This window comes from Mesoplodon densirostris, chromosome 19 (genome assembly GCF_025265405.1).
Source record: "Mesoplodon densirostris isolate mMesDen1 chromosome 19, mMesDen1 primary haplotype, whole genome shotgun sequence".
NCBI classification, from domain to species: domain Eukaryota; kingdom Metazoa; phylum Chordata; class Mammalia; order Artiodactyla; family Ziphiidae; genus Mesoplodon; species Mesoplodon densirostris.
In genome coordinates, this window is record NC_082679.1 from 46,624,135 (window position 1) to 46,692,431 (window position 68,297).

At 53.6% G+C, this 68,297-nt stretch overlaps 4 protein-coding genes and 1 pseudogene across 10 annotated transcripts; 2 read left to right on the plus strand and 3 right to left on the minus strand.

Annotated features, from left to right (window-relative positions):
• Positions 1-2,762: 2,762 nt before the first annotated feature.
• CA7 (carbonic anhydrase 7) lies at positions 2,763-10,694 on the plus strand. The gene is made up of 7 exons (XM_060084583.1): positions 2,763-2,802; positions 5,293-5,490; positions 8,300-8,418; positions 9,136-9,231; positions 9,333-9,395; positions 9,914-10,069; positions 10,572-10,694. The coding sequence occupies exons 1-7, from the start codon at positions 2,763-2,765 to the stop codon at positions 10,692-10,694; spliced, it is 795 nt and encodes a 264-aa protein (XP_059940566.1).
• Positions 10,695-27,111: 16,417 nt separating this feature from the next.
• PDP2 (pyruvate dehydrogenase phosphatase catalytic subunit 2) lies at positions 27,112-32,485 on the plus strand. 4 transcript variants are annotated; one of them, XM_060085095.1, is made up of 2 exons: positions 27,112-27,152; positions 29,467-32,485. In XM_060085095.1, exon 2 carries the CDS (start codon positions 29,521-29,523, stop codon positions 31,111-31,113), a length of 1,593 nt encoding a protein of 530 aa, XP_059941078.1. In that variant the 5' UTR covers positions 27,112-27,152; positions 29,467-29,520; the 3' UTR covers positions 31,114-32,485. The 4 variants fall into 4 exon arrangements, with proteins under 4 accessions (XP_059941078.1, XP_059941079.1, XP_059941081.1 ...); XM_060085096.1 differs by having other exon boundaries at positions 27,148-27,234; XM_060085098.1 differs by lacking the exon at positions 27,112-27,152 and adding an exon at positions 27,246-27,356.
• On the minus strand, positions 28,774-29,104 carry LOC132480738 (large ribosomal subunit protein eL30-like; annotated as a pseudogene).
• Positions 32,486-48,798: 16,313 nt separating the features above from the next.
• CDH16 (cadherin 16) lies at positions 48,799-57,112 on the minus strand. 4 transcript variants are annotated; one of them, XM_060084494.1, is made up of 17 exons: positions 57,068-57,112; positions 56,699-56,782; positions 56,116-56,271; positions 55,907-56,045; positions 55,390-55,548; positions 54,402-54,598; positions 53,647-53,769; positions 53,299-53,452; positions 52,838-53,065; positions 52,679-52,755; positions 52,417-52,605; positions 52,074-52,315; positions 51,391-51,520; positions 50,368-50,494; positions 50,132-50,239; positions 49,689-49,805; positions 48,799-48,896 (listed from the first exon to the last, which is right to left on the minus strand). In XM_060084494.1, exons 1-17 carry the CDS (start codon positions 57,110-57,112, stop codon positions 48,799-48,801), a joined length of 2,373 nt encoding a protein of 790 aa, XP_059940477.1. The 4 variants fall into 4 exon arrangements, with proteins under 4 accessions (XP_059940477.1, XP_059940475.1, XP_059940476.1 ...); XM_060084492.1 differs by having other exon boundaries at positions 50,368-50,610; positions 51,387-51,520; XM_060084493.1 differs by having other exon boundaries at positions 50,368-50,543; positions 51,374-51,520.
• A 4,976-nt stretch (positions 57,113-62,088) lies between these two features.
• RRAD (RRAD, Ras related glycolysis inhibitor and calcium channel regulator) lies at positions 62,089-65,324 on the minus strand. The gene is made up of 5 exons (XM_060083285.1): positions 65,223-65,324; positions 64,619-65,003; positions 63,877-63,950; positions 63,546-63,750; positions 62,089-62,730 (listed from the first exon to the last, which is right to left on the minus strand). The coding sequence occupies exons 2-5, from the start codon at positions 64,986-64,988 to the stop codon at positions 62,453-62,455; spliced, it is 927 nt and encodes a 308-aa protein (XP_059939268.1). The 5' UTR covers positions 64,989-65,003; positions 65,223-65,324; the 3' UTR covers positions 62,089-62,452.
• Between the last annotated feature and the right edge of the window lie 2,973 nt (positions 65,325-68,297).

Genomic DNA, 68,297 nt, shown 5'->3' on the forward strand with positions numbered 1-68,297 from the left:
GTCAAGTTTGCAAAGAATGAGGTGTGGCTTTGCAATCTGCTCCTGCCCTCCTTCCCCAGCCCTTCCTCATGGCTCACATATCCCTACCCTCCGTCTCCACCAGAAACAGCAAAATCCAGGAGGCCACTGATGCCAGTGAGACCAAAGAGTAAACTCCAGAGCAGTGAAATCAATTCAGCTTTAAAGACGGCACGTAATTGAGACAGGAGGTGCCTGAACAGGGGCACAGTCTTTCCCAAGTTGACCTGAGTGGGCTGCAGGGAAACTGGAGCTTCACCTGAGACAGGCAGACTCCATCGGCTCCTCTTACCTACCTGAGTTTCCAGTTCTCCAGCACCCAGAGAAAATTGCCAAAGACAGGATATAGGAAGGAAAAAATTGGATCAACTTTTATTTGGTTGTTAAAGAGGCAATACTTTCATTCTTTCAAAAGGAGTAGGCAGTAAAGAGTGTCCCTCCCACCCCCATTCCGCACCCTCCCCCACCCTTCAGGGCTCCCAGTCTCTACCCTGGAGGCAAACACTCTCCCTAGCTTCTCTTAAGTCATTGTGAAGAGAGTCTTGCATATATACACAAATGACAATCAAATTTAAAATCCACTTCCTCCCCTCTCCTGATGATTTTAGACATGCTGAATAAGGGACTCAGCAGCCCTGGGTTTTCATTCTTGCTCGGTTCCTCACTGTACAGCCTAACTCAACTTCTCTGAGCCTTGCTTTCCTCATCTGTAAAGTGGGGTTGCTGTGCGGATGAAACTGGATTCAAAGCTAAGTAATTCCAACTTTTCTAGCACTATAAATAAACATGGAAGTGTCTTCTGGGTCACAGTGAGGGGGAAGTAGGTCAATGAAGTAGACACATTTGGGCCCATCCCCAGGCCCTGAAAGTGTTGCAACTCCCCCAGGAGAAGAGTGGCTGGCTCTTCTGGGAGATGAACAGAGGCTGCAGTCCTCACTCTGAAGCTAGTCTTTGTCTTCTTGGTCTAAAGATGACATTTCTGGTTTGGAGACCTGGGACCTTGACAAGGTTGCATTCCCTGTCACATGCCAGACTTGGGGGCCACCCCCTACATGTTTATTATGATGCCCCGCCCCCCTGCCCTAGGGTCAGATTTCTATTAAGGGCCCCTTCCAGCTCTTGGGTCAGGGAGGAGCATCTAGGCAGTGTTGGGAAGTCACTGACTGACCTTGGCCCAGCCAACCAGTTGTCCCTTGATCTCCACAACTCTACTTGGGGACCTGAGGGGTTCAGGGCCTGGGAGAGGGAAACCAAGACAGCCACACAGATATAGGGGAGCCTGGCAGACAAGATGGCAGACTCCTTCACAAGGTCAGCCAACAGCAGGGCCTGAAATAGTCTCCTCTGGTAGAGGTCAGACCAGCAGACATTCCACAAATGGCCCTTCAACTCTGGTCGGGTACAAGCCCCTGGGTGGGATCAGTTGTCTGTCCTTCTATCCACTCATCTGTTTGTCTTCCCAAAACTGCCTGCTGTGGCCTAGCCAGAGACAAGCCCTATCCTTGGCATAAGGCCACATCCTCAGATGAGTCGGATTGGGCCAGCTGGAGCCAGTGGGTGGAAGACAGAGGACATCCCAGGTGGAGGGCACAGCAAGGACCAGGCCTTGTGGGTGGGAAAATGTTGGGCCAAGGCAGATACTGAGATTGAGTGCAGGGTGGAGGCCCTGAGCTCCCAGCAGGCATGTCAAAGGTCATGGAGAAGCAAGGAAAGGAGGGACAAACAGTGGGCTCTAGAGGAATAGGCAAAGAGACCCGGACAGAGGAGGAAGCCAGGAAGAGGAGAGGGTGGAGGCAAGGCCTCAGACTTAGTTCCATGGGAAAGCCAGCTGGTGTCTGTGGGTCTGTCTGTCTTAATGCCCAGTGGTTAAAGCCCAAACTCCCCACTCCCACTTTGAGGCTCTGGTTCTGCCTGAGGCCTCCTCCTAGCCCAGGGCTCCCAGATCCCCACAACCACAGGACCCCTTTGCCCCCAGCACCAAGGGGAAGTAGTAAAGAGCACAAGAGCCTAGGAGTGAGACAAACTAAGAGTAAATCCCTCACTCTCTGGCTAGATGACCTCGGGCAAGTCACTTCACCTCTCTGGACCTCAGTCTCCTGTTCTGGCTAATGGAAGGACCACCCATTGCTGTAGGGAAGCTGAGAGGGTTAGATGACAGGAAGGACCCAAAGCTCGGCCCAGAACCTGCCAGTATCTGGCAAACAGGGGAAGCTCCAGTTCTGGACACCTGATGGTCAGTGCAATATGCAGTTTAAAAGGGTCCCAGTCCAAGAGGACTCAGGGCCCAGAGCCCAGGTCTCCGGTGGCGGGATTTACTGCCCAGTGACAAGCCTGGGGAATAGATGGGATGTGGAGAAACAGAGGCCGCCCTCAGCATTGGCCGTTTCTCCAGCCCCAGAGCCTGTACACGTGCTGGAGGGAAGGAGGGAGAGTGCTCCGGCCAGGGCCAGGGTGGGGATGGGGCTGGGGTTTAGGTCCCTTGACCGCCCCCCACCCACCCCCCGCATCTCGCATCTCAACTCAACTGGCTCAACTGGCCTGAGGGCGGGTGGGCGAGGGCGGGGCAGGGCCGGCCCCTCTCGCCCTGCTGGGGGGGTGGGGGGCGGGTCGCCTGGGAACTGCTCCTCCCGCCTGCCGCCGCTTTAAGAGGCTGCTCCGCGGCAGCGAGCGGGGCCGGAGCCGCAGTCCGAGCGAGCAGAACTGAGCCGAGCCGGCAGGTGCACGGCTGCGGGGACGGCAACAGCATGACCGGCCACCACGGCTGGGGCTACGGCCACAACGACGGTAGGCGCAGACCCCGGCCGGCCCCCAACCGCTGGGACTCGCTCCTGACCCTCGCGCCCAGCCGGGGTGGGCGACCCTCAAGCCCCCTATCCTCTAGGCGGGACCGGGATCCCTCTCCCATCCGTCCCCCAGAACCCGGCCCACCCGCCCGGCCCGACCCCTGGCTCCCCCCGCACCTGGCGCAAAGTCCGCTCAGCCCCTGACGGCCCCGCTCGCTCTGACCCGGGCCGGGACACTCACTCATCGCCGGAGTGCGCAGCGGGTGAAGGTAGCCCAGGGCAGCGGGGGGCGGTCCCGGCGGAGCGCTGTGCGCGGTGTCTGTGCGGGGAGCGCGCACGCATGTGTGCCGGGACCTCCGGCGAGCTGGGCTCCCCGTGGGCAAGGGCGCGGTGTCCTGCGCAGAGTTTCCCCGTCGAAGCGTCCGAGCTTTCGAGTCGGCAGGTATGTGAAGAAAGGGAGCATCTCGGGGCTCACGGATGTGTCTGGGTGTCTGCCTCGGGCAGGGTGTTTGAGCACGTCCAGGTGTGAGGCATGGTAGCCCGTGGCCCACACCAGCCTCCTGGTCTGACCGGGAGAATAGCTCCTCGGTCCTGCCTCAGTTCCTTAAGATGCAGAGGAAGGGAGAAGAGGCAGACGGTGAGAGCCAGAAGGCTTGAGTGTGGGACTGGGGCAAGTCAGTTCCTTTTGGGCTATTTCTTACCAAACTGGGGTCGCGGTGTGGGATAGGGTTTCTTGCTTTTCCCGAGATGAACAATGAGGAGCCAAGATCCAGGCTGCCAGGACGAAACCTAGGCAAGGCAGGTGGGAGTGGGGAGAAGCGGAAGTGCTGGTGGGAGGAACACCCCCGTCCCACTCATCTGAGGAGAGACAGGCACTCTGTGAGGGTGGGCGGGGGTCCTAGCCTACAAAGTCTGGGGGTTTGGAGGTTACAATGGGCCAGAAGGAGTTAGGGAGGTGCTGTGGTGTCTCTGCCCCCTCTGGGACCCCAAGCACACAGGAGAGAGGAGGGGAGAACCCCAAATCTGGACATGCAAAAGCTAGAAAGAGACTTTCAGAAAAAGGCAACAGAGACCAGCAGAGATGTAGAGAGAGTCAGAGAAGGGGCAGGTTGACACGACCCAATAGAAGATCCTCTTGCCCCCCAGCACCTGCTCCCAGCCAGCTTCAGGGTGCTTCCCCCTGACTCCAGCCTTCTTGCTGGTCCTGCCCACCAGCACTGTGTCCAGTATCCCAACAGGCCTGCCCCATAGCTGGCCACCCTGAAGCTGCTGCCCCTCGCCCAGTCCGGGGCCATCCAGTCTAGTTGCGATGAGGGAGGGAAAGACAGAGGATGGAGGTGCCGGCATGCAGCATGCTCACAGGACTTCAAAAATAACCCAGTGGGTCTGGGCCATGATTCTGAGTCATCCACTGGGGACACAGCTTTGTCGGCACCTGCTGCTGTTTTCTCAGGAAAACTTAAGAAGCCAAAAACGGGGAGAAGCACCAGCCGGCAATAGCTCTAAAAATAGGCTGCATCTCAGGATGTTCCCCAGGGAGATGCCGAGCCTCTCGGCTGCAGATGGAGTCTCTGGGAGGCAGGTGGTGGGTGCTCGTGGGTGTGCATGCAGGTGTGTGTGCGTGTGTGTGCATGTGTGTATGTGTGTGCACGAGCATGTGTTTTGCTGTAGTCTCTTAGTGCAGGCCTGGGTTTGCAACAGGGGATAGCTGTGTGTGAGGGTGCATATGTGTGTGTCAGAGGTAGTTGGCAGGGCTGTGTATTTGTACACACGTGTTACTGGTCCTGATGGCTCTGGGTGCGGTGAGCTCAGGTCACTGTGCATATATGTGTGCGCACGTGAAAATCTCCCTGGACCTGCACATGGCTGGGGAAGGCAGCTGGGGGCAATGCATGCACACACTGTGTATTTATACCAGTGCCCAAGTGTGTGTGCGCACATGCGCGAGTGGCCCTCAGTTCCTTCATCTGTGAAATGGGGATCATGCTCGTTTCTACTTCACGAGGCTGGCATGAGGAGCAAATTCATGTCACAGAGCCAAAGCGAGGTTGATGCGAACTTTTGTTATCATTTTCACAAACACCAACTCGAACTTGGCCAAAGTGCAGGAAGAGGCCAGATACCTGGTAGGGTCAGGTCAGAGAGTTTGGGAGCCCGGGGACCTCTCTAAGCAATACTGCCTGTTGGGGAGGACCCACTACCCCAAACTGCCCCTGAGCCTGTAGCTTTTTTGTGCTCCCTTCCATGCATTACCTCTCTGGGCCTCCTATCAGCTCTGGGTGGAGAGTTTTAGTGAGGCCATTTCGCAGACAAGGAAATGGAGGCTGAGAGGGGAAGTGGCAGAGCTGGGATTGGAGCTCCAGACTTCATGGCTCCAAAGCAGGGGCTAATCTCTGAAAGGACAGCATGGAGACCATCCCCTACAGGTGCCCTCAGTCTGCAGCCCAGAGATTCAGGCTGGCCTGAGTCCTTGCCCTCTCCCCATCTGCAGGCCCCTCACACTGGCACAAGCTGTATCCCATTGCCCAGGGAGACCGCCAGTCCCCAATAAATATCGTATCCAGCCAGGCTGTGTACTCGCCCAGCCTGAAGCCACTGGAGCTTTCCTATGAGTCCTGCACGTCCCTCAGCATCGCCAACAATGGCCACTCTGTCCAAGTGGACTTCAATGACAGTGATGACCGAACTGGTAAGTGGCCCTGCCAGACCCTGGTACCCTTCCCCCTGGGATCCTAACCTGTTTCAGGCAGGCTCAGGAGGGGCAGCATGCTGTGGTAGGGAAGAAAGGCTCCACTTCTCACCAGCTGTGAAGCCTTAGGCTGGACCTCAGTCTCCTGATGCATACGATGGGAGCATTAAGACCCTATTTTCCTCCCTAGGATCATAGGAGAAATGAAAAACTGAAGTGATGTTTGTAGTTTTGGCATATAGCAGATGCTCAAGAAATGCTAATTCTCTTTCTTATCTTTCAGTTAGTGCTTTAGATCAGGTTTGTTTTCACTCCCTGCCCCATCACTGAGCTGCTGTGTGGCCTAAGGCCAAACCCTCCTCTCTGTGTGATCTGGCCAAGCCCAGCAGAGAGAGAACAGAGCTAAAATGTTCTGTGTGCCAGACCCCTTGCTAAGGTCACAGGCAGTTCTTTTATTCTTCTCAAGACCCTACCTCTAAGATGGGCAAGTAGAGACTCACTGAGCTGGGGAGGGCCAGAACCAGCCTGGTCCCACTCCAAAGGTCTTTTCTCCAACCCACCTACAGCCTCAAGATCCCAACCGTCCTGGACCAAAGAGAGGCCAGTGGGAACTTGTAGCAGCTCCTTCCAAGGTCTCTTTGCCCTGGGATTAGAGTTCGGGTTCCTTCATGATAAATTCTTGGACAGAAGCCTCGGGAGTGCTCCTTAGTAAAGGGATTTTTGTTCTTATGACCAGGCCTGTGAGGGATGAAGTGGGGTAAGGAGGGAACCTGCTAAAGTTTCTTATGTAAGGAAGTGACTGGTACTTTGCCCCTCTGTCGCCTCCCCCAACCCCCCATACGCACAATGAAAGCACTCAGGGAAACTTAAGTTTCAAATAGAAAATCAAAGGGCAGAGAAGAGGAGGAAAGCCAGATAGGAATGATCTTAGTTGCTTAACTCTGAGTTCCCTGGTAGGCTAGGGAAAAGGGGAAAGAAGATCAGTTATAGTTCTTGTTGCAGAAGGTAGGAAATCCAACAGGTCCTCAGATGAGAGACACAGCATTCTTGGTACTGAATTCTAAGAAAAGCCTCCCACCCAGAACTTTGGGGAGGGACATGGAACTCTTGATGACCTTAGATCACAGTTTATGAAGGAGCAGTTTTCAAATGGTTGGATCTTCTAAATAGCCTTCAGAGGGCACTGAGGGCTCAATTCAGACATCAATAGCTCAGTGAAGGCCACTCTTGGCAGGGGAAGGCCCAAGGAAACATTCCTCTGGACCACTGATCCAGGGGCTCACTTTCTGGCCTGGTTTGGGTTCCCTCCCCTAACAGAATGCCCAGGCCTGAGGGGTAGGGGACCAGTGGGAAGAAAGTAGGCTTGGGAGTGAGACAGTTAGGTCTCTGCCACTCCCCAGCTGTGTGACCTTGGGCAGGATACCTACCTTTCTGAGCCTCAGTCCCACGTCTGGCCAAGAGGGTAACAGGTAACAATGTGTCCCCCTCTAGGTCACTGTGGGGATTAATGTCTGCAGACTGCTGAACACATAGGAAGTACACAGTGAATGGCAGTGTGTTCTATGGTCAGGATGGAGAGAGGAGGCTAAGGGAGCAAAGCTCAAGGTTTAGGGAGGCAGTTCACTCCCTAAGAGACTGCACTGTGGAGTCCCAGGTGGGTCATGCTCAGAAGAGTGGGCCCTCCCAGCCCATATCAGGGAGCTCAGCCTGCAGGTCTAGCTACTCCTGCCTCCCCAGGATGGAGCAGCCTGACTGGGCCCTGGCCCACAGCCATCACCCCCAGGCTCAGTCAACCACCCAGCATTGCCATGGACAGGCCCTGCTTCTCAGATGAGGCAGGACAGCAAGAAGGGGCCTCTGGGCTGTCCCATGGTCCTCCTCCTTGAAGGGCCCACAGGGGGCAAGGCCCTGCGCTGGTCACCAGTCCTGGAGGGGCCTAGTGGAACGCTGAGCCCAGGGCGTCACCTGATCCAGGAGCTCACATTCTGGCCTGGCTGGGGCTCCCTCCACAGCCAGATCTCTTTCAGCTGGAAATTCAATCAGTCCCAGGAGGCCTTGTGAGTGGCCCCAACTCACCAGGTATCAGAGTGGGAAATTCACAAAACCAGCATAAGTGGGGCCTGCCAAAGAGGGCATGAAGGAGGGACATTGGAGGTACCTGGGCCTGACCATCAGAGTGGGGACCCTTAGGAGCTGGCCTCTAGACATCAGGTCCTGGGGAGCCTCCAGGTTCTGGGGAGGCAGCACGGCCTGGTGATTAGGGCCTTGGGCTCTGAACTTATATGAAGTAGATGCAGGCTTATATCCTAGCTCAGTGCCTTGCTGTGTGACCTTGGGCAAATGCCTTGCCCTCTCTGTGCCTCAGTTCCTCCTTTATAAAATAGAAATAATAATAGGTTTTGTCTTTCATGAGCTACTATGAAGACTAAAGAAAAGAATCTTTCCGACCCAGCCCTGGGTCAGGGCTGCAGACATGGGAGGTCTATTGTTAGTGATAATCGGGGCCTGAGAGGCAAAGTCCCAGCTTCCACTCGAAACTGGGCAAGAGTGGGGAGGATCCAGATGGAGAGATATACCCACTCAGTGTACCAGACTCCTCTGTCACCTACAGGGCTCCAGGATTTCTGCCCTGGCCCAGCTAAGGGCATAGGGAACTGGGCAGGGACTGATCCAAATCCACTTAGAGCAAGGAATGTTGCAAATGAAGTTTATCCCTCTCCTGAGCACTGCCCTGATATTGGCACTGCTGCCTGCGGGCGGTGCGGGCTCTCTCACAGCAATTGCTACACGCAACCCCTTCTCCCCGCAGTGGTGACTGGGGGCCCCCTGGATGGGCCCTACCGGCTCAAGCAGCTCCATTTCCACTGGGGCAAGAAGCACAGTGAGGGCTCAGAGCACACGGTGGATGGCAAGTCATTCCCCAGCGAAGTAAGACCCTCCTCTACCTGAATCCCTTTACCACTTGGGGAAGGAGTTGGGGACTGGGGAGTCAGGGTCTTGACAGGTGCCTGGTGTGGGGCACTGGAGAGAGTGAAGTCACTCGGGGACCTTTGGGAGAGACGCCCGTCACCTGAAGTTCAGGTCTTCCACCTGAACTCTGCCTACTGTCGTCCCCATCTGTGTGTCCAGAAGGAATTTTATGACAGACAAATCCAGTCCCACTACAGCCTTACTAACAACCCTTCAAGGAGTAAGCCTGGCATTCAAGGCCCTGCATGAACTGGCCTTGCCTGGCCTCATTTCCCTTGACCTCTTCCCATACTGACCTGCATGTGATGAATCCCCTGCCCACACCTGGCTCTTTCATATCTCCAGGCTGCTGTTCTCTCTGCCTGGAATACCTTGCCCCAAGAGTTCCATCCGATAACCCCCTTCTTATTCTTTGGGCTCAGCTGCAGGCTTCACTTCCTCAGGGAGGTGTCACACTGGATAGTCATCTGTTTCACTGTTCACGGAGGGCAGGGCCTGATCTCTTTGGTCCCTTGGGGCTCAGGAAAGGGTCAGGCCCAGAACAATGCTATCTGTGGCCCGCCCCTCCTGCAGAGGGGCCAGGAGTCCCGTGGGAGTGAGGGAAGCCTGGCTCTCAGCTCCCATGGCCCCTGGGAGGCACTAAGCACTGGCCTGGCCTGTCCGTTGCCCCTGTAGCTGCACCTGGTTCATTGGAATGCCAAGAAGTACAGCACCTTTGGGGAGGCGGCCTCAGCACCCGATGGCCTGGCTGTGGTTGGTGTCTTCCTGGAGGTGAGGGGGTTACCTGGGCCCAGAAGGCCGTGGGAGGCCTGGTACCACCCCTAGTTCCAGAACACAGTGAGATCTGGGCTCACACTACTTCTCCCTGACAGACGGGGGACGAGCACCCCAGCATGAACCGTCTGACAGATGCACTCTACATGGTTCGGTTTAAGGTGAGACCAGGGGTCCATGCTCTTGATCCACAGCAGCCTGGTGGGGAGGAAGGAAGAGGCTAGATCATGGAGTGGGCCCAGCCACTCCTCCATCCTGGCAGCAAACCCTGGCAGAGGTGAAGGTCAGCACCTGTGGTGCCCTGCGACTGACTCCTCGTCATCAGGGTCCATGGCCCCACTGAATGCCCAGCGTGAAGTCTGGTTGGGCATAGGATTGATAAGATGCCTGTCACATTAATGGTACTCTGACCAGCAGCGCCATTAAGTTCTGTTGAAGGCAAGGGAGAGCATGGTGCCCAAAGAGCTTTAGGAACCACAGCTTTGACATACAAGGGAATGGGTGGAGAGGGCCGGCCAGGCTGGAAAATAGCCCCTGGGATCACAGACATTTGGCCACAATTTGCATCAATGGGCCAAGGAGAAGCCTAAATCCTGTTGACAGAAATGGGTGGGGAGGGTGTTGGTCTCATCCTGTTGGGAGGTCTTTGCTGACTCCTGGGTTCCCCACCCTGCCCCAGGGCACCAAGGCCCAGTTCAGCTGCTTCAACCCCAAGTACCTCCTGCCTGCCAGCCAGCACTACTGGACCTACCCTGGCTCCCTGACAACACCCCCACTGAGCGAGAGCGTCACCTGGATTGTGCTCCGGGAGCCCATCAGCATCTCTGAGAGGCAGGTGAGCCCTCCCAGAGTACCAGATGGAAGGATGCGATAGTCAGGCACACCCGGGCAGTGTGACTCTCCCAACCAGCAGCCCACAGCCTGTGGTCCCACCATCAAGGCTCCCGTCTTTCGCTAATAAATGTTTAGATTCTTGGGTGGGAGTCAGCTTGGTTGTTAGTTATTAGGACCCGGACACAGACTAGAAGGGGAGATCCCTGGATCCTGGGACCACCCCTAGTGTGCTAGAATCTGAATGCTGCATTTGCTGATGATTCTTAGCTAGATGGGAACTGGAACTAGGTGGAGCAGGGTCCAGGTTCAGAGGCTCTTTAGTGAGTAAGTAACTGAGGTTGGGTTCCCAAAGAGGAAATGAGTGGGGAGAAGTAGGGACAAGCCCTAGGGGCGAGAGGAGAGAGGGGCAGAACTGGCTGGGCAGGGTATGCCAGATGTTGTGTCTGGGATCAGAGAGGACCACAGCGCCCCCATTCTGCCCTGAGTATCTCTTCTGCCTTAAGATGGAGAAATTCCGGAGCCTGCTTTTCACCTCAGAGGACGATGAGAGGATCCACATGGTGAACAACTTCCGGCCGCCGCAGCCACTGAAGGGCCGTGTGGTCAAGGCCTCCTTCAGGGCCTGAGCTGCCTACCTGCCCAGCCGGCCACTGAAGCACCATCTTCCCAAGGGCTTCCATGTCAGCAGACACCAAACCATCCAAGGCTCCCTGCCTAGGGCTGCTGTGGACCCCACTTCAGCTGACTTGCTCCTTGGCCACGCTGGAGGCTTCTCGATGGGACCCTCAAGTCAGGGGACACCTTTCAGTTGCCCTGGGGACAGGAAGGACAGGAGCTGAGCATGGTCCGAGCCTAAGGCTGCCTCTGCTCTCCAACACCCAAAGGCCCCTGGGAACCTCCTCTTGTCTTCCCCACTGGCAATGGCAGCAGCCCCACCCTGAGCTCACACTGTGATGGATGAGACCAAACTCTGCAGGGCAGGCAGCTGGCATTGCCAGAAAGACTCAAGCAATAATTAGAAGTGGGCAGAGCTGCCCTCTCGGTGTTACCTCTTCTGCAGGCCTCCGCCATGCACGCACCTCACTGCCAGGCCATTAAAATCAGGACCCAGCCTGCTGGAGGTGACATGGCCTTCTCCCTCCAGCCACCTGCTTCCATAGGCAGGCACTGGCTGCAGCTTATGTAGTATCTCCCTTCATCCCCACCCAGCCACCAAAGCCACCTACATGACCATCCATCCATGCACTGATTAATAAATTCACTCATTCATGCAACAAATACCCGTTGAGTGCCTGTGTTCTGTCAAGTGCTGTTCCAGGCATCGGGGAGGCCACGGTGATGAGTCAAGCACAGGATGTTGAGAGGGCCGTGGGCACCGAAGAGGTGAGGGTGATACAGATGGAGGGGCAGGGGCCATGGGGGCAGAGAAAAGGGAGAGCCTACTTCCCCCACCCTGCGCTCACACTGTGATGTCCTCATCTGGTGAAGAAATTAAATTCCAACCAGTATTCCAAGGCAGAGAGAAGGGAACAGCATGTTTGAGCTCAGGGAAGAGCAGGTGTGCTAGCTCCCCGGTGAGAGCCCAGGGTGTTTGTGGAACAGAGAAGAACGAGGGCTGGAGCCCTGGGGGAGGGCCTGGGACTCTCTCCCAAGGCTAATGGGAGTCAGGAAGGATCTGGAGCAGAGGAGGGGCAGGGGCAGACGTGCAAAGGCTGGGAGATCCCTGTGGAGTGGGGGTGGGCAGGCAGGACTGGCAGCAGGAGAAGGTGGTGGCCAGCGGCCAGGAGAAAGAATACAGGGTGGTGGAGGCCGGAGCAGGGGGCTGGAGGAGAGAGACTTAGGACGTGGAGCCCAAAGATAGCATTTGGCTCTCTGTGAGGGTAGAGGGGAGTGCAGGGTGGGTCCCTGGGCGGAGAGAGAGGACAGGAAAGCCTGGGCAGCAGCAGACCAGGATGGACACACAGCGTTTGTGGGGCCCTGAGAGGAGATCTAGGAAGCGCTGGGTGTTGGGGTCTGAGCCGAGGAGAGAGGTGGAGGGTAGAGGGGGCTGCTTTGGAGCATCTTCACTCAGGGTGGTGGGTGAGGCCGAGGGGAGGGAGGGGGAGGGTGCTCCGTGAGAGAAGGGACCCAGGATCTAGCACAGAACCAGCGCACGACCCTGAGGAGAATCTGCTGAGAGGGAAAGCCACAGAGTGGTGTCTGAGATACCTAGGTGAGAGAGTTTGGAAAGGGGCATTGGGGGCTGCTGAGGAGTCTGAGGCAGGGCTGGGGCTGGGGTGAGGCAAGTGATCTCCTAGGGTGCAAAATTTAAGGAGGCACACACCCTCAGGCCCCGACCCTGCATTTGCATGACGCTGAGGGTGCGTGTCTCCTTAAATGTGCACCGTAAGTGCCTCGCTGGACTCACCCTAGTCCCAGCCCAAGTCCAGAAGGTTTAGAGACCCAGCCATCCCTGTGCCCCATGAGCCAGGACAGGGCAGACGGTGGACAGTGAGGGGGCTGAGGAGTGAGGGGAAGTAAACCCGGGACAGCAAATGCATACGTGTGGTTGTGAAGGGGAAGAAAGCGACAGCTGAGGGGGCACAGGGTCGAGGCTTTGGGAAAGATGGGCCGGTGGTGTGTCTGAACATCCCTGGAAAGGAGGCCAAGCTGCAGGCACCAGCAGGGCTGGGGGCACATCGGTCTACTCACTTTGGCCACAGCTCCTGTCATTGTCACTATACCAGAAGGGCACTCCAGGGTCATGGGATACTTCTGGGTTTTGGGTGAGGCCACGAGGAGAGGATAGAATTAGGCCTTAGACTTCTAGCTTCTGAGACCAGGGAGGCAGGTAAGGGAGAGGCTTGCTCTGTTGACTCCCCCCTTCCATTCTCATGCTCAGGGCAAACCTGTCCCTAAAGTGCCGTTGGGGCACAGGAGGGGCAGGGCCCCTCAGCACGTGCTGCTCCAGCACAGGGCCAGACACAGTTTCAGCCCGGCTGGCACCCCTGGCCCAATCTGGGGGCCATTTGCTCTCTCCATGTTTCAGGAGATGGTGAAAAGGATAGTGTCTGGAAGACAGTGTTTGCTCAGCCTGGGGGCAGGTGGCCGCAGGGAAGTAACGCTAGTAACGCTGCCCCTGAAGGCAGGTAAAGGGCCTGGGGCAGGTGTTTGACTCTCTCCCTATGATCTAAGAGCTGTTATCACCCCCATGTTACAGATGAGGAAGATGAGGCTGGGGGAGGTTAAATAGGCAAGTGGCCAAGCAAAATTTGAAGCTGGATCTGTCTGCTAACTCTCCTGCTCTACGCCAGAGCACTGAGCTTAGTGGTGACCAAATAGGCCTAATACGACTGGCCCTTCCAGGGATCTTAGCACCCCACTGCCACCTCCCGGGGATGGTGGCACCACAGTCCCGGCGCTGCAGAGGACTTGAGAAATGGGAGCTGATTTTAAGATAATTATCCCAAGGCTGCCAAGATTCCTCATTCCTTACACCCTTCCACTTAATTCATTTATTATTTTTTTTTTAATTTTATTTATTTATTATCTTTGACTGCGTTGGGTCTTCGTTGCTACGCATGGGCTTTCTCTAGTTGCAGCGAGTGGGGGCCACTCTTCGCTGCAGTGCGTGGGCCTCTCGTTGCGGTGGCTTCTCTTGCTGTGGAGCACGGGCCCCAGGTATGTGGGCTTCATTAGTTGCGGCACATGGGCTCAGTAGTTGTGGCTCACGGGCTCTAGAGCGCAGGCTCAGTAGTTGTGGCTCACGGGCTTAGTTGCTTCGCGGCATGTGGGATCTTCCAGGGCCAGGGCTCGAACCCGTGTCCCCCGCATTGGCAGGCGGATTCTTAACCACTGCGCCACCCGGGAAGCCCTGGGGGCTAAATTTTTTAAATCCAGTGAGTATTTCACACTCACTGCACATCTCAACTCAAATTAGCCACATTTCAAGTGCCCAAGAACACATGTGGCCAGTGGCTACCATATTGGATAGCATAGCCCAAAACAGATGTCACTCTCTGCAAGGCCATCTGCTAGCAAGGGGTCCAAGCAGGCCCTCTGGCCGGGCCCAGAGCCAGACAACGCGATGGCAGGAATGAGTCAGATCTGCTCCAAGCCTCTGTCCTCGACAAGGGCATTCTCAGAACATTTGATACCAACTTGGCTCCCTCTGTCAGGGCCTCCCTCCTCCAGGAAACCTCCCGAACTCCCCACCTTCCTCCAGCCTGGCTGGCCCTGTCCCAGGCCACCCTGCAGGACCTTTGCTGTTCCACTGGGAAAAAGGCCAAGACCCTCAGGAAGGAACTGATCACAAGAGACTCTCAAGAGTGGGGGGGAGGTGGTAGTGTCCCTGAGAAGGATCCTGGCTTGGTTGAGGAGACTTGATTAATCTGGGAGGTCTTCCTGGAAGAGGGACCCCGAGCAAAGTCGTTGGCATCCCAGCGGAGGCACAAAAGCCTCAGCAGCAGTGAACACTTACCAGACAGAGAGGAGGGAGGCCTGGCTCTTGCTCAGCATGTATTGACAAAGAGGAGATGTGTGGCTGGGGACACTGGGGTCCCCAGGCTCTGGAGGCCTCAAATGCCAGGCAGGAGTTTGCCCTTACATCCAGGGGCCATGAGGAGCCACTGGAGGGCTACAGCAGGGGCTAAAAGCCTCCCAGATTGGAGGAAGAAAACTCTCCCTGAGGCTCAGAAAGCGCTGGGCATCTTGGCCTGAATTCACCTTCTAACTCGGGGCTCAAGTGCAAATGTTGTCAGGTGCAGTTCATAAGCTCCTCCTGCTGCCCCTCCCTGGCCCCGCTGAATGGACTCACGCCCGTGCCCTGGCAGTTCCTGGTTTGGCAGTCTGTGAGTCTAATCTAAATCCCTCCAGCTGCAACCCAAATGCTGTCTTCGGGGGCATGTGAGGGTGAGCCGGTGGCTCTTTATTCCCACTGAGCTGCCCTCCTGGGAGAGGCATTGCAGGGCAGGCATGGGGACACAGGCGTCCCGGGCTCAGCTGGGCCCCCATGTGTCTCTCGGGTCTTCAAAAGGGGGCTCTTTCTCCTGCTCCTCCTCTCTCAGCTCCTGCTCTGAGTGACAAGTTGTTGGATGCTCTGGGCACAGGTGTCTCACTGCCCTGTCTCTCCGGTTGCCCAGCCTCTGGGGGAACTGGGGGGTGGTGAATCCTTGCTGCTGCTGCTTCTCCTGAGTGTTCAGGAGTAGAATTGGGGGGTATACCTTTTTCAGCCAGAGGATCCATGTCAGGGATCAATAAATTGCTCAAGGGGCTTCCCTGGTGGCGCAGTGGTTGAGAGTCCGCCTGCCGATGCAGGGGACACGGGTTCGTGCCCCGGTCCGGGAAGATCCCACATGCCATGGAGCGGCTGGGCCTGTGAGCCATGGCCGCTGAGCCTGCGCGTCCGGAGCCTGTGCTCTGCAACGGGAGAGGCCACAACAGTGAGAGGCCTACATAGTGCAAAAAAAAAAAAAAAAAAAAAAATTGCTCGGGGAATCCCAGAGCATCCAGGCCTAGAGGATTCCTGGTCTGACCCCACTCTACAGATAGAACAACTGAGGCCCAGATGCAGAACAGAGTCTGCTGAAATAAGTTGGTGGGAGAGGTAGGATTTATGACCTCTGGTCCTGTGCTCTTCACCCATCACGAGAGCCTAATGTAGCAGAAAGACCCCTGCACCGAATTACTCCCTGCTTGCCTATCTTGGAGCCTGAAATCCTGCTTTTTGAGCTTCAGTGCTCACAGTTGAGAATGGTTCTCTGATGAAAGGCAAGTGGCCCTGGAAGGGGCACACAGAAACACCTTTTGGGGGAATGACTTTATCACCTCCTTTTCAGTCTGCTCTGTGATCTCTTCTCTTGGCCTTGGTTTCCCCATCTGTAAAATGTGTTAATGGGAGGCCCAAGGGGCCTAAGGTAGGACTTGAGGGAGGAGAGAAAGCAGATTTCCCAGAGGGAGAGTCAGGCTGTGACCGAGTGGGGGGCAGACAGCTCTGGATCTCAGGATGCAGGTGATCCCATGTGCCCCCTAAACTGAAAGGGGACATAGTGCTGGGACCAAACTGCAGGGACAGATGACCAGAAGAGCCTCCCATGACCCCCAGGACCTTGCCCATCAATGTGATGGGAGAATACCTGGGATGAATTTCCTCTCAGCCCAATGTAATGGGAGCTCAGAGCTAGATTCGACTGATTTACGGAAAATAAAGGCATTCAATGTGTTTACCCAAGTCCATGAACTATGACCCCTGCAATACGAGGTCTGTACTTTAGGAGAAGTCAGTGTTTGGAAATGGTCTCTCATAGGAGAGAAGAGCTCAAATGGTATAATTTCAGGCAGGGGCAGGTGGGCTGAAAAGATATTTTGGGGGCAGCCAAGCCTTCAAAGCCTTGGCCCCAGCACTAAATCCAGAAGCCTGTGGTTTCTGGGGGCAGCAGAGGGGACTGGGGGGCCCCTTACCTCGTGCAGCTCAGATCGGCCAGGTACAGAGTTGCTCACACGCGTCCTTTGACCCTGGGCTGGGGGTGGAAGGCTGAGCACCAACCTGGCTGCTTTAGCTGGTGCCAGTGGCAGTTCCAGCAACTCTGGGAGCTGGGGTCAGGGCACAGCAGCCAGTTCTACAGTCTTTGGGGCACGTGCCTTGATCCCAGTGCCCCCTTAGGTCAGAGGTCATGCTGAGGAAAGAAAGTCAGGTGTCAGGCAGCTGGCAAGAGCTACCAACCCCAGCCAACTTCACTAAGCCTTGCTGTAACTTAAGACGCTTAGAGATGGGCCCTCAGCGCCCACACAAGACCTTGCCACCATGTCAGGAAATGCCAGGCCTTACGTCCTTCTTTTTCTGTCCCTTTTCACACTGACACCCAGGAGAACTGGGGTTGTGGCCGTGGGAACAGAAAAAGGAAGAGCCAACGTTTAGGGTTCCACCATCAGACCTGGAGCTCCTAAATCCCAACGTTCTACTACAGCATATTTTAAGATTTATGGAAAAGTTGAAAAAATACAATGAATAGCCATAGACTGGCCACCCAGGCTCCCCATTTTATCACTTTTGCTCTCTCCCACTCTCTTTCTTCCTATATACATTTTTTTTAACTCTTTGAAAATAAGTTGCAGCCATGATACCGTTTCACCTCTAAATACTTCAGTGGTTTTTCCTAAAAACAAAGACATTCTCTTACATAACCACAGTACAAGAATCAAAATCAGGAAATTAACATTGTTACATTGCTATTATCTAATCAATGCACCTTATTCAGATTTTGCTCACTGTCCCCATAACGTCTTTGTAAAACCCCAAAATTCCCAGACCATGCATTGCATTCAGTTGTCCAGTCCCTTAAGTCTCCTTTTCTCTGGACAGTTCCTCAGTGTGTCTTTGTCTTTCACAACCTTGATATGGTTGGAGAGCACAGGCCAGTGATGTAGTAGGATGTCCCTCAGTTGGGTTTGTCAGGTGTTTTCTCTTGAAGAGACTCGGGTTATGTACTTTTTGTGGGAATATCACAAAACAATCCCATGTTGTCTTCAGCACATGATATTGATTTGTCCCATTACTGGTGATGTTAACTTTGTTTTTTGTTGTTATTTTTAAATGGAAGCATAACATATATACAGAAAAATACATACAGCCAATGAATTTTCACAGTCTGAACCCACAGGTGCAACCAGCACCCAGATCAGCAAAAGCATGTTTCCAGCACTCCATACCCCCCAAGTCCTCATTACGTTCCTGCCTCCCCAAAGTAACCACTGTCATGACTTTTTTTTTTTTTTTTTTTTTTTTTTGCTGTACGCGGGCCTCTCACTGTTGTGGCCTCTCCCGTTGCAGAGCACAGGCTCCGGACGCGCAGGCTCAGCGGCCATGGCTCACGGGCCCAGCCGCTCCGTGGCATGTGGGATCTTCCCAGACCGGGGCACGAACCTGTGTCCCCTGCATCGGCAGGCGGACTCTCAACCACTGTGCCACCAGGGAAGCCCTGTCCTGACTTTTAATAGCATAAATTACATTTGTCTGGTTTCGAACTTCAACTAAATGAAAGTATTTATTTCAGAAACATCCTTGGTTTCTGGATTTTTTGCTCATAGTATGTTTGTGAGATTCTCAGAGCCTCCTTTTTATAATAATAAACGCCATACCTCCCATTATGAGCCTACAATGAAAATTGAAGAAAATATAACTTATCTCTACACATAATTTCAAAAAATCAGTGTAACACTTTAGTTGTAATATAAAGGACAGTCATTTATAATGCATAATAAGATATATTTATATATACAAATAATATAATTTTCAATAAAGTGATATGTGTGGCAGTATGTAAATGCTGGGGCACAAGGATGTAATGAAGTCTTCCTGTGTTTGCGCCCATACTCAGAAGCCCCATAACATGGCAGCTACGAATGCATTCCAGACAGAGGAGCATGAGTATTGTTGCCATCATGGTGAGACTTTCCTATTTGGTGAACAACTCCTGGTAAAATACCAAATGACACAAAATATGATAATTTGCTATGTATTAAACCTGTGCAGGCATTACTTTGTACTTCCAAATAAAATGGAACAAGGTTGTAGGCTCCAATGGAGATAAACAGATTCTTCACCTGTCTGAACATCCAGGTGAGATGTTTGAAGGTGGGGCAGGACTCAGACAATCCTTTGTTGTGTGAATCTATCCTGTAGGACTCCTAGCACCCTGACCACCCCAAATGCCAGGGTCTCCTCAGCCATGTGATAACTGACCTCAGATTCTCCAAATGCTTTCTGAGGTGGTACCACAAGTCTAGGGGACAAATGGGGAGGTCATCTGGGGGTCAGAGAACCACAGAGGGGGCACCTGGGGGGGCATAGGGTAGAAGGTTGGGCGTGACCTGAAGGAGGAGGGGGCATGGATGAGAGCACTGATGGGGTTTCTAAGGTGGGGCCTCCCCATGGCCAGCTCCTGGGTAGCAGGCTGGTCTCTGGGCATGCAGGATCGGGGACCCTATGTGGACCTTGCTACCCATCCAACTCCTCCCTCAGAGGATGCCACCAGGACCTACTTTCCTGGGCCCTGCATGGACATCTGCTCAACTGCTCTGGATCTCTCAGGACGTGCACCCCCCAACAGACATGGGGGCCCCATCATCTGTAGCTCCTCTGGGGACCTCTCTGGGCTGAAAAGCCAGTTAAGCCAAACACCAAAAGGATTATAGGACCCTCACCTGTGTAATCAGATATAAAAACAATATAATATGATACTAAACTGACAGGTAACTATAAAGAAGTTAAACATAGTTCTGATTTCTCCCATTATGCTTTTATTTTAATAAAATATTAAGTAAAAAATTATTTTAAAGCACCTTCCTTTGGTGACCCTGAGAACACGCTCCGTGAGCCTGCGGTGTGACCAACCAGTGAGCACAATCCAAGGACTGACTCATTTAATTAAACCCAATACCTTTTGAGGTGGGCACCATTCTTATTCCCATTTGGCAGATGAGATATTGAGGATAAGACTGATTAAGACACTTGCTCTGGGTCACAGAGCGGGAGTTGCTGGGATCAGCATTGGCCAACATTCAGAGCCAAGCCTGAGCCACCACTCTCTAAGCCCCTTAAAAGGCATTCAGGGCTTCCCTGGTGGCGCAGTGGTTGAGAGTCCGCCTACCGATGCAGGGGACACGGGTTCGTGCCCCGGTCCGGGAAGATCCCACATGCCGCGGAGCGGCTGGGCCCGTGAGCCATGGCCGCTGAGCCTGCGCGTCCGGAGCCTGTGCTCCGCAATGGGAAAGGCCACAACAGTGAGAGGCCCGCGTACCGCAAAAAAAAAAAAAAAAAAAAAAAAGGCATTCAGCACTGTGGAGGGATGTACACACACACACACACACACACACACACACACACACACACTCAGGTGCTTCCCGCAGTGTGTTTACGCCTTACGCCCCCTGGTGGCCATGTGTAGCTTGGTCTTTGGTCCATCCCAGCCAGTGATCACTAGCAGGGGTCCAGCCCCGCTGTGCTGGGAAACAACCTTGCCCAGCAGGTTACTGCTTGTCAAAATATTTAAAATATGTTTTGCTGTTGTTTGTGCTCCTGCTTCACTAGCATCCTAAGCCCTTGCTTCCTCTGCTGCCCAGGGGCTCCAGCACTGGGTGGAGTAGGCAGCTGGTCAGTGCCACCGAGACCACTGGGCTACTGGGGAGAGGGCATGCATGAAAGTCTGAGACAGTGGTCCCACTGTTCCTCAAAGGTATGGAGGATAGAGGAGGGCATTCCAGGCAGGGGAACAACAGGGACAAAGGCCTGGAGGTAGTTACATGGAACTGAAGGTGAGCATGGAAAAAAGCTGAATTAAATTTGACCCAGTCTCCAGCAGAGTCTGGGGGCGGGGGTGCCCTGATTACAGTGACAGGTCCTAGTTCTTTAGACAGAAATATTTCTGGAGCCAAGAAAAGGAGGACAGCTCTGCTTCAACACCCCACATATTGTCCCCTGCCCCCATTCTGTAGTCACAACACACCTGGGCGGGGGTCACCCCGACAACATACATGGGAATGGCTGCCCCCATTCAGCAGATGGAGAAACAGAGGCTCTAAATTCACCCGAGGCCCCTTGCCCAAGTCATGTATCTAGTCAATGGCAGAGCTGGGGTTCTCGTGTCTGCCCAACCCTAGGCCCAGCCTCTGAAACCACATTACACGGGGTGCGCTGTCAGAGGCAAAAGAGGCCCTTGTCTTCTGGGAAGGCAGGTATAAAAAGTACTGAGGGGCTTGGCACGTCATAAATGAGTCCCAAGGCCACAGTGCCACACTGGTCCTCAGCAGGGAAGAAAAAATACCCAGTCCATGGCACTATTGGTAAGTAAGTAATGTAAGTTGGTGTAGCCACTATGGAAGACAGTATGGAGGTTCCTCAGAAAACTAAAAATAGAATTACCATATGATCCAGCAATCCCACTCCTGGGCATGTATCCAGACAAAACTCTAATTCAAAAAGATACAATATGACCCAGCAATCCCACTACTGGGCATATACCCAGAGAAAACCGTAATTCAAAAAGACACATGCACCTGAATGTTCACTGCAGCACTATTTACAATAGCCAGGTCATGGAAGCAACCTAAATGCCCATCAACAGACAAATGGATAAAGAAGATGTGGTACATATGTACAATGGAATATTACTCAGCCATAAAAAGGAACAAAATTGAGTCATTTGTAGAGACGTGGATGGACCTAGACTGTCATACAGAGTGAAGTAAGTCAGAAAGAGAAAAACAAATATTGTATATTAATGCATATATGTGGAACCTAGAAAAATGATACAGATGAACTGGTTTGCAGGGCAGAAATAGAGACACAGTTGTAGAAAACAAATGTATGGACACCAAGGGGGGAAAGTGGCAGGGAGGTGGGGGTGGTGGTGGGATGAATTGGGTGATTGGGATTGACATGTATACACTAATTTGTATGAAATGGATGACTAATACAAACCTGCTGTATAAAAAAATAAATGAAATTAAATTTAAAAATTAAAAAAAAAGATACATGCACCCTATTCACAATAGCCAAGACATGGAAACAACCTAAATGTCCATCAATAAGTGAATGGATAAAGAAGATGTGGTACAGATATACAGTGGAATACTACTCAACCATAAAAAAGAACAAAATAATGCCATTTGCAGCAACATGGATGCAACTAGAGATTATCATACTAAGCGAAGTAAGTCAGAAAGAGAAAGACAAATACCATATGATATCACTTATACATGGAATCTAAAATATGACACAAATGAACCTATCTACAAAAGAGAAACAGACTCATGGACATAGAGAACAGACCTGTGGTTGCCAAGGGGGAGAGGGTTGGAGGAGGGATGGAGTGGGAGGTTGAGGTTAGCAGATGTAAGCTATTACATATAGAATGAAAAACAACAAGGTCCTACTGTATAGTACAGAGAACTAAATATATTCAATACCCTATGATAAACCATAATAGAAAGTAATATTAAAAAAGAATGGATATATATGTATAACTGAATCACTTTGCTTTACAGCAGAAATTAACACAACATGGTAAATCAACTATTCTTCAATTTTTAAAAAATCCTATAGGAAAAAAAAAAAAAAAAAACCCAGTCCACAGACTCCCAGCCTTCTATAAGAAGTGGGGTGTTCAGATAGAGGCTTCAATTGTCGCTATTGCCTGATTAAAGTATATTTGATTTGTCACGAGTGCGGTTGAAATGCACCAGCCCTGCATTGCCCACTGGAGGACCAGGTTCAGAAAAGACACATACATTGTTAGCATCCATGAAGATGAAGTTCCTATTAAGTTATAGTCTTTACCTAAAGATGGCTAAACAAAAACACAGCACGGTGAGAGGGTACCCTGTACAATGTACGGGGGCTCTCTCTCTGGCTTTGGAGAAGCCTAAACTGGTCCCTCAGGCTATCAAATATAGATAAGAAGCTTCTAGGAATGTGGCTTGGCTGAGAGTCCAGAGGGCAAGGCCCAGACTCTTCTTAGCCACAAGCTTAAAGGAGAACATAGGGAAGTCAGTGCAGGTCTTCGGACTCTATTTTGCTCTTCCAAGAATGGATATATGGGCATCTCACAAAGTATATGGGTTCTGCCAGATGTGACTCGATTTTATAGCAAAGAGGAGGTTTGTGGTGAACTGTTTTGAATTGCTGCTATGAAGTTGGATGAATTACTTTCACTGCACAATTTTTCAGCATCTTGACCAAGCCATTGTTCATTGTGAATCTCTTCCAGTGCAGCGTAGTATGGATGTGGTCCTCTTCTCTCAGAGTATTTTCTGGGATTATGTTCCATGGAGCACACTTAAGGAAAGCATGGGTGAGATTCTCCTTCAAGTTCTTCCCAGCCCTGGCCAAAGGCTTGGAGATGAGACAGGCAGCCCTGGCCATAAAATTCAAGCCCTTCCCTTGGCTGGCAAGGCCAGGACCTCTGTCCCTGCTATTTTCTCTCCATCAAATGCTTTCTCCCAGATACTGCCAGGCTCACTCCCTAACTTCCTTCAGATGTCTGTCCAAAGCTTATCTTATCAGATAAAACTTCCTGATTCCCCATCTAAAACATCAGGCTCCTCCAGGACCCTGTCCTATCCCCAGCTGCCTCTCTTGCCCCTGAACAGCCCCTACCCAGCCTGTGCTGTGCCTTCTTCCTTCCCACTCCCACGTGTAATTAGGTAGGATAGACATTATTGGGGTTTTTCTGATTATTAAATACATGCTGCCTGTTAAAAACATTTTTTTAAAAAGGAAATAAAGAAATAAATGGACTGGCAAAGAATGTGAAAGTTCCTGCAGAGATCATCATTGTTAACTACTGGCATGTGTCCTACTAAACTTTTCTTTACCCACAAAGGCACGTGCAAAGAGAAAGCGGGGGTGGGGAGAGATGCAGAAATAATTGCTGTTATTATCAAATGCCTTCTCTTCTTTGTTGTCATCTGGTTTTCCCACCTGAATTCTGTCCTGGTCAATAGCTCCTTCCTGGACTTTCCAACCTGACTCTTGGCTTCCTGTTGGGTGTTGGGGGCGTGCTCAGGCCAAGGTGCTGACATTCCACCTCTGACCCTGCCTGAAAGGGGCACCCTGGGAGCTCAGGGCGTGGCCTCCACAGGAGGGGCGAGAGAGCATTCAAAGTTGCCCGGATGACTATTGTTTCACAGGGTAGCAAAGGATGGAGCTGCAAGGGAAAGAAAAGGAAGTGTGCTTCTGGGGGGCTCCAGGTTGTCTCCCAACTTCCTCTTGCTTCCTCTTCCCCACACTAGGCCCCTATTGCTGTTCTCCTACTCTTCTCCAGATTTACTTTCAAGAAGGGATACGTCATTGGCAACCTAGAGTACAGATGACAACTCCAAGGGCCACACAACTGCCCTCTCCAAGTAGTTCTACAGAGACTCCAAGAGAGGAAATGACTGGCCCAGGATCACATAGCAAGTAGGTGGCAGAGATGGGCCTCAGGCTTGGGACTCCAGGGTGATGGAAAATTCTGAGCTTGCCAGTTAATATGGCCTGAGTGAGCATGGGTGTGGGATGGTGGCGGCAAAGGGAATGATAAGTTGAGTGTCACAGAAGAAGCTGCCCCTGGCCTAGGTCATCACAGCCCTGGTTGCAGCTGTTCCGTCAGGCAGCTGAAAAAGATTGACTTGTGTTTGAAGAAGCCTTAAAGAGACAGAAACACAGGTCGTATTTCCCCTCAAAGGCTCTGCCCATCTTCTACTGAAGGGCAATCTTAGGTTGGCTCTAGAAGCTAGGAGCTTAACATAACCATTCTGAGGCCTCCTGATAACCTGGCAAGTCTGTCAGTGCTGTTGCTTCAGAACAGGTTTAAGAGGGCTGAGGCAGGACTTGTATTTTTCAAAAATTCCCAAGCCTTTGTCACGAGCATCCTCAAGACTTGCTAAATATGTCCCTGAGTTTGCTGCTCTGCAGGGATTGGTAACCATTCCCTCTAAAGGAAAGGGAGGTGGGGTGTGTGTGTGTGTGTATGTGTGTACGTGCCTGTGTGTGATCAGTTTGGGAGAGGACAGTGCCAGGGAAAGCCACCTGCTTGCTTAAAAGGTGGTGAAGTTAAATCACTTGATTTAGGATGGCACTGGTCTCTGGGACAATTGTCTCAGAGCACAGATGTGCTCAGATCAGCAAGAAGGCTTTTCTGGGCTTATTCAGCTGCATTGGGCAGCAATGATGCCACAGAAACATTGCAAGGGCAAGCTCATGTTGGCAAAGAAGACATCTGAGGTTTTTTATAAACTCTCCCAGATATCTGGCCAGATATGGTTTTGACAGTTAGACAAAAACCTTCTGCCACCATCTGAATTCCTCCTGACACAAGATCATCCTCAAATCCAGCTTTCCTAACATTCCATCGATGGTCTTATCTGCATTGCTAAGGAATCAGGGGACTTGGCCAGAATCATCTAAGAGATCTATCTCCCTACCCCTGCCACTCCTCCGTTTTTAAAATACAGTTTTGCTTTTTTTTTTTTCTGATTATACAAGATATTATACAGATGGGGTAATGTGTATTTATTGTAGAAAATTTGTAAGGTTTGCCTTTGACTGCCTCTGTAGGATAAATTAGAAGAAGTAGAATTAGTGGGTCAAAAATCTGTCCATTGGGCAGCCTCAAATTACACTCCCACCTGCCAAGATAGCAATGCCCACTCACCAACATTAGGTATTAATCATGTTTTAATGTTTGTCAGGTTGACTGACAAAAATCGGTATATCACTTGAATTCACATTTGCTTGGTTTTGAGTGAGACAGAGTATTTTTACATATTTTCTTGGAAAATGACAGCTGAGCTGCTGCTTTCCCTTTCTCAGGGTAGAGATAATTCCTTTTCCTTCATTTTTTTTCTAATAAGACCTCGTGACAAGGAAGCCGTGGGAGACTGGATAGGGTTCTTGGGCTAGCCATCATGTATAGGGAAACTGAGCCGGTTATAGCCTTTAAACAAAAGTTCCAGTGCACACAAAATCCTCAAGGGTGCATTTTTACTTTGGAAGTGGTGTGCGTGTGGTAACTTAGAAACTCAGTGGTTTCAGACAGCAGAATGATGTAATATTCTCAGGAAAGTGTGGTGAGGGCAGCCATCTGTGTGTCCCCTGTAGTCGGCCCAGGGCCTGACGTATCGTAGGCACCCATAAGCTGTGCTGCCTCTGTCCTGAAGGATAACCCTCTATAACCCCAAATGGACTATATATACAAACTAATAATAATTGTACCCATTTATTTAGAATCCCTTGGAGTTATTTTTAGTTTAAGTCCGAAACAGTCGTCTTAATATCCAGGAAGAGAGATATTGCCAATTATGACTTACTGGTAGAACTTCCAGAAAGGGCCAAGGGTGAGTGGCAGTATGAATATCGTATCAGAGGCAAGTCTGACAGGAGCTGTTTTATGGCAGCCACGTCCTTGGATCCAGGTGGGCTGGGCAGGCTCCCCAGGTAAGCCAGTGTGTCTTCCTTCCAGAAGACCACCTTTTCAGGGCTCTAAGTGGCCTTTTCTGGTCGTCTCCTATTTTTCTCTGCCTCCAGGGAAGACTGCACTTGATTTACCAGAGGTAATAGATGAGTTCTAGTAAAGCAATTCCAGCAGGCCATAACTGGAATTCCACAATGGAAGGGACTGAGGAAATATCTGGTGTCCTGGTTCTCAGCCTTTCTCAATGTACCAACCACTAACTATTGAGGTAACCATCAGTGGCCATGCCAATGTAATTGTCAGTTTAAGGCCCAGTGGTTGGTGGGGAGCCAATGAAGACTTTATAGCAGCAATTTGAGCTGTAGAAGGGTCACCCTACCTGATCTGTAGAAGCTGAGCAACTAGGGCTAAGTTGAAGTCACAGGTGGGGAGACGAGATGAGAAGGTTGCAGTGGAGTGGGAGGGTAACTGGAGGCAAATAGTTGGATTGGCGAGATATTTAGGAGGTGAGATGAACAGGATTAGATAACAGACAGGAGACGGGTGGGGGTGAGGGAAGAGGAGTCAAAATGACTCCCAGGCTTGGGGCTTGGGTCTCTGAGCAGATGATAGGGCCGTTACTGGGTTAGGGGAGGAGAGGAAGAGCAGGTCCGGCAGAAAGATGAGTTCCAGACAAGCTATGTTTAAGGTGTACATAGGGCCTCCAGAGGGAGGCGTCCAAGTGGATACAGAAGGGTGTGGCGCCTGGGAGAGGGGTCTGAACTGGTCAGCACAGAAATGGAGAGGAAGCCGTGGGGTATTATTAACAACAGTAAGGAATGGGAGAGGTTGCTCGGTTTGGGGTGCGCAGAACGGGGAGGGGGGGGTGTCACGTGGTGGGGGTGCTCAGCGGCAAGACTGCCCGGTCCCAAAGCCCGGCGCCGAGCCTACCCAAGGTCAGAGCCTGAGGGAGGTGGGGGTAAAGGTTGGGTAGGATGGCCGGGGGAGGGGGAGGAACCGGATTGGGCCCCTCTGGATCCCGCCCTCCCGTCTTCCTCAGCCATTGGGCAATTACACTGTCCATCAGGGGCCCGCCTCCACAGATGAACCAATAAAGGGTGGCGAGAGGATGCTTCCTTCTCTAGCTGGATCAGCACAAGAGGTCCCTTCAGGGAGGTGAGTCCGGGGTGGGGGCAGCCGCGGCACCGTAGGCTGGCGCAGAATTGACTGACGGACCCAGCGGCTTTGGCGCAAGCGGGTGAGAGGAGGACCAGGGTGCGATGTAGGGAAGGGGTTGAGCGCGGGATGTGAAAACCTCTAACCTCGCCGGGTCCGCTCCGGTCCGCAGCATCGGCTCACGTGATGGGGTGGAGAGTGGAGGTGAGGTGAGGTGAGGGGGCGGGCCCGCGGCGGACGGAGAAGAACCTTGGTCACAGCTACGGTCACCTCTCTCGCGCGCACGCGCCACGTGGGCTCGCGGCCTTGCTCAGGGCCTTTGGCTGCGTACCGGGACTTCCGCAGTAGCTGTTTCAGCCCTCGGAGTACCCTCTGTGAGCTCAGCATCTCAACTGAATTCCCCTTTTTTATAGACCCGGAAGCTGGGGCTCAGGGACGTGGCCGCGCCAGGGTTTGAGGGAGATAGGGCTTGCTGGACTTCGGAGGCCGCGCTCTTTCTTATCTGTGAGGCTTGACTTTGGGATCTGTTTTCTTTAGATACGCGAAATTGTTTGGGTCCGGTCTGCGGCAGACCGCCTTGCGTCGTGCATCGCCGCCTGGCATCTCTGCAGGGCTGGGGGTGGGGTTGGGGGGCGCGGGGAGGCGCCCTCTGCACGCCTTGCCGACCGCACCAATTCGTAGTTCGGCGGGGTGGGCTGGGGAGAGGGGGCGGTCCTCAAGTGTCGGCACTCTCCACACCCCAATAGACAAACTTGAGGAGAGCAGGATTCATAAACGAAATCTGAAAACACGTGGAAACTCTCCTCCCGGGTCACCAGAGAAAATAGAAAATAGAGCAGCTTTTTTTTTTTTTTTTTTTTTTTTTTTTTTTTTTTTTGCGGTGCGCGGGCCTCTCACTGTTGTGGCCTCTCCCGTTGCGGAGCACAGGCTCCCGACGCGCAGGCTCAGCGGCCATGGCGCACGGACCCAGCCGCTCCGCAGCATGTGGGATCTTCCCGGACCGGGGCACGAACCCGTGTCTCCTGCATCGGCAGGCGGACTCTCAACCACTGCGCCACCAGGGAAGCCCAGAGCAGCTTTTTTTTTTGGTCTGAGGAAAAATACCACCAGAGGCTGTTGAAAGTGCTAAGAAACTGCTTCCTTCATGCCCTTGTGGAGGCAGATGTGAACCTTTTGGAACTCAGTTTGGCAATATGAGTCTACACCCTTTGACCTACTGATGCCAGCCTTGGGAAATAAGTAGGTTAAAACCTAAGTAGGGGAAAGGTTGAGGTGTTAGGCGTTCCAGTTTCGTATTTTATAAGTAGAGAGATAGTGGAAACAACCTCTAATCCCCAATGATACACCTAATGATAAAAGTAATAATACCTTTTTTGGAGCCGAAGGGTTATATTTCTTTAAACCATCACAAAACCTTATGAAACTAATATTCCCATTTCACGGATGGACAACTGGAACTCAGGCAAGTGAAGTAGTGTGTCTGCTGCTAGACAGCTAGTATCATACCTAGTGTGCTTTTGGGCCTCTGAAATTGCCATGTTTAGCCAATGTTTGAGGCATTCATTTACATACATGTAGAACAAGCTCTGGCCAGTTTTATTAAAGAAAAATTTTACATGATTTACTTTTCACCAGTTTCTTCTGGCTTGTTTCTAATCATCACCTGGATCAGTGTACATACTCTGTAATACTTTCCTCATGCTGTGCCCAATTCAATATTATTGCCGCTGTAGTGATGGACACCAGTTTTGGCCAACATGACGTAGTACTCTAGTTCAGATCTCCTCAAGGCTGGGCCGTTGTTGGCGAGGAGGACCAGGTTCGCTTTGCCTTGTCTGATCATCTTCAGAGTCTGCTTGTACCCCAGCACATGCTTTCCACTTACCATAACCAGCTGGAGCCTAGAATTGATCTGACTCCGGCGACTTTTCCGTCTTCTTTGCTGTCACCATCTTCCTGGTTTAGGTGCTGGATGGCGTCCAACAGAGAGCAGCCACCAAGATAGCTAGGGAGCAAGAAAGAGCTTATATTTAAATGAACACTTAAAGCCTACTGGGGAGAGTGAACATGGGAGCTGGGCACAGGGCCCTGGCAAGGGGAAGGATTTGGGAAGGAGGAAAAGGTGGCCCCTGGGGGTAGCCCTCAGTGACTCTTTAAGATCAGAGAGTGTTTAAAAACCCATTTTCTGAAATGTGATTATATATTATAATGGGAGGTACGGAGACTTGCTTAAGTATTTTGAGATTAAGTGTTTTCAGAAGTCATTATTTTAAAAAATTAAATTTAAAACTTTCTTAAACTCTTAAATTTTCAGGTTTAAAAAAAACCCTTTTTGCTGAAGGAACACATTTGCTCATACAGTTTCAGAATGTCAAGTACTGTGTCCTACTGGATTTTCAATTCTGCAAGAAACAGCATTGCCACATTACAAGGGGGACAACGTTTATATTCAAGGTATGCCTCAAATAGGATTAAATCAAAATGGAGGCTCTTTCCCCAGGGGCCAGTCACCCTAAAAAACAGTGCCTCATGTGGTGGCATTGCTCTGCAGAAAGCGTATAGACACACGTCAACAGAGGAAGATGATTTCCACTTGCCGCTCAGCCCTGAGCAGGTAAATGAAGTGCTGCGAGCCGGTGAGTCCGCCCACAAGATTCTTGACCTTGTCGGTGGTGTCCCAAGTTCGGTGTTGCGGTTTGAGAGCAACCAGCTGGCTGCCAATTTCCCAGTGGAGGACCGGGGAGGTGTAGCCGCCTGCCTGCAGACCAATGGGCTGATGTTTGGCGTCTTCGATGGACATGGTGGCCACGCATGTGCTCAAGCAGTGAGCGAGAGGCTCTTCTACTATGTGGCAGTGTCACTGATGTCCCAGCAGACTCTGGAGCAGATGGAGGGGGCGATGGAAAGCATGAAGCCCCTGCTGCCCATTCTGCAGTGGCTCAAGCACCCAGGGGACAGTATCTACAAGGATGTCACGTCAGTGCACCTTGATCACCTCCGTGTCTACTGGCAGGAGCTGCTGAACCTGCACATGGAAATGGGGCTGAGCATTGAGGAAGCATTAATGTACTCCTTCCAGAGGCTGGATTCTGACATCTCGCTAGAGATCCAGGCCGCCCTGGAAGATGAGATGACCAGGAACCTTTCACTCCAGGTTGCTTTCTCAGGGGCAACAGCTTGCATGGCCCATGTCGATGGAGTTCACTTGCATGTGGCAAACGCTGGTGACTGCCGGGCCATCCTTGGTGTCCAGGAGGACAATGGCATGTGGTCTTGTCTGCCCCTCACCCGGGACCACAATGCCTGGAACCCAACCGAGCTCTCACGGCTAAAGAGAGAGCATCCTGAGTCAGAGCACAGGACAATCATCATGGACAACAGGCTGCTGGGTGTCCTCATGCCCTGCAGGGCCTTCGGGGACGTCCAGCTGAAGTGGAGTAAAGAGCTGCAGCGCAGTGTCCTGGAGCGGGGCTTTGACACCGAGGCCCTCAACATTTACCAGTTCACCCCCCCACACTACTACACTCCACCTTACCTGACGGCCAGGCCTGAGGTCACGTACCACAGGCTGAGGCCCCAGGATAAGTTCCTTGTGCTGGCCTCTGACGGCCTGTGGGATGTGCTGGGCAATGAGGATGTGGTGAGGCTGGTGGTGGAGCACCTGGCTGAAGTGTGTCGGCACAAGCCAGACCTGGCCCAGAGACCCGCCAACCTGGGACTCATGCAGAGCCTGCTGCTGCAGAGGAAAGCCCAGGGGCTCCACGCCACCGACCAAAACGCAGCCACACGTCTGATCAGATACGCCATAGGGAGCAACGAGTACGGGGAGATGGAGCCTGAGCGGCTGTCGGCGATGCTGACGTTGCCCGAGGACTTGGCGAGGATGTACAGGGATGATATCTCTGTCACTGTGGTGTATTTTAACTCAGACTCGATTGGTGCATCTTACAAGGGGAGTTAAGAGTCTCCCATCCTGTTGCCAAGGTTAACTTAAATGCTCTTCTAAGACATTTTCACTTATTCTTAAACTGGCTATTTACACCTTGTTGTTAAAGGGCAGGCAGATGTAGCTTGCTTAGTAATAGACTAACGTGAGAGTAAAAACAGCCTAGGATTAAAAACAATAGTAGTGATTTTATGTCCCTGCATGTTTTGGTCACCTCTTCTACGCAGAAATAGTGGAACACAGAGACCGTAGACTTGGCTGGGGCTCGGGTAACCCAAGTCCTTTTATAAAGACACTGTTGTTAAACTGTGTCAGCCTGAGCCTGCGAAGTGTAAAATTAATCATGATTCCAAGGAAAAGAAGAAGTTCAGGATCTTCTGAGGTCTTGATACAAAAATCTGCGAATTGGTCATTCTCAATTCGTAATCATGGCCTTCTAGACTATGAAGGGAGGTTTTGTTTTTTTTTTATTTTGAACTTCCTAAAGACCTAGGTTTACAAAGCATATTACAGGACACTTTTCTATGCAATATTCCAACTTTTTTGTGTGTGTGATTTTACTTGTGAAAACATTTTGTAATGCTGCATTCTAGTTCCGATTTAGTTGATTTTAAAATTGAGTCCTCAAACTTGCAAACAGGCCTGCTCTAAGCGAGCATGCTTGGAATGAGTTTTCTTGGTTTTCAGCTGAGGGTGAAGGTGGCCAGGCCTCTGGACCAGCTGAATTTATTTGTGCAGCTTTGGGGCCTTTCCACTGAGTCCCACCCCCTGAACCTTTGAGCCATGCTAGGAGGTTACTTCTGTCTGAGCCTTAACTCCTTTCCTGCATTAATAAAATTTCCTCCAGGGTTTAGTCAATCTCTGCAGATTTACTCATAGCACTTAACCTTTCTGATTATACCTCTCAAACATTCTTCTAATTCCACCTAATGTTTCTTCCCCCTCTGCTATGCTGAACTCCCTCACCCTGCTGCTGACTGTACAATACTGTCTAGAAAGAATGCTCCCAATTCACATGGTTGCAGGGAAGGAGAAAATTCAAGATTGCATGTGGTAATTGTGACAGACAGTGTAGGCAGGACTGCTTATACAGTGGATTCTAGACTTAAAATTCAGCCTGAATCTGGAGAGGTAAAAACATGAAGGACCTGGGAACAGTCACTGAGTCTCCCTGGCTGCATCCCGAGGGGCAGTGGGGAAGAGGGAGGAGTGAGATTTTTCAGATGGGACACTTGCCCATAGACTGTGGGATAAATGGCCATTGCTACTCCTCAGGAACTAGGCCTTATTTAGTATAGGAGTTGGGGCAAAAACAGATGTAACCTGTACTGGCTTCTGTGGGCTGCACAGTCTGTGTTTATTTGAAAATTAAACCATGTGGATCCTTTCTGGGGCGACGAATTTCATGTTCTGAATTGCTGTAGCATTTAAACAACAGGAAATGTGTCCCTAAATGGAAACACAAATATAATCCCACAAAACTGACACTTTTTATGTTCCTGCACTGTCTTCATTGATCACTCTCCTCACCCCCTTCCGTACTGAAAGGAAAGCAAATAGCTAGGTTTGACTTCCACATTTTTGTTCACATTCAGGACATTCCAGTGTTGAGAAACTTCTAGCCTGCGGGTATCTCCCTGTGCATTTACTGATATGGCTTCATCTAAGAAATTCTCCTTTGAGTGCTTAAGCCTTGCTCCTTTTATTCTGAAACTATTAATCTTCCTTCTGATCTCCTAGATCTTAACTCAGAAATAAAACGTGAATCCCTATCATTCAGCTTGCATGACGGTTTGTTACTAGAGCCGAAGACTGCTTGTCTGACATGCTTGTTCTTTATGCCAGCTAAACCCTGGTGCACTTTCTCATTTACCGGGATTACAGTGTCTGAATCCTGTTTTGGAGCCTAGCTTGGGTCATAAATATATCTGATTAAGTAACCTGTGGGACAGTTGAGAGAATACAGACTTCCCATCTGTTCCTTCAAGGGTATCTGTGTTTTTTCTCAGCCTAATAGATTTCCTGCTTTCTAATTGGTATATTGAGAGAGAGGAAAGGCTGGTTTCTTGTCTGCCTTTTTCCATTGTGAACTCTGTCTGCTCTTGCCATGAATGCTCTAAGGAGCACCTCCTGGTTAAACCCCAGCATGTCTGATTCCCTGACCACAGTTCTGCTGTCACTGGCCTTCCTGAGGCACATGGGCTACCACTTGAGGACACTGGGATTTGAGAGGGGGTTGGTGGTACTTGTCAGGTCTTCCGAAACACTTATCATTCCTTTTATGTAAAGATTCTGATATTGAGACTTCTGAAATGAACTAAAAAAATGAGATTGAATCTTTAATGTTTAGGGTGTCACTTTTGAATAAAGTATGCTTTGGTGCTTTAAACAGCATATTTACTGTTTTAGGTAAGAAATGGTAATATTGGCATATTTTAGATATTGTTTTATATGTAAATAATACAGTTCTGCTGATTCTGGGGATTGGTCAAAATGGGTAGAGAAGTTCTAAATTCAAGTTAGTATACTAGGTCAAGTTACTTATTCAGTTTTCTGAGATGTTATTTGTGACATTAAAGCTAATTTATTATAATGAAAGTGTAAACTTTGAGGTATGTTAATATATAAACATATTTTTCCCAGAAGTACGATTGGCCTAAAAGATCGAGTGGGTTAAGACTTAGGTTAGACACAACTGAGCTGACACCTTTTATATGAGGGAAATAGAAACAGCTCAAACTTGAATTAAAGAATAGAATAATTAATTGTATAGAACACGACAGTGAATTCAGAGTGAGTCTAGCTTGACTCTTTCATCCATCAGCCCCTAGTGACCTATTTTTCGTTTGACAATTTTGGGGAAACCTTAACTTCCCAGGTTAAATCAGGATATCCTGGAACTGAGCTATCCTAGTTTCATTGTTAGTGGTTCATTTGTCTCTGAACATGACTCCCATAGCAGAGAACGCCCTGGTGTGGCTTTGAGGCTGGGGAATAAAGGCTGGTGGCACCGCTTTTTCCTGTGAGCTGCCTGCCACGTGTGTTACCAAGTGGAAAACACACATGGACTGCAGCGCGACAGTCTCCTGAGCAGGCTGAGGCTCTGTTCCCGATGCCTTGGGCACCTGATGTTTAGTTTAACTGGCCTCCTGGAAAATATTTCTTATCAAACATTTACTTGGAAAAATTATTAACCATGTTCTTTAATATTTACTGACATTTGTATTGTAAACTGTATACCAATGTTTTTTTGACATTGATTTTCTAACCATGAGAGGTATTTAAATGAAACTTGTAAATAAGAGAGGAAAAATGAGATTTGTTTTTTTTTTTTTTTTTTTTTGCGGTACGCGGGCCTCTCACTGTTGTGGCCTCTCCCCTTGTGGAGCACAGGCTCCGGACACGCAGGCTCCGGACGCGCAGGCCCAGCGGCCATGGCTCACGGGACCAGCCGCTCCGCGGCGTGTGGGATCTTTCTGGACCGGGGCACGAACCCGTGTGCCCCGCATCGGCAGGCGGACTCTCAACCACTGCGCCACCAGGGAAGCCCTCTTTTGTTTTTGAATATTCATATTTTTTAGGTCCTTAGGGTACTATATTAGGCCAGCCTTTGTTTCACCACCTTTATCTGGTCTGTTCAATAGTCCACCCAAAAGAGAAATTTCCTTTGCAAATTTTCGATGACTGCTGAGCACACAGGAAGTCCTTGCTTAATGTTAACAGTGTGTGGGAAGCTGAAAAGAATGAAAAGGAAGTGTGTGAAGGCTTTTGTTGTGAGGGTCTCCACACACTCAGGGCCAAGGCCTGCTGGGATTTCACATTATTTAACTGGCCTTGTAAAACCAGCTTCTTTGTTAATCTTAAATTCAGAGCCAGCTTTGGGGAAAATGTCTAGGCAGCTACCTAGATAGAGTTGAAGACCCCACTCCATCCCACCCGCACTGACTGAGTTTCATCTCATTGCATCTGAGAGCTCATGAGGACAGCTCCAATGGGTGCTTCTTAAAATGCAAATACAACTATTAAGTTATTACATTTAGTATGGGCTAGGGTGGTTAAACTGGGCCTTGAGGAGGAGCAGGTTTGGGGGAGAGAAAGGTAGAAAAGGGAATGTCTGAGGTCTGCTAAGGGTAATGGAGGAGCTGTTTCCTTCTTTATAACATGATAAAAACAGGCCCAGAGGCTTGAAAACTTGCCCCTGACACTGTAGTAGGGCAGGAATTTGAACCAAGTCCACTGTGCTGTGCACATGTCCCAATACTGGGCTTTCAGAAAGGGATAATAATGCAGGAAAAATCTCATGGCCCACTTTTGGCACAGGGTGGGTGGGTGGAGAAGTAGTGGGTGCTGACAAGAAGCTAGATGGATAACCCATGCATTCCAATATCCCATCGTTTGGAACTGATAAACATAGAGGGAAAACAGGAGAATTAAATTTTAAACATTGAGCTCTTTAACTAGAAGGGGAAGTCAATTTATACTGTTCTTTTCACCTCTAGAGTTTTTGCTTCCATTTTACTTGATGCTACTAAATGGCCTTAAGTAGTTCCCAGGCTAGTGACCCTCTGTATCGTGGGTAGCTGGCACTCCAAGCAGCTCCCTCAGGGATGGATGGGTGAACCTCTACTGGACCTCCATGGGTCATAGTGTCTTTGTTCCATTGACCCCTGACCTTACCTGTTCCTGGCTGGGAGGAGCAAGGGGGGATTAAGGGGGCCAGAGTTCCACTTCCGACTTTCACTGGCGAGGGAATAAGTGAAACCGAACAGGACCCTGTGGGGCCTTCCTGGATACAAAAGCTGCTCGCCCCCCCCACCAAGCCTCCCGTCTCCTGTTTTTTATTTGTAGAAAAGGCCCTGGCCCTGGTCTCCTAGGCTTTCCCAGAGTTCCAAAGAGCGGCACAAGAGTTACTAATTAGGGAAGTGAGGGAATTCAGAAACAAAGGAAAAGCAGTTAAACAACAAAAGTAATAACAATAGCTCATGGATAAAACAGTTCCTCCTCAAGGCGAATACGTAACAATCTGACACTTAGCTTTGAGTTGTTCTGAAGGAACTAAACCCCACCCCCCCACCCCAGGTGGAGGATGGTGACCGCGTGCTGACCACAAGCACTGTGGACCTCAGACTGGTTGGAACCAGAAGGCGGATGATTGAGATTACCAAGACATCACCCTGGAAATCCCTGCCCTTTCCCCAAAATAGTTGGAATAATCCTCCCACTTATTAACCTATGAAATTACCCAGCCCATAAAAACTAACCACGTAGGGACTTCCCTGGTGGTACCGTGGTTAAGAATCTGCCCGCCAATGCAGGGGACATGAGTTCGAACACTGGTCCGGGAGAATTCCACATGCTGTGGAGCAACTAAGCCTGTGTGCCACAACTACTGAGCCTGCGCTCTAGAGCCCGCAAGCCACAACTACTGAGCCAGTGTGCCGCAACTCCTGAAGCCCACGCGCCTAGAGCCTGTGCCCCACAACAAGAGAAGCCACCACAATGAGAAGCCCGCGCACCGCAGTGAAGAGAAGCCCCCGCTCACGGCAACTAGAGAAAGCCGGCGCGCAGCAACGAAGACCCAACACAGCCAAAAATAAATAATAAATAAAATAAATTTTAAAAAACCCCAAACCAGAAAACTAACCACCCCGTATTTCAGGGCTCCCTCACCTTCTGCCTATGGAAATGGGTATCTCTGCTTTCACTTTACTATGGCTCGCTAGCTCTTGAATTCTCCCCTGCGTGAAGCCAAGGACCCTCGCTTGGCAGCCTGTCCCAGGAGCTCGACAGAGACCTGGGACGCGACCCTCCTCTCAGGCCCCATGTTCCTGCAACCTCTTTACAAAGGATATTAATAAATTTACTTCTTACCTGTCACTTTGCCTCTTGCTGAATTACTTCTGCGCCGAGACATAAAGAACCTGAGTTTCATTAAGTCCTGAGACGAGTTGTGGTTTTCAGTTGGAAGATTGTGGGTTCGAGTCCCATCTGAGGTGTGCGGCTTCACAGCGCCATCTCCGTGCAGCAGATGAATAGAAGGAATGTCTGCCATGAGCTGCTGCTCTGTCCAGTTCACCTGCAAACACCTTGTGTGGCCCCGGGGCCAGGCATGCAGAGCTGTCCAGGGATTGGCTCATGACACTGGGCACATGGAGACGGGGAAGGGCCAACCTGGGGGTCTGGGACGGGCTCGGGATATTGTGGAAGTAGGGGCAAGAGTTGTAGTGAAGGTTGAGGGGGAGCTGGCCAAAAGTGGCTGAGTGGGCAAGAAGGAGCCCCTCAGGTGATCTCTGGGGGTGGGGAAGTGGACAAGGCCATGCAACGACCTCAGAGAGGACATGGCTTGCTCTTCATCAGCACGGAGTGGGGTGGGGGCAACACAGAAAGTCTCACCTCAATTCCCCCACTTTCCCTGCGGTGTTGCCACCAGGTGCTGCTGGGCATTTGTCCTTGTTTTTCTCCTCCCCTCCCTCACCCCTGTAATGTCAGGCTTAGCCCCCTGTCCTACTGATTGTACAATGAATAAGGAGGGATGGGGGCAGGTGGGTGGATGGATGGATGGATGGATGGATGAATGGATGGATGGATGAATGGATGGATGGATGAATGGATGATCAAGGGAGGAGCAGATAGAGAGGAACCAGCAAAAGAGAGACCAGAGAAGTAGGAGGAAAACTATGAGTGGGTGGCATAGAAGTGAGGAGAGGCGGGTGAGGAGTGTCCAGACCCAGAAAAGACCGTGGGCGTGGATGGATGAAAATGAACAATTAGCTAAAAAGATCACTAAGGAAAGATGAGGGCCATTTGGTATTCTCACGTGGGACTCAGGACACAGGATGGGCGTAGACAGTGGGGTAGAGATGAGAAGTTGGCTTTGTGAGAGCTGAGCTGCTGGGATGACCCTTCCTCTGAAACAAAGCAGAGCAGTGGGTGGGGGGACGGGGGAATGTCGTCAATAAGCCAAGATGCTCCTTGGTTGTGGAAGGGGAGGGTGTCCACAGGCTGACTTGGGGTTCCAGGGGCCTTGCTGACCACACACTGGCCTTTGACAGGGAAGGGTGGAGGAGCTGGACCTCTTCAGAGCTCTGCCTGGTAACTTGGTCTCTAAATCTGAGGATGGCATGACAGGAACACCAGCGTGGAGCCCTGGCACAGGCCTTTGCTGGGGGATGCTGTGGTCAAGCAACGTGAGGCGGGTGGCTGCCTCTAGATGTCACCATCGAGCCACGTTGGCGTCAGCTGCAGCAGGAGTGGGAGGAAAGTGTTCCAGAGAAAAGGAGACCCTGAGGCTCACGCCCAGGTGGAGCAGGGTCTCGGGGGACTGCAGCCTGGAACACCCTTCCAGGAGCCTCACCTGACCCTGGATGTCCTTGGGGCTTGAACGAGTGGGTGGTAGGAGGGGAAGGACCCTGTCCTCCAGTCACGCAACGCTGCCTTGTGGGGAAGGGGTTGTTGGGAGCCCAAGAGAGGTGAGGGGGTGGCTGTCACCTTTTCTGGTCTCCCCCAGTGTGGGTGCTCCTTTCTGGAGACTGCCCCAAATCTCTGAACCCTTCCCACCTCCACACTCTGCTCCCTGCAGCCAGTCCCACAGCCCCCCTCAGCAGCTTTGGGGTTCACTCCCTCCTGCCCACACCTGTCCCAGCCCCAGGAATGGTCCAAACCACCTTTACCCTCCTCCACCCCCCAAACAATAGATGCCCCCTCTGGTCAACTCCTCCCAGCATACAGCTATCAGAGCCGTCTTGGTCAGACTCGCATCTGACCGTGTCACTCCTCTGTTCCAAACCATCACCCTTGGGGGAAAGCTCAGAATCCTCCTCCCCAGGTGTGCGGGCACGAAAATCACACATAGAGGAAGGAGTGAGAACAGAGAAAGCGGTCTTTGTCTTACCCCACAAGCTGGAGTCACCTCTTCTAAGGGTCAGGCCAGCGCCCTGTCACCTCTGGGATATAGCCTAGAACCCTCCACCTCTTATTCCTGGCTGTGGTTTAAGGTAAGGGTTTTAAGGTCCACATCTGTGAGGGTGTTTCCAGAAGAGATTAGCATTTTAATCAGTAGACTGAGTAAAGAAGTGAGTGGACATCATCTAATCCATTGAGGGGTGGGATAGAACAAAAAAGTGGAAGGAAGAGGAAAGTTGCTCTCTGTTGAGCTGAGACATCCATCTTCTGACCTCGGACATCTCAGGCCTTTGGATTCTGACTGGGACTTATATCCTTGGCTCCTCTGGTTCGTAGGCCTTTGGATTTGGACTGGAACCACACCACTGGCTTTCCTGAGCCTCCAGCTTGCACAGCAGATGGTGGGACTTAACCTCCATAATCACAAGAGCCAATCCCTTGTCCTCGCAACCATATGAAGCAAGTATTATGAACCCATTTTACAGATGATGAAACTGAACCTGGAGGGGTAAAATTATGTGCCCAAGGTCACAAAACTAGTAAATGCAGAGCTGAGTTTCAAACCCTGGTGCTTGTCTCCAAAGCTTTCTTGTAGCTTTCGTGCAATTGCTAAGAGATCATGCAATTCTGTTGAATATCTACTCATATGATTTTTTAAAAAATGCCCCGTCTGCTCCCCAAAAGCCTGGCAGGATGGAGTAAGCTCTTGGTCCATGGAAGCATTCTAGCAGAAGCTGCGGGGAGTACTTAGCAAGATGAGAACTGGATGGACTGTGGGGTCCTCTTGTGCCTGGGGTGAGACTATGTGAATACAACACAGGACAGACCTCGTATATGGCCTTTCCCTGCGTCCCCAGTCAGTCTGGCCTATGGGGTTGGGGAGGCAAGAGCAGGTGGAAGCTAGGGGTGGAGGCTGGCCTTGAGCAGCAGGAGGGATCAGCAGACCACAGCCTGCCTTGTTCCCCTGACCCCGTGGCCCTGGATTGGTCTTGGATCCCCTCCCTGCCCTGGGCCTGGCACCTCTGGCTTAGGGGAGGGCTCAGAACTCATCAGTCATACAGTGAAGCCTGTTCTCTCACCCAGCACCTGTTAGAATTTATCCGAAAGAGGGAGACAGACAGACAGAGAAGAAGGGAGGGAGGGAGGGAGGGAGGATCAGGCAACCGTACAAAGGGGTTTGAACAAAAATGGTCATAGCACTGGTATTTGTAAGAAAGAGAAACTGGACACCGCTGACATGTCCTTCCTCTACATACTGGACAAATAGATTCTAGCACATCCATCCTGGTGGACTTTAAAAGTGATAGTGAAAAAATAAAGTGATGATGAAAGATCTTTATTATTTGACAGGAAAACTACTAAATGTAAATTCTGTAAATGAGGGGATCAGAAATCAGATTGCAAAACAGAATGTACAGTACAACCCCAAGTTGAAATCCCTCCCCCCAGAACTCACACACACACACACACACACACACACACACACACACATGCGTGCGCGCCTCTGCCCCTCCACCAGCTCCCTCGTGACTAACTGCATTGGCCAGGGGCTGGTTCATGGGGGAGGGGACTGCGGACTATATTGGGAAGGGGATGAGATCACCCAAAGACTGGCTGATTTAGAACTGGGTAACTTTTTCCACCCTTGTGGCTCTCAGCGTCTTTTGTGCGGGATCATAAACCTTGGCGCCAGCCTACAGGGTGGAGGGGGGCCGTGTTCCCCGTCCCGAGGGGCGGAGCGGTGGCCAAAGCTGGATACGGCACAGGTGCTGGGCTGAAGTTGCGATAAAATGGCAGAATGGGTCTAGGGGTCCATGAGGCCCAGCTGGGACCCTACAAGAGCTTTGCTTCCAGCAGATCTGAGTGTCCTGTCACTCCACAGGGACCTCTGTGGGCAGAAAGTGCATTTTATGGGTGCAGGAATATCCTAGAGGGTGGAATAGCCTTGTGGTGAGCTGAGCTGCGTCCCCTTAGGCCCAGCTCTAATGCCCTGTTATGTCTTGAGATTCCTACTTGACAGTCTGGCCTTCCCCTGAGAGGACTCCCCCCGTTTCTCGACAAACCCCGGGAAAACCCTCGTGCGGGTAGCTGTGGAGGGGAGAGGCCTGGACTGGGAAGGGGACTGGGGTCCAGTTCCAGCTCAATAAATAAATGAGTTCAGTTCAGCTCCCACCTGGACCTCAATGTCCACCCGACTCCCTCAAACCCGTTCTCCTCCGCGGAAACATGCTTCACGGAAACATCCCAGTAAGTCTTAACCCTCTGAGCCTCTGCCCAGGAAGCTGTCCCAAACAGGCTACACTTCCCCACTCCAGCTGCCTGGGTCACCTCCACCCCTGAGCTGGGTCAGGTGCCGTCTGTCCCCCAGGTCAGTGTCCATCGTATTGGCTTGTCCGTGTTCATCGGCGGTGACCCCGAGGTCAGGGGTTGGCTCCATGGAAAACACTAAGACATGTTGGATGAAGGAGAGGACCCCAGGAAGGGGTGGGGGGGGGTCAGGAGAGGACCAATTGTGTGCCCAGCACTGTTCTGTGTCAGGGCTCCAAGGGGGACCTCAGAACCTCAGGTCCCTCACACTCCAGAGCAAACAGCAAGAGAATAGAGTGTGGGACACCCTGATCTGGGCTTTGCAGGCGAGGAGCAGGAAGTGGGAAGAACTGGAACGAGCCAGAGCATCCCCTCCTTAGCCTGAGCCCTGGGCAGCAGGGCCAGAAATGGAATTCTCCAGCTGCATGGAGTCGTTCCTGGAAAATCCCCGCTGGCCCTTCCAGAAATGTGCTTTTGTGCCTGACTCCGGTTCCTTCAGATTGGCGGGGAAGGGGCGTTTTGGTGGCGGAGCTACACAGGCAAGGCCCTTGTCTTCTCTGGATTCTTTTTTTTTTTTTTAAGCCGCGCCACGCAGCATGTGGGATCTTAGTTCCCCAACCAGGGATCGAACTCATGCCCGCTGCAGTAGAAGTGAGGAGTCCTAACCACCGGACCGCCAGGGAAGTCCCGTCTCTGGATTCTAGGACAGCTGAAGTGGAGATTTGTGCATTTATTGAGCACCATGTGTCAGCTTCACAGGGTTCTCTCAACCACCCTGAGAAGCAGGGATCAAGGTCCCCATCGTTTGACAAGGAAGCCGATGCTGGGAGATACCAAGGGGCTTGTCCAAGGTCACATGGCCAAGTCAGAATTCTATCTAAGCCCACCTATTGAGGGTCGGCCTGCTTATGGCTCCAGTCCCCCCACCCCATTCAGGATTCCCAAAATGGCAGGGACAGCCTGCAGGCTGAGGATGCCACTTCCAGCTCAGTCCCACTTGACCGAGCCTGGGCTGGCCCTGTGCCTGCCACTCTCAGAATAACCTTGGTGGTTCTGGGCATGGATCACTGACCATCACCTGGGATTTATTTTTGTCCTTCGGGTAACAAGGAAGTCTCACCTTGTGCAGTAACCCCTTGGGGTGAGGGTAAAACGTACGACTCCCCAGTCCCAGCTGAACTTGCTGCCCTGCTGGGAAATGACCCCAGTGGGGAAGGCGGAGGCCTGGCTCAGCCACGCTCCCTTTCTTGCCCTGCCCAGCCACATTCCAGAATCTGGCTCCCTACCCCCATCCCTTCTTCCTGGCAGCCCACACCCTCCCCCGGACCCCGACAAAGACTAGGAAACTGACAAATGGATCATATGTCCTCATGATCCATTGCTTAATCTTATGCACCTGAACAGCCAGAAAATTCTTTCTCACATCTATCTGTGGAAGCAAGCCCCATTTCCTTAGGTGTTAGCCAGAGAGTTCTAGAATCCAGGTGCAGGAGCCATCTGGGAACCAGCTCCTAAACTCAACTTTCAGATTCTGGAGGCCTGGAATCCTATGGGGCAGTGGTTGATGGCATTTGAGGAGATGACAGAAGCTGTGGGCATACCATAGACACTCTGGAAAGTCAAGTACAGTCTTAGGGGTCATGGACCCCAAAGGCTATTTATAGAGGGGTGATCCCTGGGAGTAGGACCCAGAGATGCAGAGAGAGGTACCCCAGCAGACTTAGGGGCTCCTTTCTGCTGAAATCAAGTGTGTGGAGGGGGGAGGAGTTTTGTGACCTGAACTCAGTGACATAAGATAAATGCACAGAAAAAAGGCTAGAAGGAAACCTGATAAAAATGTTACTGTAACAACAAAACCAAGAATGACTGTAGCTGTGATGACAATAATAATACCAGCTGACCCCATTTTTTGAGGGCCAGCTATGTGTCAGCCCCTGTGCTAAGTAAGGGTTTTGCTTGTATCTCAGTTAATCCCTACAACGTGCTCTTCTCTCGGGGGCCATGGCCAGTGGCCTGTGGGGTGAGCGCCATAAATGAGGATGGTTTTTGCCAGGTCTGCAGCTTCCCTGGAGGTGGACTACTGAGCCCTCAGGCCCAATGCACAGGGGATGCTGTGTTCTCCTTGCCAGCAGCTCTGGGCCTGAGAGGGCATGGCTGGCCCCTCGGGGATGCCTTCGGGGAGCCAGCCAGACCCACTGAGCTGACCCCAGCCCTCACTTGGCCCTACTCCTTCAGGCGTTGGGGCTCAAAATAGCGGCCGCTCGAGAGCTGACAATCAAAGGGCGGCTAAAAAAAGTCCCCTCAGTCTGGGCTCTGTCGCATACGGCTCGTAGGGACTATTTTGGGGAGAGGGTGCCGACGTGCCAATGGAAAATCCATGGGGCGGGAGTCTCCAAGGTGGGGAACCCACGTGTCTCCCTCTCCCCATCCTGGCCGTGTGCAGAGACACACACGTATTTGCAGCCCTCAGTCCACCTTCCTGACTGTTGGACTTTGTCATCCCTACAACAGCCCCGGAAATGGTAAGGAAACAGAAGTTCAGAGGAAGGGAAGTGACTTACCCAAGGTCTCACAGCTAGAAAGTGGACAGGGCAGAGGTCAGCCTGGGCCCCTGTGGCTCACAGTACAGTGCTCTCCCTGTAAATGTGGCCCCTGCCTACAGCCTTGCTAGGGAAGTCGACACCTTACCTTCTCAGGCATTGAAAGCTCAGAGGTGGTCCATTCTGGGGTGGACTGGGTAGGAAGCTAAGGATGACATGAGGGTGTTAATGACCACATGGGAAGAAATTCCACTGGAAACCCCTGGCCAATTCTGATGGGAGCTTGCCTAGCTGTAGGAGAGACAGCTGAGCTGGCACAGGGCCTTGTTCCGAGTGAGCCCATCCCCCCACCCTGTCCCTGTGACTACCTCACCCGCCCTGCCCAGGCTCCCAGAGCCTGGCAGCCCCTGCCAAGTTTCCAGGGAACGTGTCCGATACGGGACTGGTGCTCGTGACTCGCTCCCACCTGGCCACTATCTCTGACCCTGCTGCCACCACCAAGTGGGTAAGAATAGCAACAGCCCTGCTGAGTGGGCATGTACACAGGGACAACACAGCAACAGCTTCAGGCAGGCAGCTCTAGCCCTCAGACTGAGGATAGGTCTCCAGGTCCCTCTTCCCATCAGACTCATTCGCCACCTCCCACCCATTGTCCTTCAGTCCCACCACACCTTATGATACAGCAGCAAGCCTCATCCTCTTCCCGGGCTGCCTCAGTGGAAGGGACATGGAGGGGAGCACACTGCCTTGTGGATCCTGGCCTGGGGCCTGAGCCCTGCCCTCCACTGACGAGCTGTGTGACCTGGAGCCGGACACTGTCCCTCTCTGGGCCGATAAGCAGGGTAAGGTTGCACAGCAGCCCCCTGAAGCATGGAAGATGGCCAGCAAGGCCTCTCCACATGCTAGGGGCCCTTGTTGTCCTGGTACCTGCTGCCTGGCATCTCCTGAGTGCCCATGTGAGCTCTGACCCTTTGACTTCCTGGTCAGTGGGGATGTGGATGGGGTAAGGGTATGGGAGTCCCTGGGATATGGCACATGTTGTGGCTGAGTCCCCTCTAGGAGTCTCCCTGTGACACTCCTGTGTGTGCTCCACCGTGTCACATGGGTGTGCAAGGGTGGCTGCATCACTCTGAGGGAAGAGGCTGTTGTCATGGAAACCCAGGATGAGCGTCACCACGACATTTGAAGCAGGGAGATCTAAGGAGGCTTGCATCCAAGTTCCTGAGTCACTGTGACACCTGGGGGTAATTAAGGGAGATGAGGCTGAGTTCTCCAGTCCCCACATCAGTAGCCCCTGAAGCTCTCACAGCTTGACTCACTGCATGGCTCAGACCTGGACCCAGCTCCTCCCCCAGCCTCCTCACCCCTCCCTGCACGCTTGTTCTCCTCATCTTCCCTGGTCTCTTCTCCTTGACCCTCAAGCCTACCTCCTGCCCGCCCCCCATGTCCCCCACTGACCCAAGGAGTCCCAGGGGGAAGGGGCCAGGGATGCTAGGGAGGGGGAGGAGGGAAGGGGCTGGGGTGGGTTCCTCGCATGCCTACACCACGCAGACTAGAGTTTAACGCACACTTACACACCCATAGACACATGCGTGGGCACACCGGCACACACGCACACCTGATGGAGTGACAGGGCTGCAATGGGGTCTCCAGGCTCAGTCTCTTAGCACTAGCTCTCAGGTAGGCCCCCAAAACCCCTCAACCCTTTGGGTCCCCACATGTCCCTGAGGCCCCCTCATTAGAAACACATTACCCGGCAGCAGCAGGATGTCTGGAGGTGAGATCAGAGGAAGAACTCCTGCCCTGAGGCCCAAGCTAGAGTCTTAGGATGGGTATTGGTGGATGTGAGTGGGGTGGGGGGTCTCTGAGGTCCCAAGACTGTTTCTTCCTTTGTGAGCAAGGGCCAGACTGACCTCTGGGCCTCTTGCTTCAAGAGCCCTAATCTCTGGAGCTGGAAAAAGTTTAAAAATATCCTCATGTTTACATTCTTTCCAAGCCCGCCTCCCAATCCTCAGTGCTGGGTCCCTTTGATCTGGCCCTGTGCCTCTGGAAGGAGCCTGGGAGAGGGAGACCATGAGCTCCCCACCAGGGGAGCCTCCAGACCAGTCTGAACCCCCATGAGAACCCTCAGCGTCACCCAGAGAGCCTTGGAGCTGACAAGGAGCCAAGGCTGGAGGCAGATGTCTTTCCAGGGCCATGTGAGAGCTGGAGTTGGGGCCCCTCTCCACACTCCGCCCTGCAAAAGCCTGGGCCCATGGGGCCCATGGGGAGTGTGTGAGAGTCTGTGGCTATAGGCATCTGAGGTAAGTCCTCCCCACACTCCATGGACCAGGGAAAGCCATGTTGATTGAGCTCCTGCTGTGTGCCCGGCATTGTGCTACACATTTTGGGGGGATTATCTCTTCGTAGTCCTCTCAACAACTCCATCTGAGCCAGGCCCATTTTATCAACAAGTAAACCGAGGCTCAGAGAGGTAAAGAGACTCACCTGGGAACACACAGCAAGGAGGAGGCAGAGCCTGAATCACGTGTTCTTCTGCCCACACTGAGCCACCAGTTATCCCCCACTTTGCCCTCGCAGGGTCCAGGCCCCGCCGCCTGCAGAGTGAGGCCCGCCCCACTAGCGCGAATCTGCACAAGCACTTGCTGACCCACCGCCAAGCCCACAAACAAGCACCAGCTTCTTGTTTCTCTCCCTCTGAGACCCAGGAGAAGCCACGCCCCTCTATGACCCTCACTTTCCTCTACAGAAGGGGCTGAGGATTGCAGGAGAGGCTTATGTCCACAAATGCTCAGGAAAACTGGGGATTGTGGACCCTGTTGTCAGCCCCACAAGCAGAAAGTATTTTGAGGTCTGGAGGCTTAAGAAAGGAACCCTCAAATTGGGGCAGATGCCTTAATATGCCCTGGCATCCTGTCATCCATCCTTTCCTTGGCTGGGGTTCCACCTACCTGCTTACCAACCCATACATCCATCCACTTACCCACCCTCACCCCCGCACCTATCCATCCATCTACCCATCTACCCATCCATCATCCACCAACCCACCTATCCATCCATGCATCCACTCATCCACCTATCAGCCTATCTATCTATCCAGAACAAGGACCCAGAAAGCAGGGATTCCTGGGTTCCAGCTCTGGTGCTGCATCCCACCAGCTGGATGAACTTGGGGAGGTCTCCCCACCTCTTTGTGATTTACTTTTCCAACTTGATTACAAGTTGCTGGCCTGGGTGATCTCTAAGGCTCTTCTGGGGGATCTCATGGGAGCAGAGCCCAGCTGAAGGCTGTGGACACCGCTGGAGAGGTCAGATAAACCTTGAGCAGACGGTCTCACCTTGTGCCTTGCTTCTAAGACTCCCAGCTGCAGCCCTAATCTCCCTGACCTTCAAGGGAAAATGGGGCCAATAAGCCTGCCCTCATAGGTTGACAGAAAGATTAGATGAGATCTGCTTTCGAAGAACTTTGCACCCTGAAGACTTCTGAGTGGGTACAGGCCAAGCAGGGGATCCTAGGAGAGGGGCAGGAAGCTCTGCTTGGACCACAGTAGTCAGCAGAGCTTCCCGTGGCGGATGGGGGTGTGGGTGGGGAGAGGGGACCTGGGCCCAGAGTGGCTGGGATCAGCCTCAGGTCTCTCCCTGGGCTGGGGATCCAGGCTGAGTTTCCCACGCTCCCCCAGGCCAGCCAGGGTGCCTGCCCCATCTCTCTTGGCTGGGCTTGGCCTCCATCCCACAGAATCTGCCAGGAGTGAAGAGATTATCTCCTAAAAATAGGGCCTGGGCCCCAACGAGGTTGTTTTTCTCCCTTCCCCGTGATTTACCATCATCAGCTCAGGGTGCCTGGGACAACAAGTCCCACCCTGGCTCCCCAGAGACCGTTGGGATGAAAGCATGGGGGATCAGCATGTGTCTGGGGTCAGTCAAGGGTCAGGGATTAGAGGTCAGCCTGGAGATGTGGTCAGGGCTTAGCACCAGGGCCATGGCTTAATCTTTGGCCAGGGGAAGGGGTTCACCTGAGGCAAGGGCAGGGTGAGCCACGAGGTTCCTATTCCACCCCGGTGGTGTCCATCTGAATAATTCCCCCTTCTCTTTTTGCAGACTCCCCATGCACTCCCAGCCTGTGTGTAAAACCCGAAGGTGCCTTGGGGCCAGCATGGGGACAGGGAGACCGATCCCCAGCCTCACCTCTCCTGTTCCAGCCCCATGGGATCCAGCCCCTGAGGATTCCTACCCAGGCCCTCACGATTCCTACCCAGACGCCTCCTGAGACAGAGGGACCTCTGCCCACCCCTGTGTGCAGGTGACTCATATACAGGGACACGAGTATGCTCACACATGAGTACAGGACATGGACTCACAAGGTGCACCCCCCAGAGCAAAGATGCTATCCAGGCAAACACAGAAATGACACTCTCAGGGACACCCTCCTCAACCATCACCTGGACAGTTAACTCATGCAGGACCTGCAGCCAGTGTTCTCCGAGTGCCCGCAGAAATGACTCACCTTGCTCTAGCCTCAAGATCTCACCAAGAACCCATATGATGCCCCTGTGTCTTTCCCTGCAGGGGACCCCAGGCTCATCCCTCAAGCCCCCACACCCTTTCTGTGCAGCAGGAGATGGGGAAGGGATGAAAGGGCAGGTGGACATGGATAATGCACACACGCACATGGACACCTGGACACGGGCCCACAGTCCTTTAGGACCCATGCCCAGTTCTCCGAGGCTTTATTATTGGACAAACATGAGCCATATGAAGTGCTCCCATGGGCAGCCCATTTAGTCAGTGTGCAGGCTCTGCAGATAAGTCTGGTGATGTTGCCTCCACCCTAGGGCAGGTGAAGGGGCTTCTGCCCTGTCCTGGCCCTCGTGGATCTGGAGTGCTGGGCCATCTCCCAGTGGATTCAGATGGAGCCAGAGGCCAAGTTCCCAGCAGGGGCTGCCTGGACCATTTAAACCGCCGCCTTCAGGGGCACACTGTCTACTGGCTGATCTAGGTCCTTCTTCCTCGCCAGGGTCAAGTGGGTGAAGATGAGGATGAGGAAGATGCCTGAGGGGCCGGAGAGGGATAGATCAGCCCTCCGAAAGGGCCATAGGACTTGTCTATCACTAGGGACTCCTTGCTATTGGTATTGATTTAATAAGGAAGCAAAGTTTCCTGGACAGCATCCCCAAGGCTGGGCTGGGTATGACTCTGTGGTTGTGGTGCCTGAAGGAGCCTGACTGCTTGGCCTGCTCAGCCCTCACCAGGGCCAGAACACCCCAGCCTCCAAGGTCCCTTTCTCTGGGGAACAGTTTGGGTGGGGATCATCTGGGAGCCAGTGAGTTGTTCCCACGGACCTCTGAGAGAAAGGCCCACTGTAGCAACGTGCTAGAACCAGCCAAGAAAACCAGCCAGGAAAAAAATTTAGGGGGCTAAAGAAACAAAGGGGATAGAGAGGGAGGCTTGGACTGAAAGAGTTAGGCTGGAAAGAGCTGGGCTCTGCCACACCCTGGCTGTGTGACCTCAGACAAATCACTTAACCTCTCTGAGCATCAGTGACCTCATCTGGAAAATGGGGAAATGCCAGCACCACAGGGTTGTAGGGAGGATTCAACGCAATAATCCTATGCTTGGCATAAGGCCTGATACACAGTTAATGCGTAGCAGTAACAGTAAATGCTGTTATCAGTGAGGATGACCTTGATTATGACAACAGGAGGCAACAGCGTAATGACTAGAAGAGCTGGGGGCTCCTTCTCCATCCCTGTGGGGACACCGTGGGACGGGGCACTGTCTATCCGGAGGCTGTGGCTCCAGCCACCATTGCCCTCCCCCACACAGGAGCCCAACCTCCATTACCTATTGCTATCAGGGTGCCCACGAGGATGCCCACCGCTGACAGCTTCGTGGGCATGCCCTTCATGCGGCCCACCTTGCGCATGCACTGCCCCTCCACATTGCAGCGACACACGATCACTGGGGAGAGGCAGGGGAGGAAGGTAAGGGCAGTGGAGGCGGGCTCCCCAGCTCCTCAGAGCCCTCAGCCCAGCCCAGCTGGCCAGTATGTGGGTTTTGGTGCATACGCTGTGTTCATGGGTGTGGCAGGGGGATGCAAGCTCCTCTGTGCACGTGCCTGCGTGCACTGCAGTCTGTGCGCCCAGCCACACACCTGCAGGTGTGCACAGGCATATGCTGTCCTTATGAGCCCGTAGACGTGTTGCCCAGCTCCTCCCCCTGCATCCCAGGGGTTCCCTCAGGAACTACAGGCCCCTGACCTTGGCTGCACCCCAGCCCGGCCTCACCTCGGACCTGGATCTGCCACACCTGGTCATGGTGGCTGACAACTATGGGGACTACGTGTTCGCGTGGCTCCACCCAATGCAGGCCCAGGGTGAGGTAGGCATGGGACCCTGTTGGGACCATAAGCAGCGATCAGTCACTAGCCCGCTCCCCGAGGCCCAGCCCCACAGCATCTCACTTCCAAGCGCCACCCACTCCCCACCTTGGCCACAGCCTCCCTGCTTCCCCCACTACACACCATTGAGAGCCCGGAGGCGCCAATCCCGCTGCGCCGTGGGGTTGGGGCCAAGGGCAAAGCTGTAGGGACCATGTCCGACGGCCAGGTCAGGGTCCCCTCTGGGTCCACCGACAACCACGCCACGGTCCTGGCGGGGCGTGCAGAGGTGGCGGGAGGGCACAGGAGCCAGAGTCGGGCTTGGGGCAGAAAGGGCCTTCAGGAAGTGGATCACGAGGGTCGCAGAGGTGCTCAGTGTGGGCTCATCTGCAGAGGAGGTAGTGCTGAGCTGGCCTGGGCCCTTCTGGGGGTGGGGTGAATTCAGAGTCCCTGGCCTGGTCCCCTTCCCCACAGCCCATCAGTCTCGCCCTGTGAGTCCCCTCCCACGCCCCCTCCCTCCCCTCGACCCCCTCCTCTCCATCCCCTTTCTCTTCCTCACAATGCACTTCACCCCCTTCACTATCCAAACAGCTGCCAGGCCTTTCTGTGACGTTCTGGATGCCAAGCTGGTTCTCACTGTCCCCCCACCCCACCCTGGCCCCTGGTGCCGGGGCCCAACAATGTGGAAATGCCCTGACTATAGATGAGCTCACCCCTGTCACAGGACAGCCCAGCTCAGAGCTGAAACCTGCCTTCCTGAGGGACCCACCCTTGGGCCAGCTCTTCCTCCTGTCAAAATGGCATTCAGAGTCCTCCGCACCTGGCCCCAGCGTCCCATCCAGGCTCACTTCCTGGCATGCCTGCCCCAGGAGAGCCACTGGCCCTCCCTCCCCACCCCCCAGTCCCACACCCTGTGCTCCCAGCCTGTGTCTGAAGCTGACAGCCTGAGAGGTCCTCCGGGGCTGAGGGTGGGGGGTGGCAGGTGTCTGGAGGGAAGGGTGGTCTGAGAGGGGAGGCAGAGGCCAGGCCGCAGCCCCTTGCTCACCCCTCCTGCCTGGAGCAGAGCGGGTGCCAGCAAGGGCGCTGGGGAGGAAGCTTGGCCCTGCCTGTCTGTCTTAGGTTTTCTCACCTTCCCAGAGGCCCCCACCACAGCCTGGCCATACCTGCATCCTGGGCCTCCACGAGCACTGTGTACATGTCCCCAGGCTGGGCACCCTGCAGGGCCCGGGCTATGTGCACCTCCCCGGAGACCTCCTCTATGCAGAGCCAGCCCTCTGAGTCATTGACCAGGGAGAATCTGAGGGCCAAAGAAGATGGGGCAGGGAGGCAGGGACCACATATGGGGTCTTGCCCAGAGACCTTCTGGGTCATGTGATCTGCCCAAGTTCCACATGCCCTTTGTGACTTGAGGGCAGCAGCAGTGCCCGTGATCTCTCTCCAGCTTAAGGGACTCGTTGGGGGGCAGGGCTTAAACCACAGATACTGTGGCTGAGGGAGGGACTCTCAGAGCCTGGGGGGCCTGACTCAATTCCACTATTCCCAGGTCAGCCCACAAAGGGGCCGGATAGAGCCAGAGCCTGGGAACAGCACCCAGTGCTGTAGTCTGGGTGGGTGGCTGGAAGAGGGCCTGGTCCAGGACAGGACGGGGCAGCATCATCTGAGATCTCACGGGGTCCAAACACCCTCTCCATCCAGCACTGGTCCCCACCAGGAGTCACAACCTTCACATTGACCATGGTCTGAGGAACATTACAGGCTGTAGATAATGTGAGTTCCCTCTGAGGCCCTGGGATCATCCCGAGGGAGCAGGGGTAGTCCAGCCCAGCTAAGGGGCTGGGCTTTTGGCTCACCTGAGGGGACTGCTCATGGGGTCTGAGGGCCGGATGGTCAGCAGGAGGGAGCCAGCGGGGGTGCTGACTGGGACACTGGCCTCGTAGCTCTCCTGGTCCAACTGAGGGGGTGGCACCACCCTTTCCACCAGCACAGTCACGGTGACTGTGGCTCCAGGGCCTGGGTCTGGCCCCACCGGCTCTGCCACGCTCCGCACCACCACCACCAACTTGTGACTTGGAGCTGCCTCGTAGCTGAGGTTCTGGAACCAGTGGGGCCCGGGTCACTGTGTGGGCCACGGCTTGGCACCCTGTGCATGAATGTGTGTATGTGTGCGCCACTCCCCCACCCCTAGCCCCTTACCCTGAGGAGTCGCAGCTGGACACGACCAGAGCCTGGCTCCCAATCCAGGCCGAAGGTTCCCTCCACATCCCCTGCCTCAATGGCAAAGCCCATGAGGCGGAAGGCAGGCTCAAGGTCGGCGTCGGTCGCCATGAGTGTGGTCACCAGAGTCCCAGGCTCTGTGTCCTCAGGGAGGCTTAGGGGCTCCATCTGGAGAGACGGGGAGGGGCCATGAGCCCCCCGGTTAGCACCTTCTCAAGGTGTCCTCCCCGTTCCTGCTTACCTGGGAAGTGGTGAACTCGGGGGCGTGGTCATTGATGTCTGTGATCGTGACCGCAACCTCACAGGTGCTGCTGAGGCCTGAGGCAGGGGGGGGCATGTTGGGGAGGCCAGGGTGGGGACTGAGGGGTCAGGGAACCCTGGTCACCTTCAGGGCACTTACCGCCCTCTGCTCCTCCCAGGTCAATGACCAGCACCTGAAGCAAGATGTTCTGGCCAGCTTGGAGGGGGGCAGCCCCCAGGGTCACACTGCCCGAGGTGGAGTCCAGCTCGAGAGCTCTCCCCTCTGCCCCCTTCTCGGGCTCAGGGCTCAGCAGCCGGTACACAATGTGGGAATTGGGGGAACCGGGGGCATCTGCATCCTCTACCGAAAGCTTAGTCACCTTGGTGCCTGCAAAGACAACACCCACGTGGATGGGAACACAGCCAGGCCCCGAGGCCTTACCTCACCTACTCTTCTTTGTGTGTGTGTGTGTGTGTGTGTGTGTGTGTGCGTGTGTATGTGTTGGGGGTGAGACATTGATATAGGGACCTGAGGCTGGTCCCATCCCAGAGGAGAGCAAGATGGGATCGTTCACAGGGACTTAACCCCTCCCCCACCCCTTGACAAGGCCCATAGTCCACCTGGGGGGCTGAGTTCAGGAATGCTGATTGCGGGGCCTCGTGGGGGGCAGACAGGCATGTTGTCATTCTCATCCATCACCACCACATGCAGCTCCAGAGGTTCGGCGGCGTAGTCCTCACCGCGGGTATTCTGAGCCCGCACCCGGAGCAGGTACTATAGTGGGCAGTGGAGGGCTTCAGATGAAGGCCAGGGGCAGCTCCAGCCTGGCCTGGGTCTGGGTTCCCTTCTGGTGGCCAGCTCCAGCTCTTCTGCCTCAGTGCCTGTGGGGGATGTGACACCCCCAGAAGCCCACTGGACGGGGACCAAGCACCCCTCAGCCTGTCCTCCTGGCTTCCCCCTCACCTCACCTCAGCCTGGGCTTCTCGGTCCAGCTCCCTGGTCACGTAGAGTTTCCCCTCCTTGTCCACATCAAAGGGTCCAAGGGGCTGGCTCTCCAGGTGATAATGTACATCCCCCCCACTCCAATGTACCTGGGAGGGGGACACAGAATGAGGGCTCCCAGGACGAGGGGCAGGAATAGCCCATGTCAGCCCTTATATTCCAACTGTTCCTGGGTAGGGAGCCTGGGCCCCAACTGTTTTGTGACCCCAGGCAAGTTGCTGCCCTCTCTGGAGTTCAGGTAGGGTCCTTTTCTTTCGGGGCACTTGGGACAACTCCACGGTGGCCTTGCCCTGGTCCAAGCCTGGATCTTGCCCAAAGTGCCTGAATGACCAGGTTGTTTTGTTCTCTGCTCTCTCAGGCTGGGCCTGACCCCAGGGCATTCCTCGAGGAGCCTGAGACATTCCTGGCCTGGGTGACAATCCCCGTGGCACAAGGAGGTGGCAGCTGTTCTGCTGAGGAAGCCTGGGCTCAGCTCAGGAGGTCAGAGCACAGAGCCACGCCTGCCAGAGGATAGCAGGTGAGAAGCTAAGGGCCTGGTCCCAGGGCCTGATACGCTCACTCCATCTTGAGAACTGATGGGGACAGTGGAGGGAGGAAAATAGGTAGGGGAGGAACAGGGGTCAAGTGGAGCCCCAGACCCCCCCTCCCAAATCTCCACGAGACTCAGATCCAGCTGCACCATCCATGGGGTTATTTCAGCTGCTAACAGCCACTTACTCACCTGGGCAATGTGGTGTGGGTACGGAACTTGGAGATTCTCTGCCAGGTGGACAGGATCTAGGGGCACCCAGGTGTTTTCTACTATGGAGACATCTATGGTGGCTGTGGCCTGGTGGCCAGAGGCCTGGTCACCCATGTCCTTGACCTGTACCAACAGCTGGTATGGCCCCTCCAGAGCCTGATCTAGGCTGGTGCTCCCTAGAAGGGGCAGGGTGGTCAGCTGAGCAGGGGGCCAGTGCATCCTGGTACCAAACACAAAGCCAAGCATATGTCAGGTGTTCAGCATACTGTCTTGGCCAATGGATGAGAGAGACCTTTAGCACCATTGTGAGCATCCGACCAGGACTTGACGGTTTGCAAAATCACTTCCACATCTGCCCACACAATGAATGGTTGATAGACTGGATAGGTGGATGACCAGGATGGGGGGGCGGTAAACGGGTGGATAGGTAGATGAGTGAATGACCGGTTGGATAAATGGACAGTTGACTAGGTGGATGGATGGGGGTTTGAGAGGGTAGAAAGATGGGGTTTTGGGCATGTGGATGGACAGTTGGATAGATGGACTGTAGGTATGTTTGCGTGGCAGATGGATGAATGGGTGGCTGGCTGAGTGGGTGTGTGATTGGCTTTTCTTTCCTTCCCCGACCTGTGCCTCTGGTCTGAACTCCCAGGTCCATGTCTCTCCTGCCATCAGTCCCAAGGTCTCCCAGCAGTGTCCTGGGCCACAACCCCTCAGGTCTCTCCTATCCTTGCCTCTTAGGCCCAAGTCTGCAGAAAGTAGGGTTGAGGCACTGCTATCCACACCATCCCTTAACTCTCCATGCATGGTCCTGCCTCCCCCCATGTTCTTGCCTTGCTGCTCTCTCCAGCTGGAATACTTTTTCCTCCTGCTTTATCTCTCAAGCTCCAACCCATCCTACAGCTCAGATGCAACCTTCCCCATCTTTTCCCAACCCTCCCCCTTCTTCACACCAGCTCAGGCTCACCCTGGGGGCTGAGAGCCAGACCCCCCAGCTGAGGCTCCAGCTGGAACATATCTGCGGAAGGCTGGGATGGGGCCTGGTTCAGGATGTGGAATCGAAGATCCGAGTTGGCTGTGCCTGGCGCATCCCCGTCCGAAGCCTCAAGGAAGAAGAAGGGGACACCTGGTGTGTGTGGAGAGGGTTCACCATTAGGGGTGAAGGGGTGGGGAGAGTCTGCCAAGCTTCCTTTATCTCTCCCTGGGTCTTCCTTCTGTATTCATCATCCTATCAGGATTCTGAAGGTGAGCCATGGCTCTTCACCCCACTTCATAGATGAGCAAACTGAGGCCAAGAGTAGATGGAACTCACCTGTGGACCCTCAGTGCGGTAGGGGGGTGCAGGATGGGACAGAAATGGGAGGGGGTGACTTGGACCTTGACTGCCCTGTCCCTATGCCAACTCTATGGCCATCTCTTTACTCTCTGTTCTCCCATCAGTGGCCACCTGACCTTGCTGTGAGATGGCTGCTTTGGGCACTCACCAGGCCTGGTGCCCTGGCTCAGCTGAACTTTGTAGATGGCCTGGGAGAAATGGGGCACCTGGTCATTCTCATCCTTCACATGCACAAGCACATGCTGTGGGCCCCACAAGACACGTCCATCCTCTGTCTCCAGGGTGACCTGGCAGGGAAGGGTAGTCAGTGCCCCACCTTGCCTTGGTGGCTTTCTCCTACCCCTGGCCCAGTCGTACCTGTAGCTGGTACTCTGCCTGTTCCTCCCGGTCCAGGGCCCTGGTCACCAGCAGGAAGCCAGACTCTGGGTCCACAGCAAAGGGACCCTCAGCTGCCACGCCTGAGTCTCCTGACAGAACAATCTGGCCCTCAGTCTCCTTATGGGGCAGCGGTAGCTGGCGAGGAGAGAACAGAGGTGAAGGGAGTGGGCGCTGGGCCTGGAGGATGCCTCCTCCATCCTATGGCCCCATTTTATATGTGGGGAAACCGAGGCTTAGAGAGCATTGGCACTTGCCTGAGGTCACAAAGCCAGTAAGGAACGGGGTGGAAATTCAAAGCCAGAGCTCTTTCCTCTGTGCCTGATGCTCTCTATACGCCGTGCCCTACTTTCTAAAGTTTGAAAACCCCCCTCCATTACTTCATCCTTAAACTTAAAGCTCTACTTTCTTCTGGGATTAAAATCTTATTAGTCATTCACGCTGCACCACATACTGTCTCGAAAGCAGGGTTGAAAGAAAGCCAGAGCAAGAAAGAGAAAGGAGTGCTGGAGGTAGGGGAAGCAGGACTTGGGGGGAGGGCAGCCCACGCAGCTCTCAGGCTCACCTTGGTCAAGTACAAAGGGAAATTTCCACCGTAGTTTTCCGGGACGTCCACATACACCTCTGCAGGCTGGGCCCCGGGAAAAGCCTGTGGGAGGATTCTCACCACGTCAGCAAGCTGTACCTTCCCGCCGTGAGTGCCGGGACCTGACAGGGAAGGGGAATTCTGCCCCTATCCTGGGCCTGGCCATACCTTAGCCCATCCACCTGCTGGCCTTTGACCTCCTGACCCCACAGCAGGCCTGTAGCCAGCTCTCATCACCATCCCCCAAACACTACCATCCACAGTCAGTGCAACTGGTCCAGGTAGAGTAGGGGGCGAGGGTACCAACCAAAGCCAGGATCTGAGGGTGAGGAGAAGGGCCCAGCTCACCTGGGGGATGAAGAGGCAAAGTAGACGCAGCCAGGCAGGAACCATGGTCAGGATGGGCCTGAGGGACATGGGAGTAAGGATCCAGCCCAGATCGGTGGGCAAGAGGGTTCCTCTCTCTAGAAAGTATTCCTCCCCTCATTCCCCCTCAGCCCCGGGGTCGTGGCTTCCCCAGGCCCCATGGGGTACAACGGTCCTTCCTTTTTCAGCTGGACCAGCAACTCTCAGAGCTGCCCCTCCCCCTTCCCCCCACTTGGACACTGCCCCCGCCCTTGTCCCCTGCCTGAGCCCACTGCATACACATAGCCAGAGGGCCCTCACGCCAGACTGGCCTCCTCTTCCTCCCCTTTTAAGGGCCTGCCGCTCCCCATTGCCTGCAGGGTAGTGTCCAGCTCCTTGGCCAGGCCCATCAAGACCCCCAGGCCCAGCTGCCCTGCATTTCTTCATTCTTGTGCCCACAAGGGTCTCCATGGGAGTTTCACCTCCAGACCTTTGTCTCCTTCTCCCCATGGCCTCCCCAGCTCGTAGATCCCAAAGTGGTCATTTCCCAGAAGCACCCCAAGTCACAAAAGTTTGAAGCTCGAAAGACCCTGATGACTCTAAGGGCCACTTCCTGTGGTCGCCTCACATTACAGGCAAGGCCTGAAGGGCAGAGCCCGACCAAGGTCACGGAAGACTTGACCACAGGAGAACTCCTCCTGGAACAGAGGACTCGTGGTTCAGGGTCTGCAGGACTGTTCTACCACCCACTGCCAGCCTTCAGCCATGGGGGAGTCCCTGCGGGGCAGGAGCCCTGCCCTCGTCTCAGCATTTTCCAGCACTTAGCGCGGAGCTGGGCACACAGAGCACAGACAGCCACGCCAACCAGTCCCGGGAACTCTTCCCTGGACGACAGGGCAGTGTTTCTCCTTCCCCCACCACCAACACCAGCCTCAGCCCTGCCCACCCTCCACTCCCAGACCCTCACCCGCCGGTGCCTGAGGTTGGCTTCCTTGGTCTAGCCGCCAGGTGAGAGAACTCTTTCTACAGGGAGTGCTGGCCAGGCCGGACCGGGTGGAACAGGGCAGGGCGGACACTTGAGCAGGTAGGCGGGCCAGCCATGCTCGCTCAGGAGTGGAAAACACCACTGGGCCCACAGCAGCAGGCCTGGCCCTGCCCAGCCCCCCAAGTTACTCATTGACTTTGGAAAGCTGGGGGCTGCTCAGCATCCATGACCGCCGTCCCCAGGGGGTGGGGAGATCATCGACCTGGCGCTTGTCCCACCCCTACACGGCCCAGTGGATACTTCTCAGCCCTCTGGGTTTGGACACGACTTTTTTTTCTGTGGCTCCAGACTCTCTCCCACTTCTCCCCACTGTGCACCAGCATCTGCAGCTCTACCTTGGCCCACTCTGTTCCTTTTGTCTGGAATGCCCTTCCCACCCCTTCATCTGTCTGCTAAGCACTTGCTCCGGCTTCAGTACTCAGCTCAAATATTCCCCTCTCCCAGGAACTCTTCCCTCGACTCCCAGGCTTGTTCAGCGTTCTCCTGTGGGAATATCTGGCCCCCAACCACGCCCCCATGACAAGTGCTATCTCTATCAACACAGAGAGGACACCAGGTTGTCACTGGCTGCCTCTTTCATCAGACTGGGAGGCCCTCCAGAGCAAGAATCAGGGACCCAGTGATGATCTGGCCCTTACCCGGCCCTGGCAGCTCCCAGCTGGCTTGTGGAACTAAGATAAGGAGCTAGAGGTGGCACGTGCAGGATAGGGGAGCAGTGCATTACCTGAACTGGATACTTAGGGCTCCACACCACCCACCAGTGGGACCAGGGGGTGGGGTGGGGGGACAGCAGCCTGTGAGATCCCCTGAGCCTCCCTAAGTGCTCACACGAGCCCCTGGACACCGACAGGGCTGGGAAATGTACTGTCTTGTGCTTCTGAGAAGGAGAGAAAAGACTGAGCCAGCTCAGGTGACCTTGAGGGAATTGCAGGCCTGACCAGGGGCCCTGCCCCCAATGAGGGCAGCCAAGTAGTCAGGAGAAGCGTCTGGGCCTGGGAGTCTGGGATGGAGGGGGGAGGGTGGGAAAGGTCAGGGACCCTGGTCTCCAGTCTCTCCCATGGTTTCCCCCAAGTCCTTCCCACTGCATATCTGGTTAGATTCTCTTAGGCTGGAAAGCTGGATCAGGACTCCTCAGCTCACCCCAGCTTTGTCTGTCACAAGCTGAGTGCCTGCCTCAGTGTCACTTGGGCACCCCATCCTGGAGTGGTGCAGCATGCAGATATTGAAGGAGTCTCACATGCGTTAAGCTCCTACTATGTGCCTGGCACTGCTCTAAGCACATAACTTCATTATTCTACCCACTCCATTCTGAAGAAGGCATCATCCCCATGTCACACACTGAGGCACAGAGAGGTTGAGTGGCTTGCCCAGTGTCAACAGCCAATAAGTGGCAGAGCTAGGAAGGTCTGTATTCTTTTTCAGGCCTCAGAACCTTCACCTACTCTGACAAAACCATGCCTGCCACATGCCTCGAAGTATGTTGGGATTGGGAGTGGGGAGCAGCAGCAGCTCGGAGCAGTTAATGTTGCCCTAGGGGGCATGTGGGTTAGTCACGGGGATCTCACACCTGAGGAACAGCCCTCAAACCTCCTTCTGCTATTGAAAAACTGCCATCAGAGTTCTAACCAGGTTTTGAGGGTTCCCAGGAGTCTGTGGAGTGAAAAAAATTGACTAATGAAGAAATGGATGGTCTCTTCAATAAGTGGTGCTGGGAAAACAGGACAGCTACATGTAAAAGAATGAAATTAGAACACTTCCTAACACCATACACAAAAATAAACTCAAAATGGATTAAAGACCTAAATGTAAGACCGGACACTATAAAACTCTTAGAGGAAAACACAGGAAGAACAATCTTTGACATAAATCACAGCAAGATCTTTTTTGACTCACCTCCTAGAGTACTGGAAATAAAAACAAAAATAAACAAATGGGACCTAATGAAACTTCAAAGCTTTTGCAAAGCAAAGGAAACTATAAATGAGATGAAAAGACAACCCTCAGAATGGGAGAAAATATTTGCAAATGAATCAACAAAGGATTACTCTCCAAAATATATAAACAGCTCATGCAGCTCAACATTAAAAAAACAAACAACCCAATCAAAAAAACGGGCAGAAGACCTAAATAGACATTTGTCCAAAGAAGAGAAGACATACAGATGGCCAGGAAGCACATGAAAAGCTGCTCAACATCACTAATTATTAGAGAAATGCAAATCAAAACTACAATGGGGTATCACCTCACACCGGTTAGAATGGGCATCATCACAAAATCTACAAACAGCAAATGCTGGAGAGGGTGTGGAGAAAAGGGAACCCTCTTGCACTGTTGGTGGGAATGTCAACTGATACAACCACTATGGAGAACAGTATGGAGGTTCCCTAAAAAACTAAAAATAGAATTACCATATGACCCAGCAATCCCACTACTGGGCATATAGCCAGAGAAAACCATAATTCAAAAAGACACATGTACCCCAATGTTCATTGCAGCACTATTTACAATAGCCAGGTCATGGAAACAACCTAAATGCCCATCGACAGACGAATGGATAAAGAAGATGTGGTACATATATACAATGGAATATTACTCAGCCAAAAAAGGAACGAAACTGGGTCATTTGTAGAGATGTGGATGGACCTAGAGACTGTCATACAGAGTGAAGTAAGTCAGAAAGAGAAAAACAAATATCATATATTAACGCATATATGTGGAATCTAGAAAAATGGTACAGATGAACCCGTTTGCAAGGCAGAAATTGAGACCCAGATGTAGAGAACAAACGTATGGATACCAAGGGGGGAAGCGGGGGTGGGGAAGGTGTTGGGATGAATTGGGAGATTGGAATTGACATATATACACTAATATGTATAAAAATGGATAACTAATAAGAAACTGCTGTATTAAAATAAAAATAAAAATAAATTAAAAAAGAAATGTATGGACCCTGGCCTGAAACCTTCTCAGAAACTGTCCCCAGCCTTGTCCCAGGCTGCTTCTGGTCTCCCAAGGTGGGCAGACATATACCAGTCCCCACTCAGCCACTTCTGCCCGTGTGGCCTCGGGCAAGTGCTTCTGTCCCCTGTCCGCCATTGCTGAATGGGGATGCTCCCTCCTGAAATGATGCGGGCAAACTCCTAGCAGGCACCTATGCCCAGAAGGCGCCCCTTCCCAGGTGTGGGTGGTGGGGAGATGCACACCTCCAGCTGTCAGCGAACACGTGCACACATTTATGCACAAATGCAAGGCCTCTCCTTCCAGGCAGGGAGGGCTCCAGGGACCTGCTCCCACATTAGCCGATGCCAAGCATGGGATGCTCTGGCCTGGCCACTCACAGCGGGGAGAACAGTGAACCCTCCCTGTTCTCCACCTCCCACTCCCTTCCCAGTAGCCCAGCCTCAGCCGGGAGGTGGGGAGGCATGCGGACTCAAGTCCGCCTGAGTGTGCCTTCCTCATCCCAGCCTTAACAAACCAGCTGCCTCCTTCTCCAGCCAGGGAGTCTCAGAAGTCTTCCACAGCCACTCCACCTCAGCAGATTTCCAGCCCCTCAGGAGTGAGCAGGGCAGAGACACCCACCCAGGAGCCAGACCCAGGGTTCTTGTTTGGCCATGACACCGGGGGCGGGACGTGGTTCCTCGGGCAGCCTCAATTTCCCTTACGTACAGTGGGGTAACTGAGCCTTTGATCAGCTAGGCAATGCCAGGCTCCAGCTCAGAAGAATCTGGATAACAGGCTGGGTGGGATTCATGTCTCTTCCTGCTGCTTGGACTCCCCAACCAGGCCCCCACCCACACCTGCCCCTCTGACCCAGCTGGCTATATCTGGGCCCAAACATTAGAATAGTCAAGGCCACACACTAGCGTGGGGCGGCTTCAGGAACCAGCCTTGTAGGTTCCTCAACTTCAGGAACCCTTCCTGCTCCTGCAGCCCCCGAATCAAAGGAAACACAGAGTCAACAGCCCTGACCTATCAGGAAATAGTCTTTATTACAAAAATCTGCATGTAAACAAATAGCCACTGCACAGAACAGCCTCCCTCCAGGGCATGCACACCACGGGTGTAGAGAAAGGCGGAGTCCTCTCCCCACTCATGGGCCTGCTCCACAGGCTGGGCTCAGGCTGCTGCGTGGGACGCACATGGGCCTGCACAGGCATCTCTGTGGGCCCAGCCCTTGACGGCCACTGGGAGCCACCTCCCTGGGCAGCACTGTCTCTCTGTCCATGACCATGAGGTGGGGGATACCCAGAGTCTAAGCCAGGCCTGGGGCACCTTGGGCGGTTGGCTGGGCCAGCCCACCAATCTGCCCATCTGTCTGCACAATACAGTGAGTGCCCCAGGGCCTAGAGCACGGAGAGGTCATGGCAGGACTTGGACTTGGCACGCAAGGCCATCTTGCGGCTGTTTCGAGCGACGATGCGGCCCAGGAAGCGCTTCGCCTTCTTGCCAAGGCTCTCTCGCCGCCGAGTACCTGCTTGCCGACGTGCGTTGGCCTCTTTGCTGTCCCTGCGCAGGCGTATCTGGCGCACGACACCCTCAAACAGCGCCTGGACATTGTGGTGCAGCGCAGCCGACGTCTCAATAAACTTGCAGTCGAAGACGACGGCACAGGCCCGGCCCTCTGGTGTGGGTGGGGACAGGCACACGTCAATAAACAAAGGGTGGGGGGGATGAGAAGCCCACTCAAACCCTGGCCACCCCATGGCAGCTACCACATCCCTGGGTCTTCCCCAGAAACACAACCCCAGCTCCGGTACACAGGGGCCCAGGCATCACTGGGTCACCCAATTGGCAGAGCGTACCCACGTTTAAGGAGCTCACAAAGGCCCACAAGAGGAGACTCATTTAGTGAAATAATTTGAAGTTTGATATTTAAATGGAAGTGCTGTAGTAGTCAACAAAATGAAAACTTTGTTGAACAGCTTAGTGTTTTATGGCTTGATGTTATATCATGATGAATGATGGGTAGAATAGGGGGGACATCACCAAGTCGCAGTTGGTTCCTCTGCAGGGCTCAGGTCTGGGGGCCACAGAGGATGATGCTGAGCCCAAGAGGGGGGTGCTCCCCAAGGGCAAGACTACGCTGAGACTGGCCCTGGCCTGGAATCCAGGCTCTGAACTCCTGGCCTGATTCCCTGCACTCTCCTCACCCCTCATATGCCAGGCCAGGGACAAAGAAGACAGAAAAGGAGGGCTCTGAGGTGGCCCAGCTCAGCGTCCAGCAGCCTTCACCTCCCCTAGCTCATTTGGTCCTTGCCCCAGCACTCAGGTCTTTGGGAGTCCTGTGGGAGGGCAGAAGCTCTCCCCGCCTCCCTGAGTTTTCTTCCTAAACATTTTTAGCCACTGATGGTCCCCAGGGACTCAAGCTGAGTCAAGACTGAGTGGACCACAGCCCAGCTAGGATCTCCCTCCCTTTCTGACCCACTCCCTGCTCACCATCCAAGGAGACCTCACGAGAGCGCACCAGGTCGCTCTTGTTGCCCACTAGGATGATGGGCACGTCGTCTGTCTGCCGCGCCCTCCGCAGCTGGACCCGAAGCTCTGAGGCCTTCTCAAAGCTGTCCTTGTCCGTCACTGAATACACGATGACGTATGCATCTCCCATGGCCATGCAGTGGCCAGGTAGCCAGCGGCCCCCATCCTAGGGAACACAGACACATATTTACCCAATAGTCCTCACGCCCCAGCTACAAGGCTGTCACTCCCGGCAGGTCCCTACCCCCAGCTCACCCCTCCCACCCTGCCCTGGTCTCAGCCTGCATCTTACCTGATCCCAAATGTCATAGACCATGAGCGCTGCCTCTTCTCCATCCACCATGATGGAGCGATCATACGTGTGCCCTAGGCAGGAGACCAGTAGTCAGGTTACCTGCTGGCTGCCAAGAGCCCCCCTCCTCCAATACACCAGGTTTCCTGTTCTGGCCACACCCTTCAACTCCTCCCCAGGGCCCTCCTAACCTCCTCCTCCACTGATGGCTGCTACGTAGCAACAGAAGTGACAGGGCTGAGAAGTGGGGGGGTTGGAGGGCACGGTGTGCCTGGCCCCCACCTAGGCACCCCATCCGCAAGCTAGCAATGTCCTGGGTAGCCACTCCTGTGCTCCCTGCCCTCCTGTTGCCTGAGACCCAGCGTGGTTCTGACCACAGTGGCCTGAGTTAGAACAGACAACCCCTGGGGACCTTGGTTACCTAGGACTCCTCTCCTAGAAACTCCCTCTGGCTGGGTTCTTGCCAGTCCTGGCAGGGAGGGATATCCTGTCCCCAGACTACAGAGTAATTAATCGTATGCCCTGGGCCTTCTACTCTAAGCACTTCTTTCTCTACTAAGGGCTGGGGTACCTTCTTCCTTAGTTTCCCCACCTGTGAAAGGGGTAGGTAGAGGCAGATTCTCAAAGTGCCTTCAGAATCCCGTTGTTATCTGCTGCTCTTAATCCTGGTCCCCAGTCCTTTAGCTCCCAGTCCTACCCCTGTGCTCGCCCCTCCCCTGAGCAGTCCCTCCCAGCCCCTCACCTGCGGCCTCTGCTTCAGGCCCGTCCTCTACGCCACCGAAGATGCGCGCCAGAGCGCTCTTGCCGACGCCAGGCGCCCCCAGCAGCAGCACCTTGTAAACGCTCTCGTCCGAATCGCTGCCTCCTGAGCTGAGCGAGTCGGAGGAGCCCTCGGGCCAGTCCAGCCTCGGACCCTGGGCCCCAGGCCCGGCCTCGGCCGTTGTCAGAGCTCCCGGAGCCAGCGCCGCCTGCAGGTCGCGCTCGTCCACAGGCATGCTCCGGCGGTGCAGCGGGGGCGCCGGGCCCCAGGGTGTGCTGCCCCGACGGCGCTCGCGCTCGCGGCCCCCACCGCGGCTCCCGCCCGCTCCGCTGCCGCCGCCGTTCAGAGTCATCGCGTCGGACACCGTCTGGGGAACGGGAATCCAGATGGCCGCGTGAGCCGCGGTGGAGATGGAGTGGGAAGCTGGACCCGGGACGCGCCTGCCCGACCACGGGTCAAGAAAGATGCTCGGGGCCCAGGACATGCCGCAGAAGGTCCTTGCGCCCTGACTTGTGACCCATCCTCCTGACTCGTTCATCCTAGACGGTGAGACCACCCCCACCCCGCTCTGCCAGGACACACTCACCCACTCACACACGGACACGGTCAGGACTAGGTAGGTCCCGGGCTCGGATACAATCCACTCGCAGACCCAGGCTCGGACACTCGACGCTGTCGCAGCCGCTGCCTTCTCGGTCCGCACTGGGTCCGGGCTCCAGAGCCGCCTATTTAAGCCTCTGCCCGCCCCCGCCGCCACCCCCGCGCTCGCCCCGGGCTGCGCTGTCCGGGGGCTGACGTGTCCGTCCCCCTCTCCCGAGGGGGATCCCCCGCCCTCCTCCTAGGACCTCACACCCACCCAGCCCCCGCCTCACCCGCCAGGGCGGGGCAGGGACAGACTCCGCAGACAACAGCCCGGTCTGAGTGTGTGTGTGTGACTGAGTGTGTGTGTGTGTGTGTGTGTGGCGGGGGGGGGGGGCGAGGGCAGGGGGAGGGGAGGCAGGTAAGGAGGGAAAAGGGAGAAGGAAAGGGAGCACGTGAATGGTGCGGAGGAGGGCGATGGAGATGGAGGGTGCCACCACGGGAGGGGTGGGGGAGCCAGGGGGAAAGCCCCGACCAGCCAAGTGAGCCAAGTCCCCACTAGGGAAGAATTGAGGTCTGGCCCTTTAAAAGTGATTTCTCCTTTCCCTCTCTCCCAGTCCTGGCCTGTCGCCCAAGCAAGCAGACCAGTTACAGGTCGGACAGACTTCACCCTTCACTGCCCATGTCACCCATTCCCCACCCGCTGGTATCTGAGCTAGAATTTAGGGGCCCTAAATCCAGGCTTCTAGCCTCAGCACCAGGTCCTTCCCACTCTCATCCCTGCCCTTGGCAGTTGAAGATTCCACCTGATGAGCCTGCCCTTCAGGATGAGGGCTAGTGACACCTGAGCCCCTGGGGGCCCTTGGAGAGCTGTTTGGGGGAGGGGGCAAGGAAGGGAGGCCCTGGCAGTGTGGTGCAGGTAGAGGGGCAGCTTGAACCTTGGGGAGGGAATACAGGCCCAGAGAAGGAAAAGGATGAAGTCAGCACCACCTCCCCCTCAGCACCCTCCAGGCAGCTGCTAGTAACCCTGCTAAAAATACCTGGCCCTGGTCATTCTGCTCCTGGCCTGGAGGTTGCCCAAAGTTGGGGAAATCCTGGCAGACAGGTGTCAGATGCCAGCAGGAGTGGATAGGGGTGGGACTAGACCAGGGTCAGGTCCAGCTGCAGCCACTCTAAGAGTCTGCAATGTCTCCTTCCTTCCCTTTAGTCTCAGTCTGCGCCTGCAGTTCAGGGCACACACAGGGCCTGGAGGTTCAGACTCCCATTCAGAAGCGGCATAGTTGTAGAGTAGGGATGGGGTCAGCGGGGTGGGGGTTTAGCCACCACTTGGTGCTACCACTACCCAGAGATCAGCCCCTCCTCAACCCAGGGAGGGTGCTGGGGCACAGAGGGGAGGCGATGTAATGGGGAGGCTTGGGTTCTAGTCCTGAATCTGCCTCCAGGCTCCTGGGTCTTGCCTCCCTCCCAGCCTCATGGTGGCCAGCTGTAAACTGCCTTGCTCGTGTTTGGGGTGTGTGGAGACTGGGAACAGGCATGCTGTGAGGTACTTTGTGAGAGGGACTCGCTATTAGAGTGACGTATGATTGTGATGAGTGTGGTGGGGGTGGGGGGCACCCATTCAGGGCTCAGGTGACATCACGGAGGGATGGATCCTAGTGGGCTGTTGTAGGTTGTCATGGAGACCTGGGTCAGGTCTCTCTGACTGCTGCATCAGTTTCCTTGGCAACATCTGAGAGGGCCTTGGAATGAGGAGGGCCTGGCTAGGTAAATGTTAAGAGGGTTCATGCAGGCCCCTCTGGTGCTTGAGGTCCTCAAATTTAGGCAAGGCCTGGACTGAGGGGTGATCTATCTATTTGTGTTCTTCACATGGCCTGGGGGGTCTTGGAGGCCTGGGCAATCCCATGTTGACTCTAGCTTCCTGGACGAGATCCAGAGGGAAGAGGGAGTCATGGGTTGAGCCTTCTGTCAAAGAACGAAAGTCTTGGGACTTCCCTGGTGGTCCAGTGGTTAAGACTTTGCGCTTCCTGTGCATGGGGCACGGGTTCGATCCCCAATTGGGGAACTAAGATCCCCCATGCCATGGGGCACGGCCAAAAAATTAAAAAACAACAAAACAAAAGGAACGAAAGTCTTAAGAGCCAGCAAACTACTTCCCATCAGGAACGCTGCTGGGCTGCTTATGGCCCCTCCTAACCACCTTACACATGACCTTGCTGCTGACAAGAGCCCCTGGATGTCCAACAGAGGGTGGGTGTGGGGGGTAGCTGTAGTGCTTCCAAGCAGGGAGCCATGCAAGGAATTAGGGCTGGGTTTCCCCTCTGATAATCTAAGCTCTTGACCTCAGCAATGTTTCCTCATTGCCAAGGGAACTGCATCCACATTGGGCCACTCAGGCTCCAAGCATTCTTCAACAGGCCAGACCCACCACAAGCATTGGTATGGCCAGGGGCCCAGGGAACCATACTAGGACATGACCTTGAAACACCCCCGTTCCCAACTCCTGGTCCTCTCAGTTGTCTGGGCTGAGCTTGGCTGCCCAGAAGGAGCAAACTGAGGCTTGAATACCCCTAGGATAGCCCAGCCTTCAAATCCCAGCTCTGCACCTTACTAGCTGTTTCACCTCTGCCCATTTAGCTTGGCTGAGCCTCAGTTCCCGCTTGTGTAGAACAGGAATAATGTCTTCATGGGGGTTGTTATAAGATATAAATAACACAAAATGCAGAGGTAAGGTGGTTGGCACATGTCTGGCCTATAGTAATATCTCGATATGAACACTTTTTATCTTATTTTTAAATTTTATTTAGTTATTTTTTTGTGGTACGCAGGCCTCTCACTGTTGTGGCTTCTCCCGTTGTGGAGCACAGGCTCCGGACGCGCAGGCTCAGCGGCCATGGCTCACGGGCCCAGCCGCTGCGCGGCTTGTGGGATCTTCCCAGACCAGGGCACAAACCCGTGTCCCCTGCATCGGCAGGCGGACTCTGAACCACTGCGCCCCCAGGGAAGCCCTGAACACTTTTATTATCACCCTTAGTTGGACAGGACAGGTTGAGTGAATCCCTGGGCCCTCTCCTGCTTCTTCTTT

Coding starts and splice junctions, on each gene's coding strand:
- PDP2 (XM_060085095.1), top strand. CDS start 29,521: ATGTCAAGTACTGTGTCCTACTGGATTTTCAATTCTGCAAGAAACAGC.
- CDH16 (XM_060084492.1), bottom strand. CDS start 57,112: ATGGTTCCTGCCTGGCTGCGTCTACTTTGCCTCTTCATCCCCCAG. Junction 52,606..52,678: donor CCGAGTTCACCACTTCCCAG/GTAAGCAGGAAC, acceptor CCGTCTCTCCAG/ATGGAGCCCCTAAGCCTCCC. Junction 51,521..52,073: donor CCCATGAGCAGTCCCCTCAG/GTGAGCCAAAAG, acceptor TTTGGCCCTCAG/ATTCTCCCTGGTCAATGACT.
- CA7 (XM_060084583.1), top strand. CDS start 2,763: ATGACCGGCCACCACGGCTGGGGCTACGGCCACAACGACG. Junction 8,419..9,135: donor GCAAGTCATTCCCCAGCGAA/GTAAGACCCTCC, acceptor TTGCCCCTGTAG/CTGCACCTGGTTCATTGGAA. Junction 9,396..9,913: donor TCTACATGGTTCGGTTTAAG/GTGAGACCAGGG, acceptor ACCCTGCCCCAG/GGCACCAAGGCCCAGTTCAG.
- RRAD (XM_060083285.1), bottom strand. CDS start 64,988: ATGACTCTGAACGGCGGCGGCAGCGGAGCGGGCGGGAGCCGCGGTGGG. Junction 63,751..63,876: donor TCTATGACATTTGGGATCAG/GTAAGATGCAGG, acceptor TGTGTTCCCTAG/GATGGGGGCCGCTGGCTACC. Junction 62,731..63,545: donor TCGTGAGGTCTCCTTGGATG/GTGAGCAGGGAG, acceptor CACCCACACCAG/AGGGCCGGGCCTGTGCCGTC.